This window comes from Notechis scutatus, chromosome 13, assembly GCF_049901735.1.
Source record: "Notechis scutatus isolate UNSWTSFEM ecotype Mainland chromosome 13, rNotScu1.2, whole genome shotgun sequence".
Classification (NCBI taxonomy): Eukaryota; Metazoa; Chordata; class Lepidosauria; order Squamata; family Elapidae; genus Notechis; species Notechis scutatus.
In genome coordinates this window covers 4826427-4897540 of record NC_142021.1, presented here as the reverse complement: position 1 = coordinate 4897540, position 71114 = coordinate 4826427, and the positions used below count along the sequence as shown (strand labels likewise).

The following is a 71114-nucleotide window of genomic DNA, read 5'->3' as shown; positions in this document are numbered from 1 at the left end:
AGGCAGGGAATCTTGGTCAGGAGAAAATGAGGGGGAAGGAAGAAGCCCAGCAACCCAGATAAGGCCGGAGTTATCAGCCTATAAAAATACCACTTTCACTTATCACTTCTAGTGTTGCAGCTGTGGCAAAATTAGGGCTGAAGGGGGTGGGAAGAAAGAAAGGAGGGGGAGAGGGAGAGGGAAAGAGAGAGAGGGAGAGAACCAAGCAAAGCTTTCTAGTATTCCACAGATATTTGGCTAAGAGAGAGAGAGAGAAGGAGGGAGAGGGAGAGGGAGAGAGAGAGAGAGAGAAGGAGAGGGAGAGAGAGAGGGAGAGAGGGAGAGAACCAAGCAAAGCTTTCTAGTATTCCACAGATATTTGGCTAAGAGAGAGAGAGAGAGAATGGGAAAGAGAAAGAGAAAAAGAAAGGGAGAGGGAGAGGGGGAGGGAGGGAGAAAGAGAGAGAGAGAGAGAGAGAAAGAGAGGGAGAGGAAGAGAGGGAGAAGGAGGGAGAGATGGCCACTGAATGGGAAATTGACTGCAACGTGCAATAAACCTGCCTTAATCATCGGATTCTTCTCTGCTCTGGAAAGCATGAAACCAAAGCGACTCATAACCAATCTGGACCCGCAACACCCCACCGCTGGGACCAAAGGCACCCCCCCCACACACACAAAAATCAAGCCGGAGCCCCTATACCATTTCTGACAGATGGCAGTCCAGTCTCTTCTTGAAAGCTTCCAATGATGAAGCAAAACCATGCCTTCAACGTGGGGCTCGAACCCACCACCCTGAGATTAAGAGTCTCATGCTCTACCCACTGAGCTAGCCGGGCACTTAACCTGGTTAACGTAGCACCAAGTCAGTGCAATTTTTTTTTTTGGGGGGGGGACGGTATTTCAAAAGATATCGATACAGGCAGGGAAGTCCTTTGTCTTTCAATGGAATTCCTCTCTGCCTTTTTCAGAATTGCAGGAAATGGGTAGTTTAGTGGAAAAAAGGGTTAGGGGTGACAGGGTAGCAGCCTTCCAATATCTGAGGGGCTGCCCCAAAGAAGAGGGAGTCAAGCTGTTTTCCAAAGCCACCAGAAGGCAGAATAAGAAACAGTCGATGGAAACTAATCAAGGCGAGAAGCAACCTAGAAATAAGGCGAGAACAATTCAACAGCGGAACAATTTGCCTTCAAACGTTGTGATTGCCTCCCTCACTGGAGGTTTTTAAGAAAAGACTAGAGAGCCATTTGTCTGAAATGGTATTGCTTGGTGCCTTCCAACTCTGTTTTGATATTGTTCCTCCCAAAAGGTGAAACGTGTACTTCGGATGAAAATCAAAGCTCTCGCTGAAGTATATCTTATATACTATATAGTAGGTTAGGGATTCAATAATGCACGCCATAATGAATAAATTAGTTGGTGGAAATTTCTGCCAGCAATTTCCAGGACAGTCTTATTGAGAAGTTAAGTTCCCATTAAACTCGGCGCTAAACACGTGCATAATTTCGGCCCGAAATCCGTGCTTTTTCACGACTAATGTCACGTCTTCTTAATTCTCGCTCTCGGGCTTCCCAAAGCGCGTGGCTTCGATTTGGCTTAAACCCAGCCCGTTGTGGTTTGTCTAAGAAACCGCGGCTAAATAAACCACTGTTTAGTGCGATCTGCACAGGCGGCTTAAAACAAGTGGTAAAGAGACCTTAAAACGCATAGGATCAAAACAAATCCAAAACAATTTCTCACCGAACAGAGTAGAAATCAAACTAACTGGATTACTCCGACACGGACTGAAGGAGCATATATTTTCTGACTAAATCACTTTGATTAGTTTGCTCATTTTCGGACTAACATTGAAGTTGTTCTGCCGCCCTAATAAAGATTTGATTTAATTCCGACTAATATATTTTACTGTAAGGTTTTTTTTTTTAAAAAAAGCTAACGCTTTTAAATCAAAGTTGCTATTTGGAAAAGATGCTAAACTACCTCTTTTAACTTCTGGCTACTGGACATCCACTCAGCGCTCCTCCTACAACAAACTCTCTCTCTGTGTGTTTGTTTGTGTGTCTGTGTGTTTGTGTATAGTCCTTAGTGCTCCCTGAGTTCTGTGGTTTGCATGAAAACATGTCATTACCCGAGTAGGCAATTGTATCGGTGCTTTTACAGGCTAGTGTGCATTTTCTCTACTTTTCTCACGTTAGTACACAACATCTTCCGAATGCCCAAGCCAGCTCGACTTATCTTCCTTTCGCCCGCCCACATATTCCAAGGGTCTTCGACCCCTTAGAAGGCAGCCACTCGAGAGCCTGCCTCTCTTTCTTTCTTTCTTTCTTTCTTTCTTTCTTTCTTTCTTTCTTTCTTTCTTTCTTTCTTTCTTTCTTTCTTTCTTTCTTTCTTTCTTTCTTTCTTTCTTTCTTTCTTTCTTTCTTTCTTCTTTCTTTCCTTCCTTCCTTCCTTCCTTCCTTCCTTCCTTCCTTCCTTCCTTCCTTCCTTCCTTCCTTCCTTCCTTCCTTCCTTCCTGCCTTCCTGACTTTCTTTGAGTGCCATGACCCATCCACATTCGGTTCCTGCATCTTTGGATGGAGAGGTAGGACTTTTAAAACTGGGTCGCACGTCCGCTCGTGGAATTTGTCCCGCAATCGTCCTGGTGGGGGCCGGAGCATTCCCGAGAGTGCCAGAAAGACAAAAAGAAGAAAAGAAAGAAAGAAAGAAAGAAACAAAGAAACAAAGAAAGAAAGAAAGAAAGAAAGAAAGAAAGAAAGAAAGAAAGAAAGAAAGAAAGAAAGGAAGGAAGGAAGGAAGGAAGGAAGGAAGGAAGGAAGGGGACAGAGAGAGAGAGAGAGAGAGAGAGAAAAAGAAAGGAAGGAAGGAAGGAAGGAAGGAAGGAAGGAAGGAAGGAAGGAAGGAAGGAAGGAAGGAAGGAAGAAGGAAGAAGGAAGGAAGGAAGGAAGGAAGAAGGAAGGAAGGAAAGACAGATAAAGAAGGTTGGGAGGGGACAGAGAGAGAGAGAAAGAAGAAAGAAAAAGAAAGAAAGAAAAAGGAAGGAAAGGAAGGGAGGGAGGGGACAGAGAGAGAGAGAGAGAGAGAGAGAGAGAAAGAAAGAAAGAAAGAAAGAAAGAAAGAAAGAAAGAAAGAAAGAAAGAAAGAAAGAAAGAAAGAAAGAAAGAAAGAAAGAAAGAAAGAAAAAGAAAGAAAGAAAGAAAGAAAGAAAGAAAGAAAGAAAGAAAGAAAGAAAGAAAGAAGGCTGAAGCCAAAATCACCTATGGCTCCTTTTTAGGGATATCACTGACTGTTTAAGGTGAAAGATTCTCTGTCCTCCAGGTCATGGTTGTTCCAAAGGTGCTTTTTTTTTTTTTTCCCCCAAGAGGCAACTGGATTTCCTGGCTTATCTTGGGAGACATTTCACTTCTCATCCAAGAAGCTTCCTCAGCTCAGCCTGGATGGTAGGGAATGACCATTCAGACAGAGCTGAAGAAGCTTCTGGGATGAGAAGCGAAATCTCTTCAAAGAAAAACCAGAAAGTCCAGTTGCCTCCTTTGGAGGAACGGTTATTGAATGTTGATAATAGTTAAGGCAGAGGTGTCCAACCTTGGCAACTTTAAGACTTGTGACTTCAACTCCCAGAATTCCTCAGCCAGCAAAGCTGGCTGAGGAATTCTGGGAGTTGAAGTCCACAAGTCTTAAAGTTGCCAAGGTTGGACACCCTGAGTTAAGGGAACTAGATATGTCTAGTTTAAGAAGAGAAGGATTAAGGGGACATGGGCTGTCACAGAGAAGGGGGGAGCCCAACTTTTTCTCCAAAGTACCTGACCGGCAGAACAAGAAGGAACTGGTGGAGGACTGGATCATTCTTTCAATAATACACCATTACACCAAAAGTGCAGCTCTTCCTGGCCACCTCTGACCACCATCAACTTTCTGATGACTCAGCCGGCTTCCTCCCCAACTGACCTCCCAGCTGAAAAGCTCTGTGGAACTCAAAAGCTGACGCTCTTTCTTTCTAATTGCCTTTTCAACCCCCCTTCTCCCAGATACAACCCAGATAACCAAGTGAAAACAAACCAACCCCCCCCTTCCCCAAATAAAAATCACTTTCCCTCCTGGCCCGCACCCTTTCTTTAATCAACTGCTTAATGGACCTTAGGGACAGTCCAAGAGGGCGGCCGCTAATCTACAAGGGCCAAACAAGGTGTCCATCAAAGCTTCTTGACCACCTGAAAGGGAAAGCCAAGAGAGATAACACTTTAACTTATACACATACACACAAAGAGAGAGACCACGCACCCAGGCGAGGGGAGAGAAGGCTGCCTGTAAAGTTAAAAGGACACACACTTATCCTAATCCTAGATAGCTTGTTGTTGCTGTTAGTTGTGACTTCACAACTCCAGGCCTTCCTGTCCTCTACCATCCTCCATTGGAGTCCATTCATTCTCTGCCATCTCTTCTTCTTCTTCTTCTTCTTCTTCTTCTTCTTCTTCTTCTTCTTCTTCTTCTTCTTCTTCTTCTTCTTCTTCTTCTTCTTCTTCTTCTTCTTCTTCTTCTTCTTCTTCTTCTTCTTCTTCTTCTTCTTCTTCTTCTTCTTCTTCTTCTTCTTTTGCCCTCCATCGTTCTCAGCATTTGGCTCTTCTCCAGGGAGTCCTTCCTTCTTTCTGATGAGGTGACCAAAGTCTTTTGAGTTTCATCTTCAGGATCAGGCCTTCTAAAGAGCAGTCAGGGTTGGTCTCCTCTAGGATTGACCGGTTGGATCGCCTTGCAGTCCAAGGGACTCACAGGGACCAAATCCAGCCCTTGGCCTCCATCCAACAGACCTGCCCTTCCTGGGGCAACCCAGTTAAGCAGTGCCCATCACCTAAAACTCCTCTTTCCCACTGTCTCCATTCTCCAAACTTTCTTGGTTTGGAAGGCAGTGGAGCATTAGAGTCATAGAATCGTTGAGCTGGAAGGGGCTTTGGAGGTCTTCTAGTCCAACTCCAGCCCAAGGCAGGAGTCATAGAGAAATGGTCTATTTTTGAAAACCTTCAGTGATGGACCATCCATAACTCCAAGAGGTGGGCTTTGATTAATTGTTCTCAGAACATTTTTCTTTCCTTCTAGGTTGGATCTCTCTTTAATGATCTTCCACCCATGATGTCAACATCCAACTTGAGTATCCAAATAAAAGTTCTATTCCTGTTGCTTTGGAGAATGTCGACCTCCTTTTCTCTGTGAGAGCCTCTTGAGTATTGGGAGGCAGCTATCATGTCCCCCTAACCCTTCTCTTCCTAGACATTCCTAGTACCCTCAACCATTCATCCTAAGGTTTAGTCTTCAAGGCCCTTATCATCCTTGGTGCTTTTCTCTGCACTCTTTCCAGGGTCTCAACATTAAGGGACTTAGCTGAGTTTTGGAAAAGTACTTGAGGGGAGGGGCAAGGAGTAAACGAGAATCCAAATTTGGAATTACAAATATTTATTCGTATACTGGATTGGACCTCAGCACAGACCCGTGTTTACACACCTCTGCAGCCAAGATCTTGGAGAATTCAGGAAGCAAGAGAAACGCCTAGTTATTTCAAATCCTCTCCTGAAAAAGGCAGTTCTTCCTTCAGCGAATACAGGCTGCTCTTTCTAAAGGCTGGCAGGACAATGTGGGGTTATGAGCATTTTTTTTAAAAATTTCACCCAGCCTTTGGATGGAGAAAGATTAATGGGCAGTAATAGGGTGTGTAGTTGTGTGCATGTGTAAGAATCTAAGGAAAATAGGAAGAATCAACCAAAAGCCAGAATCAAGTATTTCTTTATTCCGTATACATAGACGCACATAGAGAAATTGCTGGAATTTGGGAACATGATTTTAAAAAGTTGAGGGCTCAGAGAATTCCCACCCACCATATTTTATTGTGAAGCAAAGTAAGGTGTTTTTTTTTAAAGGATGTTTAAAATTACTTTGTGGAGGGGGGGGAAGGGAAGCATAAGAAAGAGAGGAAAAGGAAGGAAGGGAGACAGGAAGGAAGGAAAAGAAGGAAGAAAGAAAGAAGAAGAGAAAGAGAGAAAGAGAGAGGGAGAAAGAAAGAGGAAAGGAGAAGAAAGCAAGGGGGAGGGAAGGAAGGAAGACAGGAAGGAGGAAAGAGGGAAAGAAGAAAAGAAGAGAGAAAAGAGAAAGAAAGAGAGGAAAGGGAAGGAAGGAAGGAAGGAAGGAAGGAAGGAAAGAAAGAAAGAAAGAAAGAAAGAAAGAAAGAAAGAAAGAAAGAAAGAAAGAAAGAAAGAAAGAAAGAGAAAGAAAGAACCTTTGTTTTCTAGAATCCAGAATCTTCAAAGCAACCATTGACATCAAACAGCTGGTGAAATTTGGAGAAAGAGTAAAGCAAGGGTACAAATTCTCAGATGCTTATCTGCTTGAACCCTGCAAGAGCCCCATTATTTTATAATGAGCATCTAGAACTGGTTTCTAATAAACAAGCTTGTAAACAAAGAAAGCCCACACAAATCTCCCTGCAGAAAACTCACACAAAGACACACACACACACACACTTTTGAATGGGCCAAACCCAGGGAGAGTTGTACATCAACTTTCCCTGGATTTGAAAAGGATGTATATTGCTGAGAAGGAAGTCCAACCTGTGGACAATTTCACCACCTCTTGAAATTATGTCCCTCTTGACTTCATAGAGATAGTTTCTGAAGAGATGCTAAGAAATTCTAAGTTTGATTTTAACTAAACGTATTTTGGATGCTTACTCCTGGAATTGAATTGGATACTGAAAAGAAAGAGTCAAAATGCATAGTTTAAATCAGTTACTTCAGGGGGAAAAAGTTTCAAAACCATCCCTTATTTTTTATTTTAGGACCAATTTTTGTTTTGGCCTTCCATCCCCTTATCCGAGCCCCTGATTTTAAAGGGCCTTTATCTGCCACCCTGATATTTTGCCCCAAAGTTAATAGGACTTTAAAAATGGAAACTTTCACTCATTTTTTTTTTTGTAAAAAATCATTCTGCTTTGGAATTCAGGAAAATTTATTTGAGCTCTAGAAAAGTGGGGCAAAATTAACTTTGATCCTACTGATTTTAATGACATTTCAATCTATTTCTGGTTAAGCCTTGAGTTTAATGATACATTTACATTTATTTTAAATTTAATGGTACCATTAAAATACACCACTTTCTTTCTCATCGCCTTTTTAAAAGTGGCTTTTCTTTATTTGAATATGTTGGTGTGTGCAAATATTTCCAGAACAATTGTCCTGCAGTATAGTTAATCATTTTCCTCATTTTTTCCCCTGATTTACAGATAACTTCACATTTATCAGCTATTTTGAAGATTGAACAATTCAGTTTTTTACTGCTCAAAAAGTTATTTGAACTGGAAGGAAGTAGACAATAAACTAATACATCAAAGAAAATGTTGGATAGTTCTAGTTAAATTTCTTTTACATCAAAGAAACTTTGATATATGAAACGCATTGAATAAACTTTTGGTTAAGTTTCAGTTAAATTTCTTTCAAAGTTTTGAAGTCAGTTGGGATCAAACTGAAAATAGGTTGGTTCAAAATTCCTTTCAATACTCAGAATTTATGTGTTGAGTAAACAATTTACCAATCTATTTATATATGGATATTTTCAAGGCAAGTGTGTGATAGTCCACACACTACTTAACTCTTTCCAAAAAAATAAAAATAAATAAAAAAGGACAAATGATCAAATAGAAATTAAGATACTCTGGCATTATTTGCCAGTTGTTACTATCTGTCAGTTATTCTACTCAGCCAGGAAGAACCTCATTAAAAAGAAAATAGGGTTGCAGATTATAAGTTTGTGAGATTCCTTGTTTCCCTCCTACTGCCATTTAATAAAGAGGAAGATCACTTTCCAAGTTTGCAGTTGTTTCTTATATCTCGCCCTTTAATTTTATAAATACGATTAAAACAAGACAACCCATTCCTTTTAAGCCGAAGTTCAAACATCTAGAAAGAACTATTCTATTGAACCCAGTCAACTGAAACCACAGCCCATGTCTTCAACCGGAATTTAATATTTTAGTGTTAGGGATCATAAAAAGAGTGTGCTATCATTCTACACATGTGTGGCACTAATGCAGGGTGTGATCTCCAAGGAGTTTTATCTGTATGTTTACATGTGTCCCCTGTGTGTATATATACATATACATATGTGTATACACACACACACACATATATTCCTCCTTTCTCTCCCCATTCTCACCTCCCAGCTCGATCCGACATCCTCCTCCTCCTCCTGGGTTACTGGGCTCCAATTGCCCGGTTTAGTTCTCTTTTTTTGCTCCCTCCTTCCTTCCCTCCTTTCAATTTTATTTTATTTTCTTTTTTTTCTACTTGTTTGGCCCACCGTTTCTTTAGGCTGGTCTTCTGTCTATATCTCTTTCTGTTTCTCTGTTTCTCTCTCTCTCTCTCTCTCTCTCTCTTCTCTCTCTCTCTCACACACACACAACACACACACACACACACATACAGCCTTTACCAAAACGTCCCCCCCCCCCACTGCAGACCTGAGCAAAGAGAGCTGCAGGGCAGGACAGAACTGCGAGAGGGGGGACCGTCGTTAAAAAGGAATTTACAGATTCGGGGGGCGCGTCCCTCCTGGCTGAGCCACCCCGGGGTTCAAATCCCCGGCGGGGGGCAGGATCGCTTCCCCCACTAAAGGAAGCGCCTCCCTTCCTTCGGGCACCGCTCGCCCCTGGCTACCTTCTTCTTCCATTTCAAGCCCCCAACCACCTTCAACTCGCGAGGGGGGGGGAAGGCTCACCTCACCAGGCCGGCGTTGCTCTGCTGCGCGCCCCGATCTGCGCCCTTCTCCCCCGTCCTCCCCCACCCCGTGGATTTGGGGAGGGTGGGGAGAAGGCCACAAAACGGGTTGCGGTGGGGGGGAGGCTCGGTTGCAAAAAAAAGGGGGGGACGCGAACCCGGTCCGGGGGCTGCCGCCCTCCGACAAAAGAGCTGCGTGGGCCGTGACGTCTCCCCGTCTTATAGGTGCAGGCGCGCGTGAGCTTGCAAAGCCAAGCCTGGGACTCGCTTCGTTTTCCTGCAGGAGGGCCGGCCCGGGTGGGGGGTCGCCAGGATTTAATTTCCTCGAAAGGAAGGAGAAAGTGACCACCGGGCCGCCGGGCGAAGCCTCGGGGCTGTTTGCTGGAATTCCTTCTCAAGTGGTTGGGCAGGGCCGACTGGAGAAGAAGGTGAGCCAGGAGGGGCTGAAGCGTGGTGTGGACGTGTAAATTCTCTCCCCTTTTGGTTTTTGTTTTAAATGGCAAACCAGGCTGCCTCTGGATCGGTCTGTCTTGCGGCGCAAAAGAGCTTGGATCGGGAGGGAGAGGGGAGGCGTATTATCTGGACCGGTGCGCCTTACTGGTCCAGGTGGAGCCTTGTGTAAACCCATCGCAAGAGTGGGGAGTAAGGATTTTCATGTGTTTTCTCCCGCAACTGAATCCTGGGTTGTATAGAATCCGATTTAAGGGGCGTGGGGAGGGGAAGGGAGGAATGACCCCTTTAACAATATCGCAATACCTTTCACGTATTTAAGGAGCAACGCCCTGTGGGCCTCTACGTGGAAATGCCGCGCATAATTCGGTATATTTGCAGGCATAGAGTGCACCGTCTAACCACAGAGTGTGGGTGCAAACGCACCGTGGAAGGGTGGATCGAGCCCGGGTTTCATTTCGTGACCCCCGGGAAAAGCAAGCTAGCAATCCGCGCATCCCCTCTTTTCCGCGTGATGCTGGTATGTTCTTGGCAGAATTAAATATCAATACCTCTTAACGTTGGACTCTTGTTTAGAAGGAAACACGTAAGAGTCCCCCCCCCCATTTATTTATTTTGGTCTTTAAGGATTATTATAACCTCTGTTGTAGTTGCACTTGTTTCTAGGGTGTATTTTTTTCAAGATGCAAAAAAAAAAGAAAGAAAAAGTGCTTTTGAGTTTTGAGGGATTTTTTTAAAAAGTATTAATTTGGCTGGGGTGGGGGAATAGGAGGAGTGAGGGGTCGAGAGAAAGAGAAAAAAAGGAAAGAGACTTCTGATTTTCACTGAGGCTTGTGGAAATCTAGGCATTCACCGTAAAATGTCCTAGTTTAGGTTGCATGGATTTCCATCTGTTTGCAAATTGTTTTTTTAAAAAAACATTTTTGGTGCCCTTTGGCTGCAATGCCTTTTGCAGACAGTACACTGTCAAAAAGAGGGCTGTGAAAATATCTACAGACCCCTCACATCTTGGACATAAACTGTTTCAACTCCTTCCCTGAAAACGACAGGATAGAGCCCTGCACACCAGAACAACTAGGCACAAGGACAGGTTTTCCATCCATGCCTTCTACTCTGCTAAACAAATAATTCCCACAACGCTGTCAAACTATCTAGAAAGGCAATATTCCCATCTGTTAATTCTTAAATAGTTAGTCACTGATGTGCAAATATCTCCAAGCCAGTCTATTGATCAAAAAATACATATTTGTCCACATCTATGTAGAGGTGTTGTGTACGGTTTTACAAAAAGGCAAAGATCTATACCTCTTTTTCACATCAGAAAGATTTCTGCTTGGCTGTATTCCCACAACTCCTTAAACTACATCTGCAAAAGGCATAGGGCGTTTGTTTTTAAATCCAATAGGTGAGGTTTGGTTCCCACTCCTGTTATTATTTTCGAAGGAGGCTTCACCTTGTGTATGAATGCAACAACCTGGGGATTAATGGTAAATTAGCCAAGGCAATTTGAAATTTGATGTAGGACTCTTGATTGGGTGAGAGTGGACAGAAATAAAAGGCAGAGAAGTCCAAGGCATGCAAGGATGAGTGCTAAGAGGAACTGGATGATATGTAATGTTAAGAGAAGGCTGGCAATTTACAGGTAGTCCTTGATTTACAACGGCTCACTCAGTGATCCTTCAAAGTTATAAAGGCCCTGGGGGAAAAAATGACTTATGACCTTTTTTTCTGAGTTAAAACTTGCAGCATCTCCATGCTCAGGTGATCAAAATTCAGATGCTTTGTATTTATGGACCGTTTTTGCCATGTCCCAAGGTCACATCCTTTTTTTGGATTCACTAAACCCATTTACTAATTTGCTCATTTAGCAATGGCAGGGATTGGCTTAACAACGGGGCAAGGAAGATCGTGAAATGGGGCAAAACTCACTTAATGTCTCACTTAACAACAGAAATTTTGGACTCCATCGTAAGTTGAGAGCCACCCGTCTATGAAGCTTTTGGCTTCACGCCTATGCAAGCTTGCAGCCCAGAGTGTTCAGATGTGATTTTAACTTCTAAGGCTGCTCTTTGGTTTGGCAATAAGACCAACCTCTGAGCCCCTTAAAAATCAGGGTGCTGTGCTGTACCCCAAATTATTATTATTTTTCTCCCATGCCTTCACCTCCAGGTGATCCAGGAATAGCCTCCGCCTTTCCACAGACTCAATGCATGGGGCAACTCAGTCTTCTTGACTGAAGAGTTCCAGCATTCTGCGTTGTAAGGAAGAGACTTATTAAAGCCCCAAACCTGGTCAGTCCAAGGACTTCTTCCGCTTTCAAACAATCCAATCTGGACTTCTTGGACGATGTGTTTTGTGGTTTGATACACAACAAGCCAAGGAAGGCCAGGAGGCCAACGGAGAGCCAGAAATCAAACCATGACTAAGCAAAGCTCCAAACTCTACTTGAGTTAAATAGAAGTCTTTCTGAGTCCACTCACACACACACAGAGGAATAAACTCCCAGCAAAGTTGGGATAGGATTTTATTTATTTTAATTTATTCATTTATTAAACTTCTTAACCATCCATCTCCCTCATAGAAGGGCTTTTTAGAAAGGACTTTTGGATGGCCATCTAGCTTGGGGCAACCTAAGCCTTTCAGATGAGTCTTACCTGGGAGTAAGCCTCACCAACCCTGGTTGGGTGCAATTGGAAAGTCACAACACACTGGTGTATCTCTCTAAACAGGGGATCTCGTGGAATGGGTTTCCTACTTCCTCCCCCCCTTCCATTCCCTTCCATCCAGTGCAATTTTCTTGGCAACTTGGGCGGGATTTGCCATTGCCTCTTTTCTAGGGGTGAGGGAAAGTGACTGGCCCAAGCTTGGTTTGGCACTTAGGGCGGGACTAGAACTCACAGTCTTCTGGGTTTCTAGCTTGGCCCCTTCAGCTACACCAAGCTGGCTCTCACACTTCCTTGTAAGTAAACTTCATTTATTAGGGAGGTTTAGACATATAGGTGACCCCCACTAAGAATATAATATAATATATAATGGTTGTAACAGGAAAGAAGGAGGCTGTGTCTCTAGAATCGAAGTCTTTTTTTTTTTCTTTTTGTCTTAAGTTATTTTGTTAAGCGAAGAACAACACAAATGTGGCCAAGATCTAAACTGGCTCTTTTCAGACTCCAGAACGAGGCAGAGAAGCTGATTATTTTCCTTTGACCTGTTCAACTTTACCCTCAAAATAATACATTAACAGAGACGGAGGGAGAGACGCTGAAGCTCCAAGGCAGGGAGGCGAAGGCCAGATACAAACAGATCCTTCGCCTCTGCTTTGACGGCTTGCTTATTTTGAGTGTGGCCGGTTTTCAGAGCTATGTATATTCTTCAGGGCCTGGACTTTATTTTCTGCCTTTATATGGGTGGGTGGTGCAAAAGGGAAGGAATACGGGAAAAGGGGGATTATAGTTAGTATCATAATGGGCCTTGGTTTTCAAAATAAAGGGTGCCCCTGAAAAACTGGAAATGAAAACAAACCTTCCCTTTCTTGTTTCTTTCATTCTTTCTTTTCTTCTTTCCTTCCTATTTCCTTCCTGCTGTTGTTCTATCCATCCATTACTTTCATTGTCCTGTCTTCTTTCTGTGTTTCCTTTCCTCTCTTTTTCCTTCCCTCCTTCCCCTTTGCTCCTCTTCCATCTTTTCTTCTTTCTTTCTTTCTTTCTTTCTTTCTTTCTTTCTTTCTTTCTTTCTTTCTTTCTTTCTTTCTTTCTTTCTTCTTTCTTTTTCTTCTGTTCTTTCTCCTGTCCTTTCCTTCCTTCCTTTCTTCCTACTCTGACTCCCCCTTCCCCTCCAAAAAATAACCCACCGACCTAGGCAAAGGGAATCACAAGCGATTTGATTTCTCCCCCCTCTTCCCCCTCTTGCGACTTGATGAGCAGCAATAATGGAGGGGTGGAGTTGGAAAGCCCCCGCGTATGGTTTGTGTTATTAAAAAAAAAAAAGCCAACGGCTTCTTTTTTGGGAAAGCGAAGGGAGGGAGCGGGGTGAGCAAAGCGAAAGGGGAGAAGAAGAACACGGAAAAAGAAATATTTCCCAACGCTTCCCCCCCCCACCTTCGGGGTTTTCATCCCCCCCTTTTTCTTTCTTTCTTTTTTTCTTTTTAACTTGAGAAAGATGGATAGAAACTGGAGACAGAATTCGAGAGGAGGGGCGAGACGGGAATAGGAGAGAGTTAAGGAAAAGACAAGGAGGAGGGAAGGAAGGAAGGAAGGGAAGGAAGGAAGGAACAGAAGGAAGGAAGGGAAGGAAGGAAGGAGGCTTCGAAACCTTGGCACCATCTCTTTTGTGCTTGCTTTGCTTGGAAGGAGAAATAAGCGGGGGAGGGAGAGGAGGGGAGGGAGGCGAAGGAGGTCTGCGAAAGGCCGACCAGAGACAGCCTCCAGTGTACAGTCGGAGCTGGTTGGCCAGGCGGAATATTGCGCCCTGCAAGGCGCCGTTTCCTTCGCCTGGGCGCCTTGCAGGGCGCAATAGGCTGAGGACAGAGGCTGAGGACAGACCACTCCCCGCGCTCGCCTCTTTCCCTTTCTCGGGCTCTCGGACGCCTCTTCCTCCCCCCGAAGCCCCCCACCCACCCTCTCGGGTCGCGGGAAGCCAACCTGCTTCCCACTCCCCACCCCCTGGCCAAATCCCACCCGCCCCTCTCTTTCCATATTTCGTTTCATTTCATTTCATTTTTGTCCCCCGTGCGCCTTTGGAGAGAACGAAAGAAAGGGGGGACAGGCGAAGAGGGAAGGTGTGTGTGTGGGGGGAGGAATCCGAAAAATTACTGCACCCACCGATCTTGGGGGGGTGGTGAGAGGAAGAGGAGGGGGGCTGATCCGCGTTGCTCCGCGCGTGCACGTGCTTGGCAAAGCCCCTCGGCGAGGAAGGGAGCGAGCGAGCGCGAGAAAAAGGGAAAGAGGCGAAGGCGCACGGCTGTTCCGGCCGTGGGAAGGAGGAGACGACCCGCCGGAGCTCTGCCTGCTGGAACGACCCCTTCTCGTGGAAAAAGAGGCCCTTCCTTTGGCGGCCGGGGTTCGTCTCTCCGCTTGCCCAAGAGAGGAAGGGATGGTGGCTCTTGCTGTCGCCGCGGCTGGAGCGACGTCCCGGAGGAGACCCCGCGCTGCGTGAGCGCGACGGCGGGGTTCCGCGGAGATGCGGTGACTCGCCGCTGCCAGCCGGGCCAAAGGTAACGCAACTTCCATCCACCTCCGGGTGGCGCTGCCAAGAGCGGGGCGAGGGGAGGGAAGGGGGCGGTTGTGGGTCGGGGGAGCGTTGGAAGGAAGGAAGCGCGCTGGTGGCAGAGCAGGCCCAGCCGAAGCCCCCCTCACACCGTCAGGCCGGCTCGGGGTTTTACGGAGGTGGCGGCCAAACGAGAGCGCTGTAAAAGCAAAGGGTTTTCTCCCCCCCATTGTTTGCGCCTTTTGGTGAGACCAGGCCGTTCGGCCGAAGCCGGCTGGCGGCTTGGCGCGATCCAGCGGCCGGCCTCGGCCGAGCGGCCTGGTTGCTTCCAAGCAGTGGGGTGCGCGCTCTTGCTCCAAACCTCAGAAGGAGAGAGAGAGAGAGAGAGAGAGAGAGGGAGGGAGGATCGGGCTTTGGAAGGCGCAGGAAAGAAGGATCCCCTGATTTTCTGTGTCCTTGAATCTTTCGATCGAAGATTCCCTAAGCCCCCCTTTTGTCCCCAACTCCCGGGGATAATGGGCATAAAAAACCCCAGCGCTCTTTTTGACCGCCGTCCGTTCTCCTTTCCCCTCTCCCCGAAAGCGGCGGTTTCCTTGAAGCCTCCTGCCCCCACTACACCCCTTTCCTCGATCCGGAAAACGCCTCCTTCTTCTGAGCTTCGTTGTTTTCTTGCAGACCTTTCATTACCTAATCTAGCGAACGTCATCAACCCCGAGCTACACATCCCATGTTTTACAACCCCTGAGCTACCAATATTCCCCCTTTTTTACTGGCTTTTCCTTCACTTTGGAACCGCCGGTTTCCAAGCCAGGGTGGAGAATTAGCCGGCCTCGGTTTGAAACGACCTCTGTGTGGTCCCACTATCCTTAGCCAAGGGAACTTAACTCTCCAGTCCCATCAATTTCTCAAGTCACTTTCTCAACCCTTGCCTTGAAGGTCAGTTAGAAACCAAAAGCTTTATAAATCCTGTCTGGAGATAGATAGATAGATAGATAGATAGATAGATAGATAGATAGATAGATAGATAGATAGATAGATAGAGATAGATAGAGAGATAGATAGAGAGAGAGATAGAGAGAGAGAGAGAGAGCTCTGGAATATACATACCCTATATATTTTCCCCACCTCCTAGTTTAAGCCCTATTGTCATGAGCCCAATGTAGGCCAAAAGAGAATTTACTGTATCCAAGAATTTATTCTGTTTTAAAAATAACTCATTGGAAAGGTTTGTCCCTTTGAAGAAAAATAAAATCACCTCAGTTGAATATACATCCAGTCTGGATTAAAATACAGAGACTATTTGTTTTTTTGTCCCAAAGTCTGCCATTAATTATGTTTGGGAAATTGATTTCCTAAAGTTTTAAAACGTGGTATATCTGTGTTTCTGTATGTGTATAAACTGTAGATAAATAGATAGATAGATTAGATAGATGATAGCTAGATAGATAGAGATAATTTAAATATCAGTATATTGTATTTTAATATATGAAAACATTTTCCCCATCTCAACGCTATAGATATACATTTAAATATATTATACTACTTTAATATAATTGTTTAAATATTCCCATCCCAAAGCTTTTTAAAAAATCCCTTATTAAGATTGAATAAAGTATTTATGTCTCGGTATGTGTATAAACTGTAGATGGATGGATAGATGGATAGATATAATTTAAATATATTATACTACTTTAATATAGTTGTTTAAATATTCTTCTTCCCATCCCAAAGCTTTAAAAATATTCCCTTATTAAGATTGAATGAAAGCTTTTTTACTGTTTTAAAGGACAGTCTGGCAACATTAAAATCACACCATTTAATTTATTTCAGTTGGGCATTCTGTTTTAATTTTAATTTGTTGTAGATTTTAATAAGTTCCCACATCCCCTCCCTACCTTCCATGTTAATAAGGCTTTAACTGTAAGAGTTTAATCAGTGTTTTTCTGTTCTTTTTTTTTTTAACTTCCAAGTAAATGTAGAAAACATTTTGGTCACTTTGGATTCCAAAATGGCCTTTTCTCCAGAATAAATTCCCCTGATCTTGATGAGCTTTCTTTCTGAGTAGGCATATATAAAAATTAGGTTTATATTTAATGTAATGTTATTTGGAAGTTCCTCTCTGTAGTAGCTGTTTAGATTTACGAAGGCTTGAATTCGGTATAGAAGTAAAAATTATTCACGGAGAAGTTAATTACAGTATAAATAGTGCTTGGTAGTAGATAGGAATTTATTTTTATTGAGAACTGACTTGATTTAGCTTTCCTTCCTTTCTTCTTCTTCTTCTTTCCTTCTTTGTATTTGTTTCTCCTTCTCCTTCCCATTATTATTATTATTATTATTATTATTATTATTATTATTATTATTATTATTATTATTATTATTATTATTATTATTATTATTATTATTATTTCAGGTTTGACTGTGAAAAAGCAACATAAGGCTAACATCCTAGGCTAAAATTCCCCGAGGCCAAATTTATAGACCTGATAACTGCGTGATACTTGGGGATAAATCCATATTGTGTTCTTGAATGCAAGGGATGAATTTCTCCCTGTCTCTTCCCCTTTCCTCTGTGTTGTAACTTACAACCTTCCTTCAGACATTTCTTACTCTTTGTCCAGACTTCAATTTAGACAAAAAAGCATACTTGGTTTGTTTTTTCTCTCTTCCTTTCTAGAGGCAAAAATCCCTGTCACTTTTCTGCCCTTTTGCTTCTAGTTGTAAAATAATTTAAAAATGAAAAGAAGCTACCGCAAGTTTTTTTAAAAAACACCACTTTGTTGTAATTTTGCATTTTGGAAAGTAGGAATAAAAACTGAGAAAGGAGAAAGAGAAAGACCCCACTCCACCCCTTTCAGTTAGAAAACTTGTCTGAAACCTATTGAATATGAATTTGACATGCATTTTCTAGGCATACAATAGTCCACCGTGTACTGTCTCTGCTTATGGAGGTATAGAAGTTTGCTTTTCTCTTTCTTTTTCCCTTTGCTATGCATTTTCCTATTTCTCTTCCCTTCTTTCCTTCCTTCTCTGTTTCACCTTTATTCTCCTTCCTTCCTTCCTTCCTTCCTTCCTTCCTTCCTTCCTTCCTTCCTTCCTTCCTTCCTTCCGCATTATTTTCTGAATGCACTAAATGTGTCTATACTGTGTGTGTGTGTGTGTGTGTGTGTGTGTGTGTGTGTATCTTAATATATTCTCAAATTCACCCCACCCCCCCATCTCTCGCTCACACACACACACACTCCTGGCCAAACACCTCAATGTAACCCCATAGGCCTTTACTTAGAAACAAGCTTAAACAATGAAACTGTTAGCAATAGTATTCAGTTCATTCGATCTGGGGGTGCCTGTATCACCCCCACTTTTTCCATGGAACATCAGTCTGTGAGGAAACAGCTTGTTTTGCAAACAAAACAACCGCATTGTGTGAAATTGTGGCTCTAATATACCTGCTGTGTATTTATGTGAGAGAGGAAAGATTCAACACAAACATATCTTTGTCTCTCTCACACACTTATAAAATTGCGAGTTATATATAATTATATAATTCCTCTAGAAAGGGAAGCCTTAATACGTGCACAAGTGGAATAATATATGGGCAGGGGCCCCACATTCACACAATTAACTAGCCTGGATTGAGGAACTGGGAGATTTTTTAATTTAGCCTATTTATATTGATACTGCCCTGGTTTTAACATGTTTTGCAAGCTGCGCCATTTTGCAAGATCACCATATGGCTGGGGCTGTTGTTATGCAGGGCATCTTGGGAGGCAGGAACACAGCCATATTTGTGAACCCGGGTTTAACGTGTTGTGGGAAGCCAACCTCAGTGGGTGTACAGGTGAAAAAAAGTGTATATAGCGCTAGTCATCTGTAAATGTAGATTTTTCCATAACACACCCATCGATGATATCTATCCAGTTTGGGTTAATCTCTGGTTAGGATTATATTTCCTCCTTCCAACCAAGCTGATGGCCTCATTCTAAGCCTGTGGCTCTATTTACGCCCCTGGGAATGAGGTTTTCAACCCCAATCTGGATTATTTGAGCGTTCTTAACTCCAGGAATGATATTTAAATTCATTCTCCCAGGGTACTTGCACTAAAACTCAGAAGATGGGTGTTGGCACCGATGTCAGGTGCTAGGCAGAGTATTTTAATATTCTCGCTTGAGTGCCAGTTTGCAATGTCATATTTTGTGGGTGGGGGTTAGGTGGCAAAGATGCCTGCTGTCCATTTCTGGATTTCTGTGTCTCCGTTGCTGGGCTGGGAGGGGGCAGTTGTCTCCGGACCCCTCATTGTTAGCCTGCATGGCTATTGGGTGAGGACTGGCACTGACAGGGTGGCAAAGCCTGTGTGCCCTCCCCCCCATTGGCTTCTCATGGCAGAAGAGGGTGGGGGAGTCATATGTGGAACCCCAGGGGCCTTTATCCTCATGCCTCCTCTCTGTCTTCCTTCAGCAGAGGTAGCCTGGACGATGGCAGGGGCGGAGGAAGAGTTCAGACTGGCGGCCACACCGGGGGATTCGTCTCCAAAACAGCTGAGCCCCGAAGACAAGGCAGATGGACAGTTGGGAGACACCAGTAGCAAGCAGCCGGCCTCGCCCCAGCCAGCCTTCACCCAGCAGGTAAGGGGGCATGAGGGGTGGGGGTGGGAGATGCTTGGCCTTTTCTTTCTCTCTCTCTCTCTCTCTCTTTCTCTCTCTCTTTCTTCTTCTTCTTCTTCTTCTTTCTTCTTTCTTCTTTCTTCTTTCTTCTTTCTTCTTTCTTCCTCCTCCTCCTCCTCCTTTCTTCCTCCTTCTTTCTTCTTTCTCCTTCCTTCTCCTCCTCCTCCCTTCTCTTTTTCTTCCATCTCCTGTTCCTTCTTTTCGGTCTTCTGATTTGTCTTCCTTTCCTCTCTCGTTTTTTTTTTTTAAACCCCTCGCCTTTCCTTCTTTCTCCTTCCTCCTCCTCCTCCTCCTCCTCCATTAGGCAGGTTATAGGAATAATTCAAAATTCTGAAGAGGATAATCATTCTTCTTGTTATTATTGTTGCCTACCCACTCTCTAGAGAATCTTCTAGAATGTTGTTATCCTTCATAGGAGTTGTGTTTCGAAGTAGGCATTAAGGAACATCGAATTACGATGGTATTATCTTCATGGTTCCTCTCGCAGCCAGATGTTTAGATTGGATTTGGTGTTCTTTATCCACCCTATCGAGTCCTTCCCAAGGATTTGGCTTAGGCAGATGTTGTTGAAATCCTACTTTCAACCCTATCAGCATCTGCCTATTATCAGGGTTCATTGCACAGTCAGCCAGATGTTTAGATGGAACTTGGCCCTTTTATCCATCTATGGAGTCCTTTCCCCAAGGGTCTGGGGTAGGCAGATGTGGATCCTTGGTGGTGTTAAAGGGAGCCTCGCAGGATGTCAGCTCTGCCAAGCGGAGCTGCCTTTCGCAATTGAACTGCGGTGATTTTTTTTGTCAATGCCCAGGGCGTTCGAGTGTTTTGAAATTGCGCCCAAGGCGCCTATTACAAGTATGATTATTAAGCCCAAGAAACGGGGGGGGGTCCCCGGGGAGAGGATGGCGCTGATATGGGGAGGGTCCAGGTCTCCTAACCGCGCTCTCCCCCCAAATCTCTGTTTTGAAATCCAAACGTCTAAACAGAGAAATCCGGCTTGATCGATCGCGCCGCCGCTCCACGCCATGGGGACGGTCGCGGGGAAACTTCTCCTCTGTCCGGGTTAAGAAAAAAGAGAGGGGGGTCCCTCTGGGGGGGGGCTCCGCCAAGCTTTCGGATTTGGCTTTCCTGTGAGTGGGAGAGGGCGGTGAATTCCCCGCCGACGGGCGCCGCCGTTTTCTTGACCCGAGAGAGAGAGAACGGCTGCCACGCCGGGGCTTCGTAACTGGGGGCTCCACGCAAATCCAGGAACCCCCGAATCGCAGGTTTTGTGGGTGCCTTTTATCCCGAAGGTCCCCGTTTCTCTCTCTCTCTCTCTCCCCGGCCGAAATGAATCCCGGAGGAAGCAGCAGCGAGCGTCCGACAATCGTAGTTTGGTTGTTCCAGAAAAACTACACTCTGGAGTCCCCCCACTTCTCCGCGGATCTAAACCTAAATTAACGCGCTTAGTCTTTCAAATCGCGGTTCCAGGATCCCTGCAAAATCGACCCTCTACCCTTCCTTTCCTTCTTTCCTTCCTTCTTTCCACCCTCCCTCCCTCCCTTTCTGGATGGCATAACCGCGTCTGAATTCTTACTCTGGTAAAGGGTTGCAGCTTGCTTTGTTTTTAAATCCAGACAACCTTTTGCCTTTAAAGTAGAAGTGAGATCTGGTCTCTTTTGCTGGGGTTTTTTTCGTTTTTCGTTCACCTCCTGCGTTTCTCCCTTACCGGGATGGGGGGAGGGTGGCATTTTCCAGGCAGGGCCTCTCATGAGTCCACCGCTTTGTCCTTCCTCCTTGCTCTGTCTTTCCGTCTATCCTTGCGGAAGGAAGGCCCCAAGTCAGCCTGTAGGCAAAAGAGAAAGCCCTCCACCCACCTTTACATTTCTGGCTTGCATGCATGTAAGCGAGCTGCCTGCAGGATTTTCCTCTTGGAGCTATTTTGTATTTCTTTTTTTCTTTTTCTTCCCAGGGTCCTGACATTTTTTGTTCATTGGCGATTAAGGATGAAGGCTTACTTTCTAATCTCTCTCCTTGCCTACCAATTATGGGGGGGAGAGAGAGAGAGAGAGAAAGAAAGAGAGAGAGAGAGAGAGAAGGAAGGGAGAGAGGGAGGAAAGGAGGGGAGAGAGAGAGAGAGAGAGGATTAAATCTGAAGGTTTATTAAGTGTATATGCTGTCTGATTCCCAGTGATTTGTCATTAAGATGAGGATGAGAACGAGAAAGCCAAATTATGGATCCCTTGAAAGAGGGAAACTCCCTCCCTCCCTCCCTCCCTTCCTTCCTTCCTTCCTTCCTTCCTTCCCTTTCCTCTTTCTTTTTCTTTCTTTCTTTCTTTCTTTCTTTCTTTCTTTCTTTCTTTCTTTCTTTCTTTCTTTCTTTCTTTCTTTCTTTCTTTCTTTCTTTCTCTCTCTCTCTCTCTCTCTCTCTCTCTCTCTCTCTCTCTCTCTCTCTCTCTCTCTCTCTTTCTTTCTTTCATATTAAGAAGGCCTGATGGGTATATCTGAATTTTGCCACTGTCATCCTGAGGTTTCCCTTTCTCTTCATTCAACGTCTTCCGAGCTCAAGCTGCAACCTAAAGCAGTGCACTGTTTGTAGAAATGCCCTACATTCTTGTGTTTAAGGTGTGTGGGTTTCCTGCCTCTCTGGCATTTGAGAGAAACAGCCCTTTAATACTGGCTCTTGGTGTTAAGCCTAGATGTGAAACCAGCTGCAATTTGGGGATTCCCTGGTGGTAAATCGCTTTTAAACGAACCTGCCTAGAAGGATAGGTTGACAGATGAAGAAAAGTCTTGAGTAGCCCAAATAGAGGCAGTTTGGTCTAGTAGTTGAGGCACCAAACTAGAAATTGGGAAGCCATAGCTCCAAATCCCACCTTAGTCGTGAAAGCCGGCTGGGTGACTTTGGCCCAATAACTAGGAGATTGAGAGTTCTAGTCCCACTTTAAAAATGAAAGGTCATTGTTGTGGGGAAAATAAGAACAACCAGGAAGAGCAATCAGGATGATTAGGGGACTGGAGACTAAAACATAGGAAGAACCATTGCAGGAACTGGGCCTGGCTAGTCTAGGAAGAGAAGGACCAGAGGAGACATGATAGCGGTCTTCCAATATCTCAGGGGCTGCCACAGAGAGGAGGAGGGGGTCAGGCTATTTTCTAAAGCAACTGAAGGCCAGACAAGGAACAATGGATGGAAACTGAACAAGGAGAGATTCAACCTATAAATAAGGAGAAACTTTCTGACAGTGAGAACAATCAACCAATGGAACAGAAGTTGCCTTCGGAAGTTGTGGGAGCATCACCACTTGAGACCTTCAAGAAGAGATTGGACAGCCATTTGTCAGAAATGGTGTAGGGTCTCCTGCTTGGGCGAGGGGTTGGACTAGATGACCTATAAGGTCCCTTCCATCTCTGATTATTGGTTAAAATAAGAGGAGGAAGAAGTACTGGATATGTTCAGTGCTTTGAGTTATTGATAAAAATAATAATACAAAATTTTATTAAAAAATTTGGGCTGAGTTGGTAGGATTTTGTCCGTTAAGATGGCAATGACATACTCTCTAAATGTATTATATTATACAACATAAGCAGTAAATCGTATTATTTGAACAGAGTGGTATTTGTACAGTATTAACACTCTAGTATTTATATAAGCGAAACTTTAAAATAGTAGTTTATATTGATATTAACTGTGATTTTTCAAAATGTCAGTGGTTTTTCTTTTCCCTTTTGTTAATATTGTTATTCATCTTAATGCTTTACGTGGCTTCAATACAGTGATATTTATACAGTGTTAAAGTTCTTAGGATGCTTTGGATTGGGTACCTGGGTAAATTTGCATCGTCATGTGTGTGGCTGCTGCAATGGTCATTAAGTGTGAAAAACAGTCATAAGTCACTTTTTTCCAGTGCTGTGGTAACTCCGAATGGTCGCTAAGCAAACCATTGTAAGTCAAGGACTACCTGCATTTATTTTTGGTGCCTTCAATGATCCTCTACCCTGGCAATCACAAATAATTAGAGTTGGAAGGGACCTTGTAGGTCATCTAGTCCAGGGGTCACCAACCTTTTGGACTTCAGGACCACCAAACTGAACCACGCCTGGCCTTTTCGCCGCGCTGCTCCGGATCCCACACAAGCCTCTTGGCTTCTTTGTCTGCAGACTCTTTCTCCCTCCACCTCACTCTTCCCCCTCCGGAAAAGAAAAAAAAGAAAGAAAGAAATATTCAGGAAATCTCCAGCCCGTCCCATTATAGCTCCTTCTATTTTGATACTTTGAGCTTATCAGCGCTGCCGCTGCTGGTATCGGAAAGTTGCGAGCGGCTCTCACGGCCGAGGGCGCGAGCAGCTCTGAAAATGCGGGGCGTTGGGCGCCCCCTCCCCTAAAAGGCCCTCCCCGCCCCGTTTGGGGAGATAAAGCCCCAAACTGTCTTCTTGGCAAGAATATCGCGGGATAAGGCCAAAGACAGCGCAAGATCGAGCTATCGCTAAAGGGAAAGGGGAGGCAGACTCTGGGTCCCTCTCCCCCTTCCGCACCCAAGACGCATTCACACGTAACGCAGTCTCCCACCCGGATTAAGCCCAGGCAGTGGAACGCCAGAGAGGGCTCCGGCGATCGGGGAGGGGAGTTACACGTGAAAGGATGCCGGCCCAGAGAATCTACAAACTCTCCGAGCCTTTGCCAACTCGGATTTTAAGGGGACTTTTAAAGGGGGCGAGAAAGGGCTTCGCGTGTAGCGGAGGAAAGTGGATCTAACGCGCGTGTTTGTTTGGGAGGCCCGGGGGGAATCGGCGCGCGATGGGCCCGCAGAGGAAGCCCGAAGAAAGAAAGTAGTACCTGGGAATGAAAACAGAAGTCGGGTGCGTTGTAAAAGCACGTGTGAACGAGGTGGTGTCTATTTAGGCTGTTTCCATTCCCTCGCCACCCTTGGGTGTATTTCCTTTTTGGAGTAGGGGGCTCCTGGGTGAAACACCTTGGATATCTTGGGAGTTGTAAGTTCTTCTGGTTTTATAGAGATTTATTTGTTTGTGTGTTTAGTTTCTGTAGCTGCTCGTCTCGGTAAACAAAATATATTATTTTATGTATAATATATATCGGTTATATAATTTGTGTGTGTGTGTTTATCATAGAAACATATTTACGGGGAGAGAGAGAAAGGGAGGGTGGGAGGGAGGGAGAGAGAGAGACAGACAGACATACAGACAGATTATTTTTTTGTACTTTTTCTTTCCAGGGAATGGAAGGGATCAAAGTATTTTTACACGAACGAGAGCTATGGCTCAAATTTCACGATGTGGGAACCGAAATGATTATAACAAAAGCTGGAAGGTAAGATCCAGAGAGACAAAGGGGAGGGAGGAAAAATCCAGAAAAAAACAATATTTGTCTACTGCAGAAAGAGTGAGCGATTATATTGTTTAATGAAATAAGTTATGTTTTAAAAAAACAGTTGATCTGGCATGAGAGTGAACCTGATGCGTTTAAAGATGCATTTTTTTAAGGAAAAAAATCTTTCTTTTCTTCCTTCCTTCCTTCCTTTCTTCCTTCCTTCCTTCCTTCCTTCCTTCCTTCCTTCCTTTCTTCCTTCCTTCCACAACACTTCCACTACATAAGTGGAGGCAATAGATATGTGTGCACAAGCATTTATACAATATATAAAAACATGTTTATATACTCAAATTCTACCCCCTCACATTCTATTCTATTCTCTCTCCTTCTCTCTCCTTCTCTTCCCTTCTCTCTCCTTCTCTTCTCTCTCCTCTTCCCTTCTCTCTCCTACCATTCTCTCTCCTACTCTTCCATTCTCTCTCCTTCTCTTCTCTCTCCTTCTCTTCCCTTCTCTCTCCTTCTCTTCTCTCTCTTACTCTTCCCTTCTCTCTTCTTCTCTTCTCTCTCCTTCTCTTCTCTCTCCTCTTCCCTTCTCTCTCCTACTCTTCCATTCTCTCTCCTATTCTTCCATTCTCTCTCCTTCTCTTCTCTCTCCTTCTCTTCCCTTCTCTCTTCTTCTCTTCTCTCTCCTTCTCTTCCCTTCTCTCTCCTTCTCTTCTCTCTCTCCTTCTCTTCCCTTCTCTCTCCTTCTCCTCCTCTTCTCTCTCCTCTTCTCTCCCCCCCCCTCCTAAAGTGCCATAAATTTATTCTTCCTTTTCTGTAATGGACTGTGGGAATACCTTGAAGAACAAGAGGAAGAGCTTCAACCAAGGCAACTGTCAGATAACAGAAACCTGAGTCCAGTACAGAAATGTAATCTAAGAAAGTGTCTCAGACAAGCCTCTCCCCAATTCTCATAAATATGCAGGAGAGGAAGAGGAGACGACTTTCAGAGTTGGGATCACACTTGGAATATTCCATCCAGTTTAGGTTCCAAATCTCTTTTACAATTCCCAGTGTCTCAAATTTCACACTTCTGTTGTATTCCTATGGTTTGTGTACATACTTGTCCATCTTACTGTTTAGTATTAGGATACAGTCTCTGTTGCAGGACATTTGTTTTTACTAGAGTGATATTCTTTTCCTGTCCTTTGTTTGTTCTCAGGCGAATGTTCCCCAGCTACAAAGTGAAAGTCACTGGACTGAACCCCAAAACGAAGTACATTCTTCTAATGGATATTGTACCCTCCGATGACCATCGATACAAATTTGCAGATAACAAATGGTATGTCTTTAGAGGTGGGATCACAAATCCAACCCAAGTTTAAAAACAAACATCAGGAAAACAGAGACCCAAATGTTGGAAATGTAATCAGACTCCGGGTACCTACTATCATATGTGATGGACATGTATAAAAGCAAGAAACTATTGCATGAAAATACCCACATGGCTGGAAAAGATGATCAAGCAGCATATAGATTTAGAGTCAGAAATATTTCTGTTAGGGACTATATATTTAATGCTACATGTATTGACAGCAGTGAGAATTGTATTGGCACAATATTGGAAAAATGAGAACACCCTACCAGATGAAAGCATCATTCATAAAATATTGGATTGTGCAGAAATGGATAGATTGACAATGAAAATAAAAGATATACAGAGTATTACTTAACACGGAATAGGTTTTATCAATGCTTAGAGATAAGAGGTAGAAATTGGATGAAGAAAGATCATTATTATATATAAGTAAAATATGAATGTTCATAACAGTAAGTATGCTAGTATAATTAATATGATCATAAATAAGCGAATATAATTATAAATATGGTTAGAATTGCTCTGTGTATTATCATTTACTATCAGTATATCTTTTTTTCTTTTGTAAAATGAAATGCCCGGACATTACACTGTATTCAAAATAATTACATATAAATAAAAAAATTGACTAAAAATAAATAAAAGGAAAACAGACCCTGGCTGACTGCAAGATATTTCATTTCGTGCAACCAATCGGAACCAAATATCTTCTAAAAATAAAAACCAAAGGGAAATGATATCAGATCTAGTCCACTGGTAGTCCTCGACTTACAACAGTTCATTTAGTGACCGTTCAAAGTTCCAACGGCACTGAAAAAAGTGACTTATGACCATTTTTCACACTTATGGCCATTGCAGCATCCTGACCATGATCAAAATTCAGACGCTTGGCAACTGACTAATAGTTATGACGGTTGCAGTGGCGGTCAGGGGATCCCCTTTTGCGACTTTCTGACAAGCAAAGTCAATGGGGAAAGCCACACTTGCTTCACAACTGGGTGACAACTGCAGTGATTCACTTAACAACGGTGGCGAGAAAGGTTGTAAAACGGGGCAAGACTCACATAACAAATGGCTCACTTAGCAACAGAAATTGTGGGCTCGGTTATGGTCATAAGTCGAGGATTACTCGTAGACAGGGGCCTTGGTTCATTCATCCTTATTCAGCCCAATTTATCGCACAGAGTGTTTTGTTTATTTTACAGATTGGTCCTTGACTTACAAACCACAATGGAGCCCAAAATTTCTGTTGCTAAGCGAGACAGTGATTAAGTGAGTTTCACCCGATTTTACGATTTTTCTTCTCACAGTTGCTTTTGCAACCTTCGGACAAGCAGAGCAGAGGTGGGTATTCAGCCGGTTCGGACCGGTTCTACAGAACCGGTAGTGAAAATTTTGAGTAGTTCAGAGAACCATCAAATGCCACCTCTGACTGGCCCCGCCAACCCCATCTATTCTCCGCCTCCCATTGAGTCCCAGCTGATTGGCGGGGTCTTCTTTGGTTGCCCTGCACAGGAGAATGGAGCTGGAAAGCAGGTTAGTGGGGTGGGGAGGGAAGGGGGATTTTGCAGTATCCTTCCCCTGCCACACCCACCAAGCCACGCCCATCAAGTCACACCACACCCACCAAGCCATGCCCACAGAACTGATAGTAAAAAAAAATTTGATTCCCACCTTTGAAGCAGAGTCCATGGAGAAGCCAGACTCACTTAACAACCGGGTTATTAACTGAACAGATTTACTTAATAACCATGGGAAGAAAGGTTGTTAAAAAAAAGTGGGGGGCAAAACTCAGCAAATGTTTCACTTAACAACAGGCTCCATTGTGGTCATAAAGGAGGACATGAAAAGAATGCAAATAGAACAGAAGTAAGAAGTAGAACGATAAAATAAACAATGAAAAAGAACACACTTCAATATGTCCCAAAGTTTTTTGTTTTTTTTCAAGAAGCAACTGGACTTTCTGTTTTTTCTTTGAAGACTTTTCACTTCTCATCCAAGAAACTTCTTCAGCTCTGGACTGGATGGTGGGGAATGGAAGGATTTATACTCCTTGCAGACAGCTGGTCAATGACCATCATCTACCACTCAGAGCTAAAGAAGCTTCTTGGATGAGAACCAAAACATCTTCAAAAAAAAAAAAAAAACCAGAAAGTCCAGTTGCCTCTTGAAAAAAAGCAACTTTGGGACAACCATGACCTGGAGGACTGAGAAGCTCCAGAGATAATACTTCAATAGGATAACCAAAATAGATGGACGGGTGGAGAAAAGAGAGTGGGAGGTAAAATCTGCCATCAATCCAGCAACTATCTCCAGCAGGGACCTCCTCAATTTGGTCACCAGGCCAATTGGCAAAGTCAGGTCCTTCAGGCTCTTAAACGGAAAGATAAGAGCGTGGTGGTAGATCTTACCTTTCTTGTTTGAAACTGCGTTCCAATATTCGAAGGGCTGCCACCAAGGAAAGATGGGATCAACCTTATTCTCCAAAGCACCTGGAGGCAAGACAAGACACAATGGATGGTAACTAATCAAGGACTGATCCTATCTAGATCTAAGGAGAAATTTCTGGACAGAACAATAATCAGCAGATCGAATGGCCTCCAGAAGTTGTGGGTGCTGCAACACTGCAGGTTTTGAAGAAGGGACTGAACAACGATTTGCCTGAAATGGTAGAGGGTCTCATGCTTGAGCAAGGGGTTAGACTAGAAGACCTAACAAGGTCTCTTCCAACTCTATCATTGTGTCATTCAGAAAAGAGTTGTTTAGGTCAGTCTTTTTAATCTCCCTATCCTTTGCTGCTTTGGCCTTTTCTGATTTCCCAACAGGTTAAGGGCCAAACAAAGAGGAAAGAAGGGAAGTACAACTCCAAAATATTGTGTTGCTTTTGATAGGTCAGTAACTGGGAAGGCTGAACCATCCATGCCTGGAAGATTGTATGTCCATCCAGACTCACCAGCGACTGGGGCCCATTGGATGAGACAGCTGGTTTCCTTCCAAAAGCTCAAGTTGACCAATAATCATCTTGATCCATTTGGCCATGTAAGTATGACTTAGCTGTTCCAGACTGACATTAGAGTTTGCCAGATTCCTACCTCTTGCAGTTGTAGCTGTAGTAGAGGACATAATTGCTGATAGCTACGAGCATCACATCAGGGATCTCCAAACATGGCAACTTTAAGACTTGTGGACTTCAACTCCCTGAATTCCTCAGCCAACATGGGGAATTCTGGGAGCTGAAGTCCACAAGCCTTAAAAATTGGAGACACCTGGTGTAGAGTATTTTTGGATGAATAATCTCAATCGGTCTCTGAATATCTTCACGTGGATCTTAAGTCAAGCATGAAAACCACCATTTCTTATATGGGACCAGGAACCAACTCCCAACAACTGTATTATCAGGATCATTCGTAAGGTTGCAGCATAGAAAATGTATTCAAGCCAATACACAAGAATCTCGTCAAATGAAATTCAGTACTAAATTGGTGCCAGATAAAGATCAATGGAATTCAGGAGGGGTTAAACTTGGACCACTTGTGGTAATGCAAAAACTGCAAGCTAAACTGCAAGCAAAAACTGCAAGCTAATATTTAATGCCACCCCAACTCTGCCTACATATATCTGTGGGGCTGACTCAACTGTTAGGCTGAAGGTGGAACCACATGGTCAGAGATGGAGACAAAGGGATCAAAATATAGGTCAACTCTTAATGTCCAGTTTTGCTTTAGGTATGAAAATATCCTAAGCCTTTACTTTTGGAGGCAACATTTAAAACAATCTGATGCTTGTCAGCATTGACCTATGAAAAAGTCAAATAATGTTAAACTTGCAATAGTGATAACCTAAAGTGTAATTCATACTGACAGAACATGCTTTTCGTTTCTTCTTTATTTTCAATACTCTTAAGTTACCCAATCCAAAGAGTCTTGAGAACTTTAACACTGTATAAATATCACCGTATTGAAGCAACGTAAAGTATTAAGTTGAATAACTATATTAACAAAAAGGGAAAAGGAAAAAAAACGTTGACATTTTGGAAATCACAGTTAATATTGATATAAACTACTTCTTTATATTTAAAGGTTGCGGTCATATAATACTAGAACGTTAATACTGTAAAAATATCATTCCACACAAACAATATGATGCTCTGCTTATATTGTGTAATATAATATATAAATATAGACAGTACATAATTGCCATCTTGACCTTAGAAAAAACCTTAACAGACAGAATCCTACAAACTCAGCCCATATCTTGTTATAAAATTTTGAATTATTATTTTTATAAATAACTCAAGGCACTGAAAATGCCCAATATGCCTTCCTCCTCTTATTTTGCCCACAACAACAACGTGAGTAAGTTTGGCTGAGAGGGAGAGGGACTGGTCCAAAGTCACCCACCTAATATTCATGGCTAACACAGAACTAGAACTTTCAGTCTCCTGGTGATTGGCCAAAGTCACCCAGCTAGTTTTCCTGCCTAAGGCGGGACTAGAACTCATTGTCTCCTGGTTTCTAGACTGGTGCCTTAACTACTAGACCAAACTGGTCCTTCCTTCCTTCCTTCCTTCCTTCCTTCCTTCCTTCCTTCCTTCCTTCCTTCCTTCCTTCCTTCCTTCCTTCCTTCCTTCCTTCCTTCCTTCCTCCTTCCTTCCATCTTTCTTTCTTTCTTTCTTTCTTTCTTTCTTTCTTTCTTTCTTTCTTTCTTTCTTTCTTTCTTTCTTTCTTTCTTTCTTTCTTTCTTTCTTTCTTTTTGTCTTTCTTTCTTTTTTTCTGCCTTCCTTTCTTTGCTTTGGTTCCACCCACCATCAGTTCCTGCTTCATATTAACTGCAGTGCTACGAATCTTCAGTAGAATCTGCTGCAATAAAATAAATCTTTTCCAAACCCAGTGCCAGTGATTAGGTGAAAACATTTATTAGCTTTCTTGGCTAATGGTTTTCCATTGGCTTCTTCTGCATTTTGTTGTTTTTTTAAATCCCCAATCTAAACTCCAGTGCTAGGATGCTCTGCCAAATCCTAACCAAGACTGACCCTGTTTAAGTTTTCAGAACAGCAGGTGGTCTCGTTCAGCAAATATAATTCCTTTCTGGAATTGATAGTCTTAATTATTTTCCTCCTTCCAATGATAAAATACCTTGCTTTGGATGCTTTAATCTGATTCATCTATCTTGCTGCTTTAAAAAAACGGGGGGGAGGGGTCTCGGTGTGCTGTCCAAGGGCTACAGAATAGAATACAGCATAACAGACTTGGAAAGGACCTTGGAGGTCTTCTAGTCCACCCCCCTCCTCAAGCGGGAGACCCCACTTGTATTCCAGACAAGTGGCTGTCCAGTCTCTTCTTAAAAACTTCCAGTGTTGGAGCATTTACAACTCCTGGAGGGAAGTTGTTCCACTGATTAATTGTTCTTGCTGTCAGGAAATTCCTCCTTAGTTCTAGGTTGCTTCTCTCCTTGATTAGTTTCCATCTGTTGCTTCTTGTGTTGCCTTCAGGTGCTTTGGAGAATAGTTTGACTCCCTCTTCTTTGGGGCAGCCCCTCAAGTATTGATAGATAACTATCATGTCACTCATAGTCCTTCTCTTCATGTGACAAGACATACCCAGTTCCTGCCAATTGTTCATCCTCTGTTTTAGCTTTCAAACTCCTATGAATGTGTCTTTTCTTTTATGTATACTGAGAGCATTTGCACCAAGACAAATTCCTTGTGTGTTCAATCACACTTGGCCAATAAAGAATTCTATTCTATTCTATTCTGTTCTGTTCTGTTCTATTCTATTCTCAATAAACATTCTATTCTATTTTATTCTATTCTATTCTCAATAAAGAACTATTCTATTCTATTCTATTCTGTTCTGTTCTGTTCTGTTCTATTCTCAATAAAGAATTCTATTCTATTTTATTCTATTCTATTTTCAATAAAGAACTCTATTCTATTCTCAATAAAGAACTCTATTCTATTCTATTCTGTTCTGTTCTATTCTATTCTCAATAAAGAATTCTATTCTATTTTATTCTATTCTATTCTCAATAAAGAACTCTATTCTATTCTGTTCTGTTCTATTCTATTCTATTCTCAATAAACATTCTATTCTATTCTCTTCTCAATAAAGAATTCTATTCTATTCTATTCTATTCTATTCTATTCTATTCTATTCTATTCTATTCTATTCTATTTCTATAATTGTACCCTATGACTATTATTAAGTGTTGTTTCTGATGATTCTTGACTCTTGAGGAATGTATCTTTTCTTTTATGTATACTGAGAGCATTTGCACCAAGACAAATTCCTTGTGTGTCCGATCACACTTGGCCAATAAAGAATTCTATTCTATTCTATTCTAACCCCACTTTTAAAGTCTTGAAGGATTTGTGTGCCTTTCAAAATAAAAATAAAAATAATCCTGCCATCAAAAACAAAACAAAACATGGAGCATCCACGACCCGAATTATTCCGGCAAGCTTCGTCGCATTGACGCCTTGATTAACTTGAAGCTGAAGCATTGAAGCTCAGCCAATGGAGTGCTTAACCACGAAATCAGGTTGGGCTTAAATTGATGGGAGCGAGCGGGTTGAGGGGTGTCCGGCCAGCCGCCACAATCTGTCAACAGTTGACTCTAATTGAACGCTTGCCTCTCCAAGTGGCACTCATGGACGCGTGGAGTGGGGAGAAAGGGGGAGATGAAAAGGAAGGCGGCCAGGCCTTGTAAAACCAAATCAGTACAATGTGTTAAACGATCTGGGAAACCCAGAATGGAGTCAAGCCCAGCCCAAGTTACAGTTTGAATTAATCGTACGGCTGGCTCCACTCCTAACCGGTCATAAATCAGAAGAAAAGGAGCTCTTTGGAAAGAAAAGAAAAAAAAAAGAGCACAACTTCATTTGAAACATGTCTTGGTCGGTTCTTAATTCCACCAGGGTTAAAAAAAACAAAAACTCCATGGAGTTTTTCATGGTTGTTGTTTTTTTTTTAGTTTGTTTGGGGTTATTTATTTTTTTTAAGCCCCCAAATCTCTTCCACATTTTGAGCATTCTCCCTAGCAGGCAAAACAACTCAAGATATCACCCTAAGCAAAGAGAGCCAGCTCAGAAGACCGATGAGGTTGGCTGGCTTAATTTTTGTGTGTGGAATACGTTTTTTTTTTTTAAAAAAGCCTGGAAATCTGTTAATCCCTTTTCCAAGCCATTATCCTTATCTGCAATATTCTGATGACTTGGAATACCGTATCCCGTTTTGGTCACCACGATATAAAAAAAGATGTTGTGACTTCCCTCGGAAAAGAGGGAAGAGAAGAGTAACAAAGATGATTAGGGGACTGGAGGCTAAAACGTCTAAAGGACAGTTGCTGGAATTGGGTGTGTCTAGTTTAATGAAAAGAAGGATTAGGGGTGTCATGATATCAGTCTTCCAATATTTGAGGGTCTGCCATAAAGAAGAGGGGGTCGAGCTATTCTCCAAAGCACCCGAAGGCAGAATAAGAAGCAACGGATGGAAACTAACCAAGGAGAGATGCAACCTGGAATTAAAAGGAATTTCCTGACAGTGAGAACAATCAACCAGTGGAACAAATTACCTTCAGAAGTTGTAGGTACTCCAATACTGGGGGCTTTTAAGAAGGATTTAAAATTGAAATAGGGTCTCTTGCTTGAGCAGGGGGTTGGACTAGAAGACCTCTAAGGTCCCTTCCAACTCCGTTATTTTGTTTCGCTCAACTGTTCTAGATTGCTTCTCTCCTTGATTAGTTTCCATCCGTTGTTTCTTGTCCTGCCTTCAGGTGCTTTGGAAAATTTCCCAACAGGGAGGACAATTAACCAGTGGAACAGCTTTGCCTCCAGAAGTTGTGGGTGCTCCATCACTGGAAGCTTTTAAGAAGAGACTGGACAAGTCACTTGTCTGAAAAGGGATAGGGTCTCCTGCTTGAGCAGGGGGTTGGACTAGAAGACCTCCAAGGTCCCTTCCAGCTCTACCCTGATTCTGAAGTGAATGGCAAAGCCTTGGGTTCTCCCTGTTAATTCTCATCCGTTTGTCTCCTTGATACTCAAATTTAGCCACCTTAGAATTTGGATTGGGCCCCTGGAAATTCTCTCCTGCCTTCTCCTATTTGGTTTGAGGAAAACCAAATCAAGTCGAATTCCTGAAGGAAACCTGGATTGGTTCCAGTTCTCTTGGCTTTCCCGAGGCTTACTCCTTCTCCAAGAAGCTTCTCCCGGGCTTAAAAAGGCCTTCCCACTGGCTTCCAGATGCCATTGTTGGCACCTGGAGCAACTTCCCAGCCAGGAAAAACAATATTCCTCAACTGTTTGACCTAGATGGGGCAGCCGGGCCTTTATGACGGCAGGCAAAACCCCCGTTCCTAGCATTGGAAAGCAGCTTGTGGAAACGGAGGTCGGCCTGCCAATGTTTTCGTTTTGTTTTCCTTCTGCTTGTTTTCCTTTCGGGCTTGTTCCAAAGAATAACATTCAGCCACAGGCTGGGAAGGCTGGGAAGGAGCTGCAGTTGGGAAGAGGCTCCCCCCCCCCGCAATGACGTTTGTGGCTCTTTAAAGCCGGTCCAAATGGAGTGCGCATAATAGGCAACAGGAGAGGGAATTAGGACACACACATGCTGCCAATAAGCAGTGTCACAGCAAAGGTGGTGTGTGTCTGTGTGGAAGTCTCTGTCTGTTCTTTCGGGAATGATGGAGATGTTTGCTAGGATAAGAATGTCCTCCATAAATAGACTGCGTGATATATAGAAAATCCTTCGTCCCTCCTCTCCCTCTCCTTCTCCCTCTCCTTTTTCCTCTCCTTCTCCTTCTCCCTCTCCTTTTCCTCCCCCTCTCCTCCTATTTCTTCTTTCTCTTTCTCTGTCTCCTCTCCCTTTCCCTCTCCTCTCTCTCCCCTCCTCTCCCTCTCCTTTTTCTTCTCTTCTCCCTCTCCTTTTCTTCTCTTCTCCCTCTCCTTCTCCCTCTCCCTCTTTCTCCCTCTCCCTCTCCTTCTCCCTCTCCTCTTTCCTCTCCCTCCTTCTCCTCCCTCTCTTCTCCCTCTCCCCTCCTCTCCCTCTCCCTTTTCCTCTCCTCCCTCTCATCTCCCTCTCCTTTTTTCTCTCTCCTTCTCCTTCACCCTCTCCTTTTACTCCCCCTCTCCCCTTCTATTTCCTCTCTTTCTCCTTCTCTGTCTCTTCTCCTCTCCCTTTCCCTCTCCTCTCTCTCCCCTCCACTCCCTCTCCTTTTTCTTCTCTTCTCCCTCTCCTTTTTCCTCTCCTTCTCCCTCTCCTTCTCCCTCTTACTCTCCTCTCCTTCTCCTTTTTTCCTCTCCTTCTCCCTCTCCGCCCCCTCCCTCCTCTCTGTGTTGGGCGACATTACACACGATCCCCACTGACACACCCTTATATTGCTCAAGATAACAATCCCAAACCCAGAACTTTACAAACCATAGCTTATGGCTAAGTGTTGTATGAAATAGGTTCCTTGTAGCTTGGAGAACAAATCATAATTGATCACGATGTACCTTTCCTTTGTAAAGGAAAGACAATGTCTCCTGGGCAGATCTTTCCTTCATAGGTAGAACCCTGAAATGGAGGCATGCAGGAGCCTCTTGGGTGGAGACCTTGGTGGGAAGAGCCTGTGACCCTCCCCCCAGACCCCAACCGATTGAGGCTGCCCTACTTTTACCCTTCCTTTGCAGATTATCCTCAACTCCATGCACAAATACCAGCCCAGGCTGCATATTGTCAAAGCAGACGAAAACAACGGGTTTGGCTCCAAAAACACAGCCTTTTGCACCCACATCTTCCCAGAGACGGCCTTCATTGCAGTGACCTCCTATCAGAATCACAAGGTAAAGGGTAAATTTTGGAAAAAAGCTTTGCCATCAGGGGGTAACGATGGTGTACAGTGCCAAGGGTGCATGGGAGACCCTTCCTTCCATCCTCTTCCTTCCTTCCTTTCTTCCTTCCTTCCTTTCTTTCTCTCTTCCCTCTCTCCTTCCTTCCTTCTTTCCTTCTCTCTTCCCTCCTTCCTTTTCTCCCCTCTCTCCTTCCTTCCTTCCTTTTCTCTTCCCTCTCTCCTTCCTTCCATCCTTCCTATTCTCTTTCCTCTCACTTTCCTTCCTTCCTTTTCTCTTCCCTTTCTCCTTCCTTCCTTCCTTCCTTCCTTCCTTCCTTCCTTCCTTCCTTCCTTCCTTCCTTCCTTCCTTCCTTCCTTCCTTCCTTCTTTCTTTCTTTCTTTCTTTTGAAAACTATGAACATGGTGGCTTGGGTTGACAAACCACGATTTAACCCAGTGGAGCTTTTCAGAGCTGTCTTTTCATAAAATTCTTAGACAGAAAAGCTATTCTCGCATCTCAACCACATCATCTTCAGGAATTACAAGAAGAAAGTACGGAGGGGCAATTTTCACTTGCGTAGCCTTGACCTTGTAAAAGGAAGAAGGCATTTATGTTTTTAAATCTAGAATACAAACGATTTGAGTTACATCTTCTTGGCATGGAAGAATTAGCAACCTACAGCAGGAAAATCAACGTTCTACAAATCAGTGGGGAAATATCTCAAATTCCCAGACAGTCTGTTCCTAAAATGTGAAGTGTGTTTGTCAAAAGATACCGCCTTAGCTGTCTTTTGCTCCTTGAAAAGAAGAAAAAAGCCACGAAAGAAGTCAGTGGAAAATGTTGGGAGTATTAAAATCTGATTTAAGAATAATAGAATAACAGGGTCGGAAGGGAACTTAGAGGTCTTCCAGTCCATTCCCCACTCAAGCAGGAGACCTGATACCATTCTGGATAAGTATAATATAAGTGATTGTCTTACATATTTATATTAGGTCACATAAATTACATACTTATAATATGTAAGACTGTTGCTTTGCATGTACACAGAGAGCTTCTGCACTGGAGACAAATTCCAAAATCACGCTTGGGCAAATAAACTCTTCTCTCTCTTCTCTTCTCTTCTCTTCTCTTCTCTTCTCTTCTCTTCTCTTCTCTTCTCTTCTCTTCTCTTCTCTTCTTTCCCTTCCCTTCTCTTGATTTCCTATCACACATTTCTTCTCTTATCTTCTTTCCCTTCCCTTCTTTTGATTTCCTAACACACATCTCTTCTCTTCTCTTCTCTTCTCTTCTCTTCTCTTCTCTTCTCTTCTCTTCTCTTCTCTTCTCTTCTCTTCTCTTCTCTTCCCTTCCCTTCCCTTCCCTTCCTTCCCTTCCTTCCTTCCCTTCCTTCCCTTCTTTCCCTTCCCTTCTCTTGATTTCCTATCACACATCTCTTCTCTTCTCTCTTTTCTTCCCTTCTCCCCTCCCCCTCCCCTCCTTCTCTTCTCTTCCCTTTCCTTCTCTTCTCTCCTCTTCTCTCCTCTCTTCCCTTCCCTTCCCTTGATTTCCTATCACACATTCTCAAGAAACAAAAAGGGCTTGACAAGTCAACATAGGAACTAATTAGAACACAAAAGCCACCCAGCTTGTGGCTTTCCACAAAAATGGTGGTGGGGAAATTCTCATGGGTGGGCCTTCCACAGGTAGAGAGGTGGTGGCCTAGGGGGTGCTACGTGATAGTCTTGTGTCTTGGAGATCTTTCTCTCCAAATATCTGAAGTTGAGGAGGGGATTATGAGAAGTGTCATCATGCAAAACACGTGCTTTTATTGCAAGATCCACAGGTGGATGGGATGAATTTCCTTTTGATAAGGGGAGCTGAAGAGTGAAGGTAGTTTAATTCTTAAAGAGAAAATGGTTTTTACATTGGTCCGGATAACAGAATAACAGAGTTGGAAGGGACCTTGGAGGTCTTCTAGCCCAGCCCCCTGCTTACCATTTCAGACAAATGGCTGTCCAATCTCTTCTTAAAAGCCTCCAGTGATGGAGAACCCACAACTCCTGGAGGCAAGTTGTTCCACTGGTTAATTGTCCTCACTGTTAAGAAGTTTCTCCTCAATTTCAGATTGCTTCTCTCTTTGATTAGTTTCCGTCTATTGCTTCTTGCCCTCCCTTCTGCTGCTTTGGAGAATAGCTTGACCCCTTCTTCCTTGTGGCAAATTCCTTGTAGATGATTGATGGGCAGCTGCTGTCCAAACAAGCACTGATTCCCCCCCCACTTCTTTCTGATTCTTCATTTCAGATTACCCAACTCAAGATTGAAAACAACCCCTTCGCAAAAGGATTCAGAGGCAGCGACGATATGGAATTACACCGGATGTCTCGGGTGCAAAGGTAAGTTATTATTCAGCGCCGTATTTCTCAACTTGAAGGGGTGCGGACTCCAGATCCCAGAACTCTCAACCTTTCCAGAGTGTTTCCCATCTGCCAGATGTCCAGTGAACATCTGCAGAGACCCAAAGGCACTTTTCCAAAAGTGACTGGACTTCCTTGGTGGTGTTTTTTTTTTCTTTTTCTTCGGACAATGTTTTTCAGCTTCTCATCCAAGAAGCGAGAAAGAAGTTCGAAGCTTCTTGGATGAAAAGAGAAACGTTTTCAGGGAAAACGCCAAGGAAGTCCAGCCGCCTTTTGAAAAACCACCTTTCGGTCTCTCCAGATCAAGGGGCTTCAAACTTGGCCAAGTTTAAGACTTGTGGACTTCAACTCCCAGAATTCCTGAGCTAACATGACTGGAGGAGGAGGAATTCTGGGAGTTGATGTCCACAAGTCTGAAAAGCAGTGGTGGGATTCAAATTTTTTTACTACTGGTTCTATGGGCGTGGCTTGGTGGGTGTGGCAGGGGAAGGAAATACTATAAAATCTCCATTCCCTCCCTACTCCTAGGGGAAGGTTTTAGCAAAATCTCCATTCCCCCCCTCACCTCACTAACCTGCTTTCCAGCTCCATTCTTCCTGTGCAGGGCAACCAAGAATTGAGTCCCAGCTGAGTCGCAATCAGCTGGGACTCAATGGGAGGCAGAGAAGAGATGGGGTTGGCGGGGCCAGTCAGAGGTGGGATTGGCCGGTTCTCTGAACTTCTCAAAATTTCCGCTACTGGTTCTCCAGAACTGGTCAGACCGGCTGAATACCCACCTCTGCTTAAAAGCTGTCAAGTTTGAAGAGCCCTGCTCCAGATGTTCACTTGACATCTGGCAGATGGGAAACACAGTGGATTCTCAGCCACGGTTGGGAGTCCGATAAGGGCAGGTTTTACATCGAGATCATCCCGAAAACCTGAACGGGGCTTAATGCAAGGGAAGGTAATTCGGTACATGTGGTGGTAACGATGCAATGCAAAACATTTCCACTGAAATTAAACCCACTGTCCTTTTTGTGGCCCCATCCTCTCTTCCGTCCTGGAAACAAAGCAGGAGTCATGTCAGAAACAAGCTTTGGGCTTTCCCTGAAAGTTTCTTTTCGTTGGGTGGAGGGGGTGTAGGAAATTATGAACAGGTGGTTGACGCCGATTCCAGCTCATCCTTGGCCCTAATGGAACTGGGGAGAAGAAGATGAGGTTTAACAAAAAGGCAGTGGTCCAGGGTGGGAAAGAGATTGCGTTCCAGACAGAAACAACCACATGTTTCTAATTGGGCTAAATGCTCCAGCTCTCCTTCTATATACATTTTATAGGTTTCAAGGCATTTCTCTTTTGGGGGAAGTGGACGGCCGGTGAAATGATAGCTATTGGGGGAAGACAGCTGGACACCGTATGACAGATTCTTCCTTGGGCAAATTCTTTCTTCCTTGGGCAAACTGTTGTGGTTCGCCGGCAGCCGGTGCAGACGGCAGCGGAATCGGAGAGTGGGGAAGAACAGGGACCAGTCCAGGAGTCTGGGAAGGACTTGGATGTGGGTCCCGTGTATGATGCAGAGAAGAGGCCAGGACCATCTGGGAGTGGGGTGCTGACTCCAGAGCCTCCAGAGTCTGGCAGCAGCGAGGCATAGGAACAAGGGGAGCCTGTTCCCAGTGCGCGTGTACACATAGCTGCCAGAAGGCAAAAGCAGCTGAGACAAAAGGGGCAACTTGGGAGTAAGGTGATTGCACCTCCTATAAGGTATAAAGGAAGTGCAAAGGTAGAGAAACCTTTGCAGGAAGCAAAGTCGTTCGCTTTGTTCGGTTTAAAACTTGAAGCTCTATGTGGACTTTGTACTTCGTTTGGCTTTTTATAGGTCATTTGGCACTTTAGTTGTTGGCAGCCATTCAAAGGAGAGAAAGGTGGGTGCTTATCTCGAGGGACTGTTTGGGACACATTACCAGCTGGGAATGAAAATAAGTCCCAGCGTTGAAATAAAACAAGAATTGTTTTAAATAAGTGTGTGCTTAATTACGGTCTCGGGAAGCCTTTGGTCAGAACACAAACTGAGTGCAGAGTTGTGGCAAACAGGTTCCTAGGCCAAGCACCATATTTTCCTACAGAGGCCGTCCTCGAAGTACCATCATTTAGTGACCATTTGAAGTTACAACGGCACTGAAATAAGCAAGTTAGGATTGCTTTTCACACTTAATGACCATTGCAACATCCCCAAGGTCACGTGATCAGAATTCAGAGGCTTAGCAATGGGCATGGACTTATGACCTTTGCATGTCACATGATCCCCTTTTGCAACCTTCTGATGAGTTGAGTCAATGGGGAAGCCAGATTCGCTTAACGACCATGTGACTCACTTAACAACTTCAGGGGATTCACTTCACAACTGCAGCAAGAAAAGTCCAGAAAATGGGGCAAAACTCACTTAACACATGTCTCACTTAATGGCAGAAATGTTGGGCTCAATTGTGGTCCTCTCTCGAACCAGTGCGAATTGGCTGAATCCCACTGCTGGTCTTGTTGTACGCTGGGCATATGGATTAAGAGATGATGTTGACCTTGAAAATGAACCGTTCACTTTCTTGGTTCCCTCAATCCCTACAGGGATACCGGCTTGAAATGGAGAATTGCTTATACAGTAGGCAAAGTTGCCATGGCATTAATTGTTTTTGTATTTTGTTTTGCCTTTGATTTCAGCAAGGAGTATCCGGTTGTCCCAAGAAGCACAATCCGGCAAAAAGTGACTTCTAACCACAGTCCCTTCAGCAGTGAAGGCAGGTCTCTCTCGGCTTCTTCTAACCTTGGATCCCAGTTTCCATGTGAGAACGGTGTCTCTAGCACTTCCCAGGACATATTGCCACCTGCAAACCCCTATCCTGTACCTCAGGATCATGGGCAGGTTTACCACTGCACCAAGAGACCAGGTGAGTTGGGAGTTTTAGAGTGGGGACGGGAACAGCAACTAGCTATGTCTGGCCTTAATGAAAAGGAGGACTAAGGGGGACTTGATAGCAGTCTTCCAACATTTGAGGAGGGGGTCAACCTATTCTCCAAAGTAGCAGAAGGCAGGACAAGAAACGATAGATGGAAACCAATCGAGGGGAGAAGCAACTTAGAACCAAGGAGGAATTTCCTGAGAATGATGGAATGGTTTGCCTTTAGAAATTGTGGGTGGTCCATCACTGGAGATTTTTAAGAAGAGATTAGACAACCATTTGTCTGAAATGGTATAGGCCAGTGGTGGCTAACCATTTTGGGCTCCTGTGCCCAAAATTGTGCGTGCGCTTGGACGCTCGCGCTCACGTGCCAGCACCCAGAAGGCCATGTGTGCCACCCACACCCCCTACGCATGTGTGTGCAATCCCCACCCACCTCCCGCCGCCCCCTTACTTGCACTATGCCTCACAGCTGATTTTTGGCCGGATTGAGGCCTTTTTTGGCCTCCCAGAGGCTTGAGGAAGGCTTCTGCAGGCTTTGCAGGCCGAAAACTAGCCCCATTTCATCACTTCCGGTATTGTCGGAAAAACAGGAAGTGATGAAACGGGGCTAGTTTTTGTCCTGCAAAGCCTGCAGAAGCCTTCCTCAAGCCTCTGGGAGGCCGAAAAAGGCCTCAAACCCACCGAAAATCAGCTGTGAGGCACACGCATGCGCAGTGAGGTAAGTTTGCCTGCAGCTCATGTGCTGGCACAAATGGTTCTGAGTGCCACCTGTGGCACACGTGCGATAGGTTTGTCATTACGGGTATAGGCTCTCCTGTGTCAACTCATAAAACATTTTCTATACACGTTTTATAGTTGCCAACAGAAAGAAGGACGGGAGTTTCAAAGAGCAGGCCACACAAGAATCTAATTGGACAACATGATTGATGACTCTTGGCTACGGACGTGTCCCATTGGAGAATATGAATTATGATACACCCAGAGGGGTGGGGGGGAAAGCAGGGTCAAGGGTGACAGTGAATTACGTGTCTCAGAGTCTGATACATCCAGGTCATGTCGACATGTTGACTTCCAATAAATCCTTTGAAGTTTTGAGAGTTTGGCTTGAGACTCATGATTTAATTGGGGTAACTGCTGGAATCCTGACATCCTGCTTGAGCATGCGGTTGGACTAGAAGATCTCCAAGGCCCCTTCTAATTCTGTTATTGACTCTCATGCTATCCAACTGTCTCCTACAATGCTTTGGCTGGAGTAGAGAGAAATGAACCAATGCAATTTTTTTCCATCCTTCCCACTCCAAAAGCTGAAGCTTCAGGTCTTCTCCGGTTTGAATCCTCCTATGTTTCTTCATTGTCTTTTCTCTCTCCGGTTCTGTTTCCCATTTAGCAGAGTCGTCTTGACTGACCTTCCCAGCGTTTCAGCCCATATTACTAACAGCAGCATAGATAAAATACAGAGAGGTGACCCCCGCAAGTTCTACAGAAGTTGAATCTACATCCAGGAAGATAACTGGTGCCTGGGTTACAGATAACTTATCAGGTTGGGCGGCCTTAAGAAAGGACCTGGGATTAATTCCAATACTTAAATAGCTAATGGCAGGTTATTTTGGAGGGCTGAAATTTATAGCTATTCCCAGAGATTAGCCAGGCTTTTCAGAGCTTTTAACTGGCTGGCTGAGCCAATTTGGAATGGAGGCACACAGGAAAAAACTAGCGTTTGGTAAACTATCATTTTGAAATCATTTTTTTAATAATAAAAAAACCACCCTGCTTTTTATAGAGATCCCTGCTTCAGCTTTTAAATCTGAATGACTGAGAATCTTCATGGACAATAGTTGGGAAATTTTCAGTGTTGAAAAATAACCTAAAAGTCAAATGTTCCTGATCATCATTTCAAGGAGATAGAATAGAATAGAATTCTTTATTGGCCAAATGTGATTGGACACACAAGGAATTTGTCTTGGTGCAAATGCTCTCAGTATATATGAAAAGAAAAGGTACATTCATCAAGAATCATCAGGGACAACACTTAATGATAGTCATAGGGTACAATAAGCAATCAAATCATACTAGGAAGCAGTCAATATAAATGTAAGGATACAAACGACATATAAGGGTTTATGGGCCAGCACTCACACACATGCATACTCACACTCTGTGTATACACAGATTGCCTCTTTTCATTCATAAGTGTGTGGGCACATATGTTTAATGCATGTGTACATTCACATGTGCTTGCAAGCATAATATTTTTTTTAAAAAAGCTTCAAATCTTGCATGATTCAATAGGACGCATAAAAAGATTTCTTAATTGGATAAGCAGGTAAATGAACGTAGTGTTGATTCCCAATCCACCACTTATTCTTTTTAATTATTTAATTTAAAAAACAATTAATATTTTTAAAAATTATTTAATTTTAACCTTGTTTTTTTCCTTTTTACAACCCTATAATCCCTTGATTTGGGGTGGGGTTGGAGTGCCCTTGCAAAGCTGAACCTGATGCCTATGCGAAGTTCACAGTAGATATTTTCTCTTTGCGCCCTGAGACAGAAAAATATCAGTTGCTACCTAGGATCGAACTCTCAATTTCCTGAGTGGGAGGTGAGCATCTTCACCACTAGGCCACTGTGCCACTTATGAGAAGAGACATCTCATTAATGAAACATATTTGTTTCTAAGTCATGAATGAGCTTTTCCTGGAGATGTTTATTGGTTAAATAAATTGATTCCTTGATGATGAATGATTTATCTTTATATTTGACATATACAGATTTATATTTTATATTTATTGATTTGTTAAAACATATACAAGATAACAAATATAAGTATGAACATAAACAAGAACAAAGGGAGTAAATACAGATCAATGGGGACAGTGAGACAGGGACAGTAGGCACCCTGGTGCACTTATGCACATGCCCCCCTTTAAGGACCTCTTGGGAATGGAGTGAGGTCCACTGTAAATAGTTTGAGGTTGAAGCTGTGAGGCTGTAACAACGGAGTCGGGTAGGGCGTTCCAGGCATTGACCACTCTGTGGCTGAAGTCGTATTTTCTGCCATCGAGTTTGGAGCAGTTTACCTTGAGTTTGTATTGGTTGTTTGCCCGTGTATTATTGTGATTGAGGGCTGAAGAAGTCGTTGGACCACAGGAAGCGCAGTTCCAGATTGTCCAAGGCCAAAATTTCAAGGCTGGAGGCGTAGGGAATTCTATTGTGAGTAGAGTAGAGGAGTGGCATACTCGGGAAATACCTCTGAACCCGCTCCACTGTGTTAATATCCGATATACAGTGTGGGTTCTAGGCTGGATGAGCTGTATTCGAGAATTGGTCTGGCAAAGGTTTTGTCTGCCCTTGGTTAATAATGCAACGTTGCCACAGAAGAAGCTTTGCAAAATCAGGTTAACAACTCTTCAATGCCTTTTTGGCGATGTTGTTAGTGTTAATTTAGTGTTCATCCTAAAGCTCCCTCTTCCTATAGTTTGAAAGCGAGCTGATTCTCTTCCCCAGAGAAGCAACTACAGAAAGTTGGGGAAGGGGCAGCAGCAGTGGTCTCTGGTTGGAGCCACCTTGTCAACTGTGAAAACCATCCATCATTTGTCTCCAGCCATGGAAGAGTGATAAAGACGTACAAAAAGAGAGAGAGAGAATACTTTCTTTCCAGTTTAGGGATTCCCTCTTGGTGGGTGGTTTCCTGCCGTCTCCCCTCGCTCACTTTATCTCATTTCCTTGCATTGTAATATGCAAGAGGGCTATCTTGCCCATGGTGCACTTCCCCCCCCCCACCAGCTCTTAGCTGCATAGATCATGTCCCATCCCAGGAGACAACAACAGAGGGCTCTGTCTCCCTGCTATCTCCCCAAAGACTCAAGTTTGATGGGCAAGATATGTCTCATTTATCAAAGCTGTCAGGTCCTTTCATGGTTGGGAAGCTCTGCATGCTTCTTTTGGCTGTCTCTTCTTCTTCTTCTTCTTCTTCTTCTTCTTCTTCTTCTTCTTCTTCTTCTTCTTCTTCTTCTTCTTCTTCTTCTTCTTCTTCTTCTTCTTCTTCTTCTTCTTCTTCTTCTTCTTCTTCTTCTTCTCCTCCTCCTCCTCCTCCTCCTCCTCCTCCTCCTCCTCCTCCCCCTCCTCCTCCTCCTTCTCCTCCTCCTCTTCTTCTTCTTCTTCTTCTTTCTTCTTCCACCTCCTCCTCCTCCTCCTCCTCCTCCTCGTATATTCCCACAAATGCAGGGTTGGCTTAAATGCCAATTTGCACAGATTATTATTATTATTGTTATTATTATCATCATCCAGAATGGCATCTCTACAGGGCATGGCTCAGTCTGAGGGCATTCAGTTTTAAATAAAAACATTTTTTGGAGAGGGAGAAGGAAAAGGCAGAAGAGAGAAAGAGGAGGCAGAAAGGAGACAAGGAGCAGAGGAAGCGGAGAGGAGAAAGAGGAGAAAGTTATGGAGAAAGGAGAAGATAAGGAAGAGGAGGAAGAGGAGACAAAGGAAAAGGACAACAAGAAGGGAGAAATAGGAGAAGGAGAAGGTGGAGAGGAGAGGAGGAAAGGAGAAAAAGAAGGGGAAGGAGAAGAAGAGGGGAAAAGAGGGAGAAGGAAGAGAGAAAATTGAACTGGTTGAGTCCAGTTCAGGAGTGGGCAGCTTTTCTGCCCATATCTGGCTTGGAAGGGGTGTAGCAAGGACCACATGTTCTCCAGAGTGGGCAGCTCAGGCAAAAACATACTTCTGGGTTTGATTTATCTGTTAAGAATTGTGTTCAAGGGTGAAGGCAACATGCATAGAACTGCATCCTATGTTTCCTTGCAACCCTGTTAGATGGGTCACGTGGATAGAGAAGGACTGGTCCAAAGTCCTCCAGGCAGTTCTTGTAGCTGAGGAATCCTCCTTACACCTGGTTCCGCACCTTCTCCACTGGACCCATCTGCCTCTTGAGCTGAGATAGAGGGCTGAGACAGATGGATTGGACCAGAGTCCTGCCTCTCTTCCTTCTCCTCCTCTTTTTTCTCCTTCCTGTGTCCTCTTCTCCTCTTCCTTGTTCTTCTATCTAATTCCTTCCTCTCTGCCACTTCTCCTTCTCCTCCTTCTCTCCTTCCTGCCTCCTCTTTCTGTTTTTCTTTTACTTCTCATTCCTTCCTCCCTGCCTCTCTTCCTTCTCCTTTTTCTCCTTCTTGTATCTTCTTCTCTTCCTTGTGCTTCTTATTCATCCCTCCCTGCCACTTCCACTTCATCTTCTCCTCCTTCTCTCCTTCCTGCCTCCTCTTTCTCTTTTTCTTCTCATTCCTTCCTCCCTCCTCTCTTCTCTCTTCCTCCTCCTCCTCCTCCTCCTCCTCCTCCTCCTCCCTCCTCCTCCTCCTCCTCCTCCTCCTTTTTCTCCTTCCTGTGTTGTCTTCTTCTCTTCCTTGTTCTTCTAATTCCCTCCTTCCTGTCTCCTTCTCCTCTCTTCCTTCTGGCTGTGAAATCTCAGTGCCAAATGCGCTTCTCTTGAAGGCTTCTCCTTTGTGTCTTCTCAGATGATGAATGTCCCACCGCTGATCTCCCTTACAAGAAGCCCTACATGGAAACATCTCCAGCAGAAGAAGAGGCCTTCTACCATCGCTCCAACTATCCCCCGCAGCAAGGACTTAACAGCGCCTACAGGACTGAGTCCGGTCAACGCCAAGCCTGCATGTATGCCAGCGCAGCCCCAGCGCCGGAAGTGGTGCCCAGCTTGGAAGACCTCAGCTGCAACACCTGGTCTACCATGTCCTCCTATAGCAGCTGCACAGTAACTCCCATGCAACCCATCGACAGGTTGCCTTACCAACATTTTTCAGCTCACTTCACCTCGGGCTCCCTGATGCCACGCCTTGCCACCGTAGCTGGTCATCCTTCGCCCCAACTTGGGGACACCCATGCCATGTTCCAGCATCAGACCTCCGTTCCTCACCAGCCCCTCGGCCGGCAACAAGCCAGCATCCAGTCTCCTCCTGGAAACTTACAGCCAACCGAGTTTCTCTATGCCCACGGGATGCCCAGAACACTTTCCCCACATCAGTACCATTCTGTTCACGGGGTGGGCATGACTGCAGAATGGAGTGAGAGCAGCTAACAAGGGAAGGGATGAGCTGGACTGAACGTTCACAGATAAGCACTCTAGAGATGGACCAGGCCCTCTTTTCTGGTGAGACCATGGGGGTGGTTATCACCTCTACTTTGGTGTCTCCAAGCCACTGACCATCACAGCACATCTTTGCCCTTTCCTGTGATCTCCTCACTTGGCCACCTGGGTTTTGCATTGGTGCCAACCTGTCCCCTTCGATGGTTTTGTTTGATTTTTGCTCCCAAGTCAGATGTCAAGAGCTTCATGGCTCTTCTTGATCTCCTTTCGACGGGGGTGAGGTGGGAAGAATAAGACTATGTGGAATTTTCTTCTCCTGATCCTTCCCCTTTCTTTTTTGGTGTTGAGGTTGACAATGTTCTGTAATAAATGATAATATATAGCCCTCTCCATATCCATTTCTTTCTCTGTATCCTTTCCGGCCTCTCAATTGGACACCTCTCTCTCTTTTTACAGGAATTTTAAAAGCTGGAGCTGAAATGAGTTGTGAGATACAACTTTTCTCTTTATTTTCATTACAGGTCCTTTTAGTTTAAATCTGTGATTCTCACAGTTGGCCACGTTAAGTTGGGTGGACTTCAACTCCCAGAATTCCCCATCCAGAAATATAATGGAATTCTGGGAGTTGAAGTCAACTTAACATGGCCAATTTTTAGTTTAGTTTAAAAGGTTAATTAAAGGTTAATAAAAGATTCTTAGTCTGTTTTTTCTACATTCCCCTCTCTTTTTATTCAATGACAAATGTTGGAAAATATGAGAACAAAATATTCCTTAAATACACAAGCAACTTAAATTTTCCCAGATCTATTTCTTCCACTGGTTAATTGTCCTCACTGTTAGGAAATTCCTCCTTAGTTCTAAGTTGCTTCTCTCCTTGGTTAGTTTCCATCCGTTGCTTCTTGTCTTGCCTTCAGGTGCTTTGGGGAATAGCTTGACTCCCTCTTCTTTGGGGCAGCCCCTGAGATATTGGAAGACTGCTATTATGTCATCCCCTAGTCCTTCTTTTCATCAAACTAGACATACCCAAGTCCTGCAACCATTCATTGTATGTTTTAGCCTCCAGTCCCCTAATCATCTTCGTTGCTCTTCTCTGCACTATTTCTAGAGTCTCACTGTCTTTTTTTTCAACCCATTTACGATGGGTTTCCAGCGTCCTGGGTTCACATGCTCCCCAAAGTTTCCTTGGCTTTGGGGAAAGAAGCTCCTTCACCAGACAACTTGAATGTGTAGATAACAGAATATCTAAAAAGGTTTCTACCTTCCAGCAAATGTCTGAAGGGAATCTTTTTTTTTCTTCCCCTTCCTGGTTTATTTCTGGAACTTGCATAACTCAAGTTCACAGCCAAACTACGATTCAAGAGCGAAGAGCTATTTTGAAGGGAGAGCTATTTTAATCCTATTAGATTTCTTTGGACACTGCTTGACCAGGCTGTCAGTTCCCTTTTTTGAAATATGGACTTCCAATTCACCCCTTTATGTTTTTTCTAACTGCAGTAGGAAACACCACACTCGTCTCTCATTGCCGTAACAGTAACAGACTTGAAAGGGACCTTGGAGGTCATCTGGTTCAGCCCCCTTGCTCACGCAGGAACTCTATACTATTCCTGACAAATATCTGTCCAGTCTCTTCTTAAAAGCTTCCAGTGATGGAGGCTTTTAAGAGGAATCAGAATTCTTAGAATTAGAATTAAACTCCGATTAGAATGGGAATTTCATTTTTAAAAAGGGGAACCAGACGAAAGCAATGGTTTTCAACTTTGGTGGTTTTAAGATGTGTGCTCCACTCATCTCAGAGTTGCCAAGGTTGAAAAACATTGATCTGGAGGATATATTTCGATCTCAAGGTTGTGTGTGCCAACACAGAGAGACACATACAGATGTGCACACAAATCGGCATAAAATATATACTTATCCAAATTAAGCACATATACAGATGGATGTACTTGTCTAAGAGAAGCAACCCAGAACTAAGGAGAAATTTCCTAACAGTGAGAACAATTGATCCATGGAACGAGTTGCCTCCAGAAGTTGTAAATGTTCCAACACTGAAGGTTTTTAAGAAGAGATTGGATAATCATTTGTCTGAAATGGTGTAGGGTTTCCTGTCTAAGCAGGGGGTTGGACTAGAAGACCTCCAAGGTCCCTTCCAACTTTCTGTTATTCAGTATAGACTGCTTAAATATTGCAGCTAGAGCAACAGCACAAATTTCTGCGCTTTTCCAACATAGCTATTTTTTTTAAAAAATGGGTTAATTGCAAAGCACCCTTCAGCGAGTGAAGATGTCTTAATGGGTGAGTGGAATTATTGCACTTGTCCATTGAGTTGGCTTGGTTCCAGCTTAATGAACGCTTTCCCTCATTTAATTTTTAAAAAGCAATTGATTCAATGAATTGATTCTTGACCGAACATGAGCACTTCAATTAATCAATCCTGTTGTTTATGAAAAAAAAAATATTCAGATAACAGCTAGGAACTATTATAACAGAAGCGTTCAAGCAATGAAGATATGTTGCTACGTAACTGGGTAATGAAATATCTATAAAGAAACAATCAAGCTCAGAGTGTATCAAGATTCCACATAGTCCTCCTTCCTCCTCCTCCTCCTCCTCCTCTCTGCACACCCAATTCTCTTCTAATACTGATGATATTACCTAGTTGGGCAATGAAACGTCTGCAAGGAAACCACCAAGCTCAGAGAGCACCAAGGACTCCACAATCTTCCTCCTCCTCCTCCTCCTCCTCCCCCTCCTCTCCATAAACCCAACTCTCTTCTAGCACTGATGATGTTACCTAGTTGGGCAATGAAACGTCTACAAGGAAATACTCAAGTTTAGACACCACTAAACTCCCCACAGCTAAGAATAAGAGCCATCCTATCTTAGATGCTCAAGGAAATTTAAAATCGATTCAGGACCTCCAAAATCAAGGGATAGATATTGACTGGTGGGCATTTCTTCAGTTACAAAATAGGTATAAAAAAGATATAAAAGATTTTGGAATACATTTGAAATTTACAACAACTGGATAAAACTCTAACAGGCCCAGATAAAAAGAATATTACAAAAATTTATAAGTATTTGCTGGATGTAGAATTGGAAGAAGAGATGGTTAAGGGATGCATGATAGCCTGGGCACAAAATATTGGACATAGCATAAATTTGACAGAATGAGAAGGCATTTGGAGTCAAAATTATAAATTAACAAAATTGGCTGTATACACAGAAAACATAAGATGTTCTACAGATGGTACCTGCCCCCCATGAGATTGGCAAAGATATACCCCAACATGAATCCGGCATATTGGAAGTACAAGAAGAAAGAAGGTACGTTTTATCACATGTGGTGGTCTTGCCCGGAGACTCAAAAATATTGGCTAAAAATTAAAAAATGGTTGCAAGCGATTACTAAGGAACAAATAGAATTGAAACCGGAATTATTTTTGCTGGGGATATTTAGAAAGAAATATGGGAGAGATATAAAATATATAATATTACGGCAGCTAGAATTGCCTATGCCCAACGTTGGAAAGGTAAAAACACACCACCAGATGAATTGGTTATCCAAAAAATAATGACTTGAGCGGAGATGGACAAATTAACCCTGATGTTACAAGAGAAAGAGGACTCTTTGGAGAAAATGGTATGATTGGATTGAGCTAAGATAGATAAATGATGAAATAATTAATGATAAGCATCAAATAGGTGAAATGTTTACATTCGCATAAATTGTACATACAGTATTTGTAAATAATGCACAAAATAGAAGTATGGGAGATGAATGTCACAAACTGTCAATGTCGAGATATGTATAACCTTTGTTTGTTTTTAAAAGATATAAAAGATTAATAACGTTAAAAAAAGAATAAGAGCCATCTTTTGGCTCCCTTGCATTCTAGCATCAACATCAATCTGGCATGATCCGGAAGGATTGATGAGGTATCCACCGCAGCCAGGAAAAAGAACAGATCGTGTACACCCCAAAGACTGAGAAAATGTTGGTGCCTTACACACACACCCCTTTTTTTAAAAAAAGTTAAACATGCGTGGGCAAACCTAGCTGAATAGAAAGGTAAAGGAGATGAATGCAAGGCACCCCCTACATCTGATTTCCATATGAAAAACGGATGGATCAGCCTCTCTTCCAAGGTTACTTCGGCTTAACTCAAACATAGCAACCCCAAGCAAAAAGATAAGATCCAGGCGTCCAATAAATCATGACAGTCTTTCTTTGTGCTTTTCAATTTATCTTTGCCCGTAGAGAGACATTAGAGATGGAGAAGACAGACAGGGAGATATTCTACCAGGATCTGGAAGTGAATCAAGAAAAGGAATACAGTTACCGGTGTCTTAGGCATGAGCCAGGATGAAAACCACATTAAAATACTAGCTGCATTCTCTTGCGGTCGTAGGGAGAATATGCGGGCCAGATAAGAAGAGGCATGAATTCAACGTGATATTGGGGGAGGGGGGAAAAAAAAGCAGGGACTTGAACAGAAGTTTTAGATATTAAAAAAGTGATTGAATGCAAACCCCAAAGACAAATTCACCTTGGGTTTTGTATTTTTGGGGTTGGGGTGGAGGGAAACAGGCCTGGAAGCTCTCAAGCCAAACAGAAATTACCATTAAAAAAATGAAGCCGTCTAACAGCTTTCGGATGAAAAGAAGAAGAAGAAAAATTCTGCTAAATGGATCACAAAAGTCTGTATGAGAGAATTTGGCCTCTGTACACAGGATATCTAAGCTAAGTGTGATGGGCATGGCACAAAGGCAACACAATCAGATAATCAGTAGGCGTCCCTTTATTAGCTCCAACTTTGCCCCCAATGTCCTGGCTACCTGCTGGGTTGGAGAAAAACTCTCCCAGGAACAGCCAAGTCCAAAACATGGTCAACAAAAACTGTAACTATAAGTCCAATCAAGGCAAAATGAGGTAATTAGTCTGGCAGGGCAGGAGAAGGAATTCCAGACGTGAAGGAAGTAGTAATTTAACACAATTGGGAAGACGCCAGGAACACAGATAACTAAAGTCAACACAAGATAAACTCACGTTTGTTCCCAGCAGTTGCCACACTCAGCATACATCTCATTCCCAGCTGTGGCTAATGAAGGGAATCAGGGCCCTTTCCTCCCCTGTAAGTCATGCAACCCACGTTGCTCTCTTCTCAATTCCTCCCTGCGTGCCCTATGATGAAGAGGAGGTGGGCCTGGATCTTCCTCTGAACTCCCTCTCCCTTGTTCTACTTCTCCCCTGCTCTGCCCAGCCGGACTTTGCCCTTCCCCAGTTTCCTCCACCGCCAATGGAGCCACACTCCTGCTCTCTGTCAGCTGTTCATCTTTCTCCTCAGATTCAGACTCTGACAGGGGCATGACACTAAGGAAGCACTGGGTTTTGTTCCTTGCCTCCAGATCAATCTAATCCTGTGACAATTTATTGGGGAAGGTTTAAAAAAGCAACAATACAGGTAGTCCTCAATTTATGGCCATAATTGAGCCAAAATTTATGTTGGTAAAGGAGACACTGGATACTGTAGGTGTGTTTTCCCCATTTCCCCACTTCTTGCCACATTTGTTAAGGGAATCACTGCAGTTGTTAAATTAGTCACACGGCTGTTAAGTGAATCTGGTTTGACTTTGGTTGTCAGAAGGTCACAAAAGGGGATCCCGTGACTCATACTTATAATGGTTAAAGCATCCTGGGGTCGTGCGATCCCTCTTTTGTGACTTTCTGACCAGCAAATTTAAAGGGGAAGCCACTTAAGAACCGTGTGACAAACTTAACAATCGCAGTGATTCACTTAACAACCGTGCCCTCCCCCCAAAAAGGGGGGCAAAGCTACATGTAATCATGGTCTCGCTTACAAAAAGAAATGTGGTGCTACATGGCAGTTGTAAGTCGAGGACTACCTGTACAAATTTGGGTAAAAAGGAGGGCCGATTGGGGCAACAGAGTTTCTTCGTTCTTACTGGTAGGAATCCCTTGGTGTTGTTTTGGGAAGTGGGTCTTGCAGGCAGTGGAGGGATTCAAATTTTTTTACTACTGGTTCTGTGGGTGTGGCTTGGTGGGCATGGCAGGGAAGGATACTGAAAAATCTCTATTCCCTCCCCACCCCACTAACCTGCTTTCCAGCTCCGTTTTCCTGTGCAGGGCAACCAAAGGAGTCTCAGCCAATCAGCTGGAACTTGGGAGGCGGAGAATAGATGGGGCGGGGCCAGTCAGAGGCAGGATTAGCTGGTTCTCCAAACTACTCAAAATTCCTGCTACCGGTTCTATAGAACCGGTCCAAACCGGCTGAATACCACCTCTGGAGTAGACATGGGCTCATACACGTGGTTTGTTATGGATAAGAAGAGATGGGGTGGGGCCAATCAGAGAAGGTATTTGCCAGTTCTCCAAACTACTCAAAATTTCCAGTACCGGTTCTCCAGAACTGGACCGAACCGGCTCAATACCACCTCTGCGCCCTTTAGGATGTAGGATGGTGTTCATTCTGGTGTGTATGTGTGTGTATGTGTGTAAGGAACAGCAAAAGAGCAGGTTCCTTAATCTTCCCAGCTAAGTAAAAGCCAACCTCCTTGGCATCTTCACCGAAAGATGTACAGTTCACTGCCTTGTCAAGCCGGGATATTAAATTAAGTAATTTTCATCAGATAACACATCTTCTGGTTCATGTAAAATGTCCGGCAAATCGTTGAGCTCATAATTCAAGCTGACTGAAAGTGAGCTGTTAATCCATTTCATTTTGCAGATATGCCATTGCATGGCTGAGGCCAGTCCAACGGGTGCATTCCCGCTGCAGCTCTTGAGACGTTCCTTGGGGAATGCCTCTTCCCCAAATCCTTTGATATTTTTTTTTTCTTCTCTCCAGGTCTAGCAGCAAAATTGGGATTGCTCTTAGATGGATTGTGTGACGATACCTATCCAGGTTCTCCAAAGAAAGTAAAAATGCCCCCTGCGTTTTCAAAATTATTTCTTCTGTCCGGATAGAAAATAGATTATAAACCAGAATTATTTTTACTTGGAATTACGAACAGAAAGATATAGTAAAGAGGAGATTTACACATTATCACGGCAGCAAGAATGACTTTTGCCCCCAAATGGAAAAATAGAGAAATTCCCGACGAAGGTGAGGCAGTAAAGAAGATATTGATATGTGCTGAAATGGATAGATTGACCCTGGAATTAAAAAATGTAAGGATGAGACAGAATGCTACAAGATATGGAATAAATTTTATCAATGGTGGGAAAAGAAAGGAAGGACCCAGAATAAAAAGCAGGATTTGTAGGTGGGTAGTTATGGATAGAAACAAATGATACAAATGTATATAAAGTATGTATTATAATTATAACACGTATGACAAAAAGGAATGTCAGGACTATCACACTGTGTCCAATGTTTTAATAATTTAATCAATAAAATTGGTTTTAAAAAATAGAATTATTTCTTAATGAATTCTGTTGTATTTTTTTTTTAAGAAAGAGATTGGATGACCGTTTGTCTGAATTGGTCGAGCAGGGGGTTGGACTAGAAGACCTCCAAGTTCCCTTCCAATTCGGTAATTCTGTTCTACCACACTAGTGAGGCCACCCTTGGAATACAGCACACAGTTCTGGTCACCACGATGCAAAAAAGATTCTTAGATCAGAGGTGGGATTCAGCCGGTTTGGACCGGTTCTGCAGAACCAGTAGCAGACATTTTGAGTAGTTTGGAGAACCAGCAAATCCCGCCTCTGACTGGCCCCCACCCCCATCTATTCTCCACCTCCCAATTCCCAGCTGTTTGGCTGGGTCTCCTTTGGTTGCCCTGCACAGGAGAACGGAGCTGGAAAGCAGGTTAGTGGGGTGGGGAGGGAATGGAGATTTTGCAGTATCCTTCCCTTGCCACGCCCACCAAGCCACACCCACCAAGCCACGCCCACAGGACTGGTAGTGAAAAAATTTGAAGACCACCACTGTCTTAGACCCTGGAAAGTGAGCAGAGAAGAGCTACAAAAATGATAAAGGGTAAATCACACAATGAACAATTGTGGGAGCTAGTAGGTCTAGCTAGCCGATCGAAGAGAAGGATTAGGGGGTGATATGATAACTTGTTTAATACTTTTTTAAAAGCATTTTTAATGGTTTATATTTTTAAGTTATAAAAGGTTTTTAAGGTATTTTTAAGATTTTAATAGTAATAAGTGTTTATGAATTGTGAGCTGCCCAGACTTGTTTGCTGAGATGGGTAACTATAGAAATCAATCCATCAATTAATCAATCAATCAATCAATCAATTTTCCAGTACTTGAGGGGCAGTCACAGAAAAGAGGGATATATGTACCCAGTCGACACATGGTTTGAAATGAAAGATGGAATTATCGTGAATACAAAATAAAAAAAACTTTTTCAAAAAGAAAAAAGAAATTCAGGGCTCAGTCGTGGTCATTAAGTTGAGGATTACCTGTATACAGGTAGCTTCAATCATTACCAGGAGAAACACTGTCCACAAATATCTTAAGAATCAGGCCAATCCTATTTTCAGGGAAAGTAAGTTTTTTTTCAGAAAGGGAAAGGCTGTAATTGTTTTTTCAGCAGCACATCCTGCAGTTGGATTGGTCCAATTTTCCATGATTTCTTTTGAAAAAAAAAAACACCGCTCAAAAATATTGCAGTATTTGTACATGGAATGACATACAGCTTTCTTTAATACCCATAATATGTTCTGAATACCGCTATGTCTTTCTTATTTACTTATTTATAGGGGTGGGGTGTATTTCCAATGGTTTAGCTGAGGATGATGAATTTTTCAGAACCCATGAATTCTCCTTGTCAGGGACTCACCGTAGTAGTTATTATGAGAGGATGTCGAGAGAACTCCGTGACAATTGAATATATATATATATATATATATATATATATATATATATATATATATATATATATATATATATATTAAGTTTCGCAGGTATTTATATGTATGGTATTCAGCTCTGTTGGGTATTTTCCCGTCATTATAGTTGTGCTTTTAAAGTTGTAGTGACGTTTGCAGAATCTCATCTGCCATCATCAGGCTTGTGTATTGTGTTCGTCTGTGAGTCAGACTTTCACAGTTGTTTCGGATTCACAGGCGAGACACAATACACAAGCCTGATGATGGCAGATGAGATTCTGCAAACGCCGCTCAACTTTAAAAGCACAACTAATGACGTGAAATCCGAACAGAGCTGAATACCCTTCCTATACATCATCATACATACATACATATACATACATACATTCCTTATATATCTTAGAGACCCCACCTCTGCTACTTCCCTGTCATTCCTCGGGGAAATAAAAACTGGGCTGAAACTCCCGGTGTGATTCATCATTTGGAATTTGCATGATCTATGGGAATTCTCTTCTTGATCTCCAGCCGTAGATCTCTTGCCATTAGACAAAATCCTTGTTACTTCCTGCATCTCCCACTAAAATACATTCTCTTGGGGGACAGTTCTACCGTTGGGAAACCTGACTTGGATGTTAAAATAGCAGCCAATGTGCTGGGAAACTTGGATTCCTCCTGAAATCGGACTGAATTGGCTCTGCCTCTTCTCTGCACTGTTTGAGGGGCTGCCACAACTTACCTCTCAAAGCACGAGAAGGCAAGACAAGAAACAGTGGATGGAAACTCATCAAGGAGAGAAACAAGTTCCAAACAGTGAGGACAATTAACCAATGGAATTGCTTTCCAGCAGAAGTTTTGGGTGCTCCATCACTGGACGTTTTTGAGAAGAGACTGGACAGTCACTTGTCTGAAATGGTATAGGGTCCCCTGCTTGAGTTGAGGGTTAGACTAGAAGACCTCCAAGGCCCCTTCCAGCTCTATTCTGATTGATGAATTGATTGCACTCTTTCTAGAGGCTCGATGTCTTTTTGTTTATGGTGGCAACCAAAATTGGATGCAATATTCTAGGTGTGTCCTTATCAAGGCATTGTAAAGTGGTATTAACACTTCATGCGATCTCGATTTTTATCCCTCTCTTGGATAGGATTGTGCTGGCTTTTTTTTTTTTTTGGCATGGCATGGGACTTTCCGACTTAAGGGATTGCGATGAAATTGTTGCTGAAACCCTTGTGTAAAACTTCACGCAGGGCTTTGTTATCTATACGGCTTAGTTGTTTCTCCATCTTTGTTTTCGCCTTCTTTTTCTCTCCTTCCCTTCTAGTTTCCTTTCTCTGTTCTGCTCCACAGAAGAAAAGTGTAGCCCAGTGGTGGGATTCAAAAATTTTTTACTACTGGTTCTGTGTGTGTGGCTTGGTGGGCGTGGCAGGGGAAGGTTACTGCAAGGTCCCCATTCCCTCCCCACCCCACTAACCTGCTTTCCAGCTCCGTTCTCCTGTGCAGGGCAACCAAAGAAGACCCAGCCAATCAGCTGGGACTCGGGAGGCGGAGAATAGATGGGGCGGGGCCAGTCAGAGGCGGCATTTGCCGGTTCTCCAAAATTCCCGCTACCGGTTCTGTAGAACCGGTCTGAACCGGCTGAACCTCTGGAGTAGATGCGGACTCGTACCCGTGGTTCGTTATGGATAAGGCCCCAGGACTTACACATAATAAATACACATTGGAGGGAAGGAAGGAGAACCGGTCTCGGTGGCTGGCATCTTTTAGCCTCCCCAAGCCGTTGTGGGTTTGATGTGCAGCTTCTCTGAGCTGAGTCTTCCTCTGAAGCAGCCCGTAGGACTTGCCTCTAAATTCTTTCCAGCTGCAAAGTTGGGGGAGGAGCCCTGATAAGCATTTCCCCAGTGTGGGAAGGAAACATTTGCCAGAGGTAGCTGCCGAATGCCCAACTCCACATTCGTTTTGGAGCATATGGAACAGATTGTGGTCTGCGAAAGGATATATTTTAAGAATTCCTCCTGTATCTTCTCAAGGCCTGGCGTGCTGCAGATGTCAGCAAAGGTTGCCGAGCATCTTGGCTTCCTTTTATCATCAGGACGGGGGAGAGAGTTTGAGGAGACGCAAAAGAATCCGTGGTTGGAGTTTTCAGGGGGTCTCGCCGTTGCTTTTGTAGAAGTTGAGGCGCTTAAAGGAAGCTGGGTGCACTTAACAACCATCATTCTTGCTTAATGACCACTAAAAAAAGATTGTAAAATCAGATGAGGTCTCAGGATGATCCACTTAATGACAATCAAGGCTCAATTACAGTCTTAAATTGGGGACTAAGGAGAAATTAGCGTGTAAAGTCAAGGCTATGGTTTTCCAAGGTGCAATATATGGCTGTGAAAGTTGGATCATAAGGAAGGCTGAGCGCCCAAGAATGGAGGCCTTTGAACTTGGGTGCTGGACGGGACTCCTCTGAGTCCCTTGGAAGGCAAGGTGATCCAAGCAGTTAGTCCTAGGAGGAGATCAACCCTGACTGCTATTTAGAAGACCAGATCCTGAAGATGAAACTCAAAGACTTTGGCCACCTCATGAGAAGGAAGGAAGGATTCACTGGAGAAGAGCCTAATGCTGGGAAAGATAGAGAACAAAAGAAGAAGGGGATGGCAGAGAAGGAGGTGGCTGGATGGAGTCACTGAAGCAGTCAACGTGAGCTTAAATGGACTCCAGAGGATGGTAGAGGACAAGAAGGCCTGGAGGAACATTGTCCATGGGGTTGCGATGGGTTGGACACAACTTCGCAACTAACAACAACAACAAAGGAGAAATTTCCAGACAGAGACCGATCAACCAGTGGAACAGCTTGCCTTCAGAAATGGTGGGTGCTCTATCACTTTTAAGAAAAGACTGGATGGCCATTTGTTTGAAATGGTGTTGGGCCTCCTGGTTGAGCAGGGATTTGGACTAGAAGACCTCCAAGGTCCCTTCCAGCTCTGTTGATGATAGCTATTTATAAAAGCAAAGGAACTCTGAAGGAACTAATTTAACACATTCCATTTTAGTGTTTTTTCTCTTGATGTTCTCCTTCACACAGTCAGCAGAAGATAGGTTGATATCTAAAATGGACACTTTGATAAATATTTGATCAACAATCTGCACCTGAAGGTAGAAGAAGTAGTAGTGGATGGAAACTAATCAAAGACAGAACCAACCTAGAACTGAGGAGAAACTTCCTGACAATTAAAACAATGAATCAGTGGAACAACTTGCCTCCAGAAGTTGTAAATGCTCCAACACTGTAGGTTTTTAAGAAGAGACTGGACAACCATTTGTCTGAAATGGTGTAGGGTTTCCGACCTAAGCAGGGGGTTAGACTAGAAGTCCTCCAAGGTCCCTTTCCAACTCCGTGATTCTGTTAATTAAATTCCTATTACTTCCTACATTCTTGGGAAATAAAAAGGACAAGCAACATTGGACACCTGAGTCACTCAACCAGGATAAGTTCTCCCTGGATGGAGATCCTGCCTACAAATCCTTCTTAGTACATTTTTCACACAAGGTGGACTCTTGCAAGATTGTTCTTCAAAAAGATATGCAAGATAAACATTCATGCTGGGCATCCATACTTTCCGTCTTTAATTACCTTTTGAAAAATAGATTTTGATAGGCTTGAATTGCTCAGTGTGAGGCTGCCAATGATTTCTGCTGTCTCCAGGGGCTGGAGAGAGGTTTGATGCGGACAAAGCCAACCATGTTGGTCTCATAGGAACAAGGACACCTGGTGTGTTTTGACAGCGAAGAGGCTATTTTGATGCTAACTAGTCTGTCGAACATAATGTTTGCTTGCTTCTGCGTTTGGCTGAGTGGGAGATGAACAGGAACCAGGCACAAAGTTACCAGTAGGGAAGGTTTCACTCTGGCACATTGACCGCTGCCCCAAGTGCTCGGATCAATAAGTCAATCCATTATTGCTTCTCCGGGGTCAGAAGCCAGTTTGGTCCATCTCCTCTGCTCTACCTAAGTGCAGGAGAGATGAGTTGGAAAAATTGGAAGGCCAACTCAACAGAGAGAGCAGGTGGGTTGCTGAAATGTTCACATCACACTTTCTCCCAAGCTGGTTGAGGTTAGCTCAGTGGGAAAAGGAACCACGCTTTGGGGAAAAAGGGGTTTTTTATTTTATTGTTTCACTCCCCATGGGAGTTAAAGGGATCACTAGGATTTGTGAATCCAGAATACACAAAAGTTTATTTAGTAACACGGTTACTAAATAAGTGAATCTGGCTTCCACATTGACTTTGCTTGTCAGAAGGATTGTTGTTACATCCTCTAACCCCCCCACCTCCTTTAACCTCAAACTATCCACTATCAACCTCACCCCATTCCTAAGAGGTCTGTAAGGGGCGTGCATAAGTGCACCATTGTACCTACCGTCCCTGTCCTATTGCCCCCATTTATTCGTACCTATTTCATGATGGTTAAATAACAGAATAACAGAATAATAGAGTTGGAAGGGACCTTAGAGGTCTTCTAGTCCAACCCCCTGCTCAGGCAGGAAACCTTACACTAGTCCAGACAAGTTGCTGTCCAGTCTCTTCTTAAAACCCTCCAGTGATGGGGCACCCACAACTTCTGATTAATTGGCCTCACTGTTAGGAAATTTCGCCTTAATTCCAGGTTGCTTCTTTCCTTGATTAGTTTCCATCCATTGCTCTTTGTCCAGCCTTCTGGTGCTTTGGAGAATAAGTTGACCCCTTCTTCTTTGGGGCAGCCCCTCAAATATTGGAACACTGCTGTTATGTCTCTCCTAGTCTTCTCTTTACTAGACTAGCCATACCCAGTTCCTACAACCATTCTTCATAAGTTTTAGCCTCCAGCCCTCTGATCATCTTTGTTGTTCTTTTCTGCCCTCTTTTTCAGAGCCTCGGTGTTCCATGATGTGGAGATGAAAGATTTTTATTAGAAGGCAGACAGAGAAGGTGAAGGAAGAGCAGCACATTCATGGACTCACGTTAGCAAATCCTGTATTGATCTTCCTAAGTGGAGACAAGAAAACCTTATATGCCTTTTAAGGGCAGGGGGAGGCAAAGCGAGTGCACCCACGCTTCGGCCAACATGGTTTTCAATTCCTCTCATGGGCCTCGTGGCCATTGAACCACTCAAAGTAGGAGAAGCCACGTTCCTTGATAAATCAATGCAGCTGTCAAACTGAATTTCACAGCTCTGAACACGAATCGTTTGCAACCGGGCTAAGAGAAGGAAGGTTCATAACGTGTGCTAACATCCAGCGTGGAAATGAAAAATTTGCTCGATGGTTGTGACACCACGGAGGGAAAGTGTCAGTCCCTGACCATCTCGGGTTGGGTAGAATTCAGATGTCCTCCTTGCACAAAATTTAGGGGGAGAGAGGAACGCGAGTGTTTTTCATTTGAAATTAGGGGTTGTTGGAGCTTGCCAGAGAAAGTGAGAACAGGGAAGTTTGTCACTTATTTTTTTTTTTTTTCTTGGAAGGCATTTTTCGCTTTCTGTCCCCCGGGAGAAATTCTCAGGCTGACAAACGGTCATGACAAATGAAATTGGAGCAAAACCATCAAGAAACTTCAAGCCAGCCCAAACGGCAGTTCATGAAACAGCTGAGACTCCTTTTAAAAATAATAATAATAACCCAAACGGTACCCGACTGAGCTGGGTTTAAACGATGTGACACAGCAGGAATACGAAGCCATGAAAAAGACGGGAAAGGATCCAAAATAGCATTTTCTGGCACAAGAATGATAACAGAGTGGCACCAGATGGGCCTCTCTCTTGGACATGTTCCGTATTATTTAAATTGCCCTCCGGGGGGCAAATTTTCCCCCAAATTGGCTTAAAGGTCTACACAATTTATGATACTTTTTTCCTTGGCTGCTTACATCAGAAACTGCCTTGAGCTTTCAGCGGAAGAGCAATAGTTGGAATAAATAAATAAATAAACATTATACATTATAAAACACCTCCGTATAATGAGGTCTGAATAATAAATAATGAGTTCTGAATAATAAATAAATTAGAAATCGTTTCTAGGAGTTTAGTACCAGCTGTAAAAGTAAAGGAAATTGAATGTGACTTCGATGATTTCTTACTAGGAAAGAGACCTCAAACAAGATGGAACCACAACATCAGTAAGAATTCTGGGGCCAACTGGCCAAGGAAAGCTCAGAACCATCTGGGTTGGAAACATGCAGAAAAGGCCTGCATCCTGCAAGTGGATAGACGACGGCTACAATGATGATAAAGTATTTATAATTCATTCTTTCCTTCCATTCTGAAACGTAATTGTGCAAGCAATTTAAATTGCAGTGAAACAGGGGTCTTTAAATAGCCAAAGGTTCCCTTTTCGTCTCCAAGGTACCCGGTGTTTATACATGACAGCAAAGTCAAAATGTACACAGAAGAGACAGCTTATATAAATTAAACAGGATCTCACCACACCAGGCTGTGCAGATTTTAAGGAGGTGCATCCGAAGCCTTCACCGATGTGGCCAGATCTGAAGGATCTGAATGTCTAAGGATCCGATCTATTTTTCGATTATGTCCATTGTAATGCTTAATGTGGACTTACAGAGAGCTGTTACGTATTAAGCTGGGTTGACAAAATCAGAAAGGAGGAGGTGATAAGCCACCCGGGAAAGCCAAGGGAAATCATCACAACCATTAAAAAAAAAGCGAAAGTTAGTATATTTTGGACATGTGATGCAACACCCAGAAAAATAGGGCCCTCCTTCACTTAATCCTCTCCAAGGAAAGATTGAAGGCAAACAAGGTCCAGGCAGAAGAAGAAGAATATAATGGCTTCAAAATCTAAGGAACTAGTTTGGACAAAACTCAACAGCACTTTTTCGTGTAGCTGTTGATAAGAATAGAATAGAATAGAATAGAATAGAATAGAATAGAATGGAATGGAATGGAATGGAATGGAATGGAATGGAATGGAATAGAATAGTATGTAGAATAGAGTAGAGTAGAGTAGAGTAGAATAGAATTAGGGATAGAGTAGAGTAGAGTAGAGTAGAGTAGAGTAGAATAGAATAGAATTAGGGATAGAATAGAATAGAATTAGGGATAGAATAGAATAGAGTAGAATAGAATAGAATTAGGGATAGAATAGAATAGAATTAGGGATAGAATAGAATAGAATAGAATAGAATAGAATAACAGAATAGATAGTATAGTATAGAATAGAAAAGAAAAGAAAAGAAAATAGAATAGAATAGAATAGAATAGAAAATAGAATAGAAAATAGAATAGAACAAAATAGAATAGAACAGAACAGAATAAAAAATAGAATAGATAGTATAGAATAGAATAGAAAATAGAATAGAGTAGAATATTGGAATAGAATAGAATAGAATAGAATAACAGAGTTGGAAGGGACCTTGAAGGTCTTCTAGTCCAACCCCCTGCCCAGGCAGGAAACCCTACACCACTTCAGACAAATAGTTATCCAAATCTTTTTAAAAACTTCCAGTGTTGGAGCATTCACAACTTCTGGAAGCAAGTTGTTCCATTGATTAATTGTTCTAACTGTCAAGAAATTTCTCCTTAGTTCTAAGTTGCTTCTCTCCTTGGTTAGTTCTTATCCTGCCCTCAAATGCTTTGGAGAATAGCTTGGCTCCCTCTTCTTTGTGGCAGCCCCTGAGATATTGAAAGACTGCTATCCTGTCATCCCTAGTTCTTCTTTTCATCAAACTAGACAAAACCCAATTCCTGCATCCGTTCTTCATATGTTTTAACCTCCAGTCCCCTCATCATTCTGGTTGCTCTTCTCTGCACTCTTTCTAGAGTCTCCACATCTTTTTTACATCATAGTATCAGCAACATGATTGCCAAATAGGATTGCTAACATGATCACCAATGTCCAGTGATGGATATGGCAGAAGAAGAAGTAGCAGTTTAAAAACATGCCAGTGGCAGATTTTCCTTGCTCTTCCTGCTCTAATTTCTCTTCAGAGAGAAGCCTTGGCTAGAAACCTGGGATTTCAGAGGGAGCTTTTCACATGGATGACAATGAACTTAAATATGCTTTATGTCTAGTGCAAGCTTTCTAGGAAGGATCTATGGGAGATAATTTATTTTACAGGGGGACAAAATTCACAGATGACAGATGATAATGGAAGATATACATAGAGGTAGTTCTCAAATTATGACAGCAATTAGAACTAGAATTTCCATTGCTAAAAATGGTTATTAAGTAGGTTGTAGCCAATTTTATGCCTTGTTGTGCCACTGTTGTTAAGCCAATAATGGTATTTGATGGATTGAATGGATAAACAAAATGCTTTCCGTTAAGGTTAAAGAATCTGAAAAAATACAGTGAATTTGGTTAATATAAATGGTGACAGTTTATCAAGATTATTAAGTGCAAATAGAAATACATATTATTTCAACAGCAAGGAAAATAAAGCAGGTTTGGTTCAATGATTGTTCTACTCAAAGAGGAGAATATATTTATGGTTTTTTTAAATTTGGATATAGCTTCTGGATTCCGTGCTTGTGATTAAAAAAAAAATGAAACCAGCCTCCATTTGAGATACTCCAGGCACGGTTTAGGGTCAACGTACACAATTTTAAATTCTATGGATTCAAAGAAGATTTTGTGTGATTTATGGGGCAGTCTTTTGCAGCAGTTTTGGGATGCAAAAAATCCAGCTTCAGAGAGGAAATATCCTCAAGCATGCAGAAGAAAAAAAAAAGGGACAAAAGTCTATTTCTTTTTGATCTTGGTTCTATGAATGATCACACTCCTCCCACTAACAATGTGATTTGCTGTTACAACAATGACAACTACAACTTTCTGATCCTATCTGGCAGATCTCCTTGTAGACCCAAAAGGCAACTGGACTTTCCTGATTTTTTTCTTTGAAAACATTTTGCTTCTCATCCAAGAAGCTTCATCAGTTCTGAACTGATGTAGTTGTTTCTTCTCCTTCCCCTTCTCCTTCTTTTCTCCTTTTCCTTCTCCCCCCTCCTTCTTCTCCTCCTCCTCCTCTCTTCTGCTTCTCCTTCTCTTTCTCCTTTTCCTTCTCCCCTCCTCCTTTTCTTCTTCTTCTTCTTCTTCTTCTTCTTCTTCTTCTTCTTCTTCTTCTTCTTCTTCTTCTTCTTCTTCTTCTTCTTCTTCTTCTTCTTCTTCTTCTTCTTCTTCTTCTTCCTCCTCTTCTTCTTCCTCCTCCTCCCTCCTCTTCCTCCTCCTCCTCCTCCTTGTTCTCTCTCTTCCTCCCTCTCTCTCTTCTTAAAAGTTAGGTACTTGTGTTGAGGAAGGCAGACGGATGGCAGAATCTGTGATGTAAAGCTTGTCAGAACGCACATTTTTAGACCATTTCCTCCTTGCCCCAGGCTTGGGTGTCTGGTCTTGACCCTCGACTGGACTGCTTCGGGGATGTGGGGAGACAACACAGCGAGACCCCCAGTGACTCATCTCATCCAACCTCGCAGCTTCGTCAACAGATAGCGGCTGGGAAATCGGTTTCTCTTCATTAAAGGGAGAGAGGTTGAAAGTATAGAGATAACCAGTAATCTTTCAAAATAAACACTTCGTATTTGCTCAGAACCCAGCCGGCCGGTACAGGGGTGTCCTCACACCCCTTAAGGGGGCCTTGGGGGCAGGAGGCGGGTTAGCGGGATGCAAGTTGATGGAAAGGTTATTCTTGTAATATGGCATTCCCAGGAACAAAGGGGGTAAATTGGGGGGAGGAACAAGGCAGGAGGGGGTAGAAAAGGGAGATTAATGGTACGGCTGAAATTGATGTAGTCAGGCTGTGGGTCCTATCTCGTTTCCTTTTGCAGTTGCAAGGTGTCCTGGTCAAGGAAGGGAAGGAGTGAAAAAACGGGAGGGTTAGTTTCAAAGAAGGGAAATTGGCCATCAAGCCACACCCTCTACATTTTCAATCCAGGTGGGATAAAACCTAGACTCATAAGGCTGGAAGGGATTTCAGAGGTCTTCTAGTCCAACCCCCTACTCAAGGCAGGAGAAACTTTCTTTCAGCAGTTCCAAGAGGGTTTCACACCCATTTACACTATTCAGTTGATCCTGAGGGCACAGGTAAACCTCAAATTGGCCTCAATAATTCTCAGAAAGAGGACTAACAACCAGTTGACTGCAGGAATATAAATCCTTCCCTTCTCCACCATTCAGTCAGAACTGAAGAAGCTTCGAGTAAGAAATTAAAGGATATTGTATTAAGAATGATATACTAAAACTGATTATTTTTGAATAAGTTTTAATATGAATATAATTTAGTAAGATTTGGGATTCGCCTTTAAGGATAGTTCAAAATTGAAATAAAAAACTTAATGACAATGCAATAATGATATAAGAGGATATATAATGTTGACTATAATATAACATGAATGTAAACTCAATAAGAAATGTATACCAATACTATTATATGCACCAGATAAATGTACTCAACCAGAACTGAAGAAGCTTCTTGGATGAGAAGTGGAACAAAATCTTCAAGGGAAAACAAAACAAAATCCAGTTGACTTTTGAAATATCACCTTTTGGATATAAATAGAACATAGAACATAGAGTTATAGGGCTGGAAGAGTCCTTGGAGGTCATCTAGTCCAACCCCCTGCTCAAGCAGGAGACCCTATACCATTCCAGACAAGGGGTTGTCCAGTCTCTTCTTAAAAAACCCCAGTGATGAAGCTCCCACAACGTCTGGTGGCAAGCAGTTCCACTGGTTAATAGTCCTCACTGTCAGGAAATTTCCTCTTTAGTTCCATACTGCTTCTCTCCTTGATTAGTTTCCATCCGCTGTTTCTTGTCCTGCCCTCAGGTGCTTTGGAGAATAATTTGACCCCCTCTTCTTTGAGGCAGCCCTTCAAGTATTAGAAGACATTGATCATGTCCTTCTCTTTGTTAAACTAGATATCCCAGTTTCCCTAACTGTTCATTGTACAGTTTTAGCCTCCAGCCCATTAATCATGACCATTTTTCATAGTTACGACCTTTGTGGCACCCCCATGATCACCTGATCCAAATTCAGACGCTTGGCAACTGCTTCATACTTTATGACCATTGCAGCGTCCCCAGGGGTGTGCGTGCGTGTATACATGTGTGTGTGTGTGTGTGTGTGTGAGAGAGAGAGAGAGAGAGAGAGAGAGAGGTGATCCCCTTTTGCGACCTTCTGGTAAGCCAGATCCGCTTAACGATCGTGTGACTCATTTATCAACAGCAGTGATTCGCAGAACAAACGCTGGCAAGGAAGGTCGTAGAAAGGGGCAAAACTCACTCAACAGATGTCTCACTTAACAGCAGAGATATTGGTGGGTTAATCGTGGTCATTAGGTCGAGGACTTAGGTCAGGCTAAGACACCCTGAACGTAGGGAAAAAAGCCGAGTGAGGGTGGCTGAGGCAGGATGAAGAAGAACCTGCAGCCGGCAATAACATTAATTTCCCCCTTTTAATATATACAAAAACTTTTTCTTTGGAGACCAATGACTTCACATGATCAAAGCCTGTAAGTGGTACTTAGGCTATCAGCTTCGCCCCCTTAATGCCTTTCTGTCAAAACAAAACTGCTCCAAAAAAACTTTGAGGACGATCATGGGATTGTAATGCTTCCCCATCTCTTGCAAAAAGAAGAAGAAGGGAAAAAAAAACCTCTTTAAGTATTTGATAATATATACAGAAAGACCTATTAGATGAGAAGGAGCTAATCATACTTACAGCTCAAAGTAAACCTCCTGAGGGCCGCAAAGATAGAAGCTTGATAGGAGCAGTGGGTTCAAATTCAGCCCTGGGAAAAGAGAGAGAGAGAGAGAGTGGGTGTCGCAGTTGTGTTTTTGCAGTGTTTGTTTGGAGCAGGGGGGAAGGGGTCGGGGAGAAGGAGAGAGAGAGAGAAAAGAAAGAAAGAAAGAAAGAAAGAAAGAAAGAAAGAAAGAAAGAAAGAAAGAAAGAAAGAAAGAAAGAAAGAAAGAAAGAAAGAAAGAAAGAAAGAAGTGGGCTTAGAAATGATCTGAGCTTGAAACCGGAAACAGCTCGCTTTAATCTCTTATGAGGCTCCAAGAGTTTAAATGGATTTCCAGGAAGGAAGGATATGGTGATGTTTGAAACAGTCCAAGATGTTCCCACCTAATTTCCCCCCCCCCTGCATGTGCTCCCTCTTTTTGCAGGATAGAAAGAAGGAAAGGAAAAAGGAAAAAGAGAAGGGAAAAAGTAAAGGGGGGGAGGGAGGGAGGTAAGGAAGCAAGGAAAGAAAGGAAAGAAAAAAAAGAAAAGAAAGGAACAAAGAATAAGGAAGGAAAGGAAGGAAGGAAGGGATAAATGGAAAAGAGAGGACAGAAGGAAAGAAGGGACAGACAGTAATAGAAAGACAGAGAGAAAGAAAGAGAGGGAGGGAGGGAGGGAGGTAAAGAAGCAAGGAAGGAAGGGAAAGAAAGGAAAGAAAGAAAAGAAAATAAAGAAACAAAGAATAAGGAAGGAAAAGAAAGGAAGGAAGGGAGAAAAGGAAAAGAGAGGACAGAAGGAAGGAAGGAAGGGACAGACAGTAATAGAAAGAAAGAAAGAAAGAAAGAAAGAAAGAAAGAAAGAAAGAAAGAAAGAAAGAGAGGGAGAGAAAGATTTTACTAGGGATGATGGAATCTTTCACGCTTGACCACTCTCACATTCTCATTTTTCTAGCCTTAATTTATTCCACCCTTCTTTGTTACTTATCTGTTCTTTTGCCTGCCAATGCATTGGGCCATGCGCTCTCCATAATCTGCACCCATCTTGCAAGCACGGTTCCCTCTTAACGAGCATAGGGTGAGTACCTGCATTGCAGAGTTCGGAACGGGTGGCTATTTTCAATTAATTCCATTTACTTCAACGCCACCCAACTCCAGTTGGGTATTAGGAAAGGCATCCTGGTTTGAAGGATGTAAATTGGGGGTCCCCAAACTCATTGACCTCTTCTTGAAATGTCAGAGTGCAGGTAGTCCTTGACTTATGACCACAATGGAGCCCAACATTTCTGTTCTTAAGGGAGACATCTGTTAAGTGAGTTTTGCCCCATCTTACGACCTTTTGTGCCTCAGTCGCTAAGTGAATCACTGCAGTTGATAAGTTAGTCATCCGGTTGTTTGGTGAATCTGGTTCTCCCATTGATTTTGCTCATCAGAAGGTCACAAAAGGGGATCCCGGGACATTGTAGTCGTCATAAATATGGGTCAGTTGCTAAGCATCTGAATTTTGATCACGTGACCATGGGGAGGCTTGCAGTTTTTTCAGTGCCATTGTAACTTTGAATGGTCACTAAATGAACTGTTGTAAGTTGAGGACTACCTGTTTTTGAGAGGTGTGACCACCAGACTTTTCCTAGAGAATACTGCAATAACACCCCTACCAAAGCAGAGGGTTAGACTAAAAGACCTCTAAGGTCCCTTCCAACTCTGTTATTCTGTTCAGATTCCCAGCGATATCAACTTCATGGTCACCAAGTCAGTTGACTCAACTCATTGGGATGGGAGAGATCCAATGTTTCAAGCTGGACCAACCTTCAGATGTCACCACAAGCTGGAGGGCTGAAGAAAACAACTAAGGGGAAGCTGGAGGCTCCCTGTCATCTCTTGATGGACTTGGCAGCTTCGTGCCACAACTGTCAAGTTGTCATCCAGATCTGCAAAAATTCACAAGCGTGGAAGAAGATGTGCTGATTGCTATGGGCTAAAAGGCTTGTAATAATAAGGCAAGGAGCACTATTAAGAAAGAGAAAATATTATCTTAAACATCTTCTTCACCTCCTCTTCCTCCTCCTCCTCCTCCTCCTCCTCCTCCTCCTCCTCCTCCTCCTCCTCCTCCTCCTCCTCCTCCTCCTCCTCCTCCTCCTCCTCTTCTTCTTCTTCTTCTTCTTCTTCTTCTTCTTCTTCTTCTTCTTCTTCTTCTTCTTCTTCTTCTTCTTCTTCTTCACCTCCTCCCCTCCTCTTCCTCCTCCTCTATCACAAAGTTCAACAGAGGAAATTCCAGACCATTTAAGATGGACCCTACTATCTATTATTACTGACAGACAGCATGTTGAAAATCTCTTTGAAGTAACCCAGCTCGGAAAGTTTGTATATTGTCCAAGCTTCAAATAAGGAGGGGATGACGCCCATTTTCCTCATTCATTTCTGATCAGACTTCCCACCCACCGTTTGTCCATTTATCTCCTCATCTTAACACTTCTCCCTAATTACTTTCCATCATACCCACGAGACCCAACTTAGCTAATCATTTTGTTTCCGATATTGCTCAACCAGACAAGAAGTAAAGCTATCAAAATTAAAATGAGCTGTGGTTTGAGACCATGGCCAAGTGTCTCACTTTAAAGGGGAAAAATAGTGTCACCTTCTTTTTTTAGAGAACCAGAAGACCATATAAATTCAATCCATCTTCAGATACCTGGATCATATTATCATATGTGGTGGACGTGTGTGGAAGCCAAAAGATACTGGACTAAAATTCACACATGGCTGGAAAAAAAGACAAGCATATAGACTTGAAACCAGAGATACTTTTATTGGGTATCTTACCTGAAGGATACAATAGAGAATTGACATATTTGATTATTAATGTTTTAACTGCAGCTAGAATTGTATCTGCTCAAAATTGGAAAAATGAAAAAAAATCCGATAGAGGAGGAGGTGATTAAGAAAATAATGGAATGTGCAGAGGTGAGTAGATTAACACTGGCAATTAGAGAGCAAGAAGAAAACGAATATTATAAAATATGGGATTAGAGTTAGAGTTGTTGTTTTATGTTTATGTTTATTTATGTTTGTTGTCAACAAAAAATTACAAAAAAATAAATTCAATCGATCAATCAATCAATATCCTGCTGTCTAGAAAAATAAAGAAAATACATGATAACTATCTTCCAGTGGTTAAGGAGAAGTCACAGAGAACAGAGTTGGCTTATTCTCCAAAGCACCTGAAGGCAGGCAAGAAGTAATGGATGGAAGTTCATCAAAGAAAGATCCAACCCAGAACTGAGGAGGAATTTCCTGACAGTGAGAACAATTCATCAATGGAACAGCGTGTCTCTTGAAGGTGTGGATGTTCCATCACTGGAGCTTTTCAAAAATAGACTTGGACAACCATTTGACCAGGATGCTTCAAGGTCTCCAGCCTTGAGCAGGGGGTTGGACTAGAAATCCTCTGAGGTTCTTCCAGCTCTATGATTCTATGTTCATACAGCTGCAAATTTAAACTAGAGTTCCTGTGCAGAAATTACAAGAAACCCGAGCACTCAAAATCAAGACACTTCTATGATAGAAAGAAGGAAAGGAAGGAAAAAGGGAAGGAAGGAAAGAAGATAGAAGGAAGGAAAGATAGAAGGCAG

At 43.1% G+C, this 71114-nt stretch overlaps 1 protein-coding gene and 1 non-coding gene across 3 annotated transcripts; one reads left to right on the top strand and one right to left on the bottom strand.

The window, feature by feature from the left end:
- Positions 1-740: 740 nt before the first annotated feature.
- On the bottom strand, positions 741-815 carry TRNAK-CUU (transfer RNA lysine (anticodon CUU)). The gene has a single exon. It is a non-coding gene; the product is annotated as a tRNA-Lys (tRNA).
- A 13273-nt stretch (positions 816-14088) lies between these two features.
- On the top strand, positions 14089-47311 carry TBX5 (T-box transcription factor 5). 2 transcript variants are annotated; one of them, XM_026689558.2, is made up of 9 exons: positions 14089-14382; positions 18834-19000; positions 24249-24343; positions 25548-25667; positions 28595-28742; positions 35368-35520; positions 37789-37880; positions 40590-40816; positions 46345-47311. In XM_026689558.2, exons 2-9 carry the CDS (start codon positions 18851-18853, stop codon positions 46920-46922), a joined length of 1563 nt encoding a protein of 520 aa, XP_026545343.2. In that variant the 5' UTR covers positions 14089-14382; positions 18834-18850; the 3' UTR covers positions 46923-47311. The 2 variants fall into 2 exon arrangements, with proteins under 2 accessions (XP_026545343.2, XP_087798922.1); XM_087942796.1 differs by having other exon boundaries at positions 14301-14382; positions 18837-19000.
- The last annotated feature ends 23803 nt before the right edge of the window (positions 47312-71114 follow it).

Coding starts and splice junctions, on each gene's coding strand:
- TBX5 (XM_026689558.2), top strand. CDS start 18,851: ATGGCAGGGGCGGAGGAAGAGTTCAGACTGGCGGCCACACCGGGGGAT. Junction 19,001..24,248: donor AGCCAGCCTTCACCCAGCAG/GTAAGGGGGCAT, acceptor TTTTCTTTCCAG/GGAATGGAAGGGATCAAAGT. Junction 40,817..46,344: donor CCACTGCACCAAGAGACCAG/GTGAGTTGGGAG, acceptor GTGTCTTCTCAG/ATGATGAATGTCCCACCGCT.